Here is a 72,089-nt window from a genome sequence, read left to right as displayed (position 1 = left end):
CTTTCGATTTGCTCTAGTAACTGCATCACCCTGCTTGGAGTATCATTCCACTCCTAAGTCTCCATTTGGTTTTCTTCTCCTTAAATTGCAACTTTGCTTTTTACGTTCTATATTTTGAGAAAAGTAGAAAACCAACCGAAAGTTTTTTTTATATTTTTTAAAATTTTATTTTATAATTTAATTTAATTTTACCTATCAGCCACGGATTCCCTTGTTCTCCCCGCTCCACCCCACCCCCCGCGCCTTCCCCCAAGCTCACCCCCCATTCCCATTTCCTCCATGACTCCCCTGAGGATTGAGTTCAACTTGGTAGATTCAGTCCAGGCAGGTCCAGTCCCCTCCTCCCAGGCTGAGCCAAATGTCCCTGTATAAGCTCCAGGTTTCAAACAGCCAGCTCATGCACTGAGGACAGGACCCGGTCCCACTGCCTGGATGCCTCCCAAACAGATCAAGCTAATCAACTCTCTTACTTATCCAGAGGGCCTGATCCAGTTTGGGGCTCCTCAGCTATTGGTTCATAGTTCATGTGTTTCCATTAATTTGGTTATTTGTCCCTGTGCTTTTTCCAACCTTGGTCTCAACAATTCTCGCTCATACAAACCCCCCTCTTTCTCGCCAATTGGACTCCTGGAGTTCCACCTGGGGCCTCCAACCAAAAATTTTATTTTTACAATGCCAACTAGATTTGAGTGAGCCAAAATTGAAGATAAATGTCATTTTTAGAAAATCAACATCTTAATAACGTCAAAATTTTTAGTTTGAATATATTGGAAACACGTCTTTTATATCCTTGTAAGCATATCAATTACTCCTCTTCCCAAGGAACTACTGGGTTGGTTTTATCTCTACTGCTATGCTTTGTTTTGTTAATTTTTTCTAGATATTTGATGTCTGCTCTATTTTACTATGAACTGATCTATAGTTTTTTCCATTTAGTTTTCTCTTTAACTTTTCATTTAAGTAGAACAAAAGATTTTAAAATAATATTCATGAAAACCTGTATTTTTGGATAGTAGCAAATAGTCTAGAATAAGTGTACTGAAAGCTATTTAATTTCTTTCTCAAAGTTGTAATTAAGAAATAGTTAAAATATGTTATATAAATATCCTTGTCAAGCATTTGCCATATTTTTGTACTAATTTGTTTAATGTATTCTCTTTTCTGGAGAGATTATTTATATACTTATGTATGCATATATTTTATTAATGTATGTGTAATTATTCTAAAATTGGTATACTTTCAACTTCACTTAAATATTCCCCCCCTTCTTATTTTTCCCAAGATATTTATCTTTTATTTATGTAAAATACATAGATACTGCATCTATTTTCTTAGTAATCTAATATTTCAACAATGTACATCATGCTGCATAATCATATCTTTAACTAAGGTTGAAAATAAAAAAATTTAAATGATTTTCTTTACATTCCTATTCTTCAGTATATGTGCAATTTCATCTACTATTTAATTATTGCCTTTATGTAATTTTGTAGGGTGCTATTTGCTGCAGAGATTTATCAAATATACAACATGTTTTTCCTCTAATCTACTTTTGTATATTAATGAAATATATTCTTGAAGATATTTCTCTAATGTAAATGTAGCTTCTGTTTGGCTTAAAATTCTTCCATTCTTTCTGCTTTTATAACAACCAAAACATCAAATCTCAATAGTTAACATCATGAAAGTTTATTTTCCATTTATATTGAATAGAATCAGGTATTTACCAGGAAGCCTTCTATTCTAGTAATCAACTCTTTCTTGTTAGCCCGTGTCTCTGATGTCTGGTGAGATGCCCAGACTCTTTACTTCATGAAGGCATACGAAGCAAAACAAAACAAAATAAAGCAAAAAAACTATTGAACTATGCATTAGGCCAAGAGTGGTACATGCAAGCCTGCTTATGTTCTGTTGTCCAGAACTCAGATGTAATTCCACTCAGCTACAAGTGAGAGGAAAAGTCTGCACTGAGGGTGGTAGTGGTAAAGTTCTAGTGAAACCAGAACATTTTATTCTACATCTTTCCTTTAGACAAACAAGTGTGTGTACTGAAACCAGAGTTGACAGCTATTTCTTTTAGAATGCTGAAAATGTTATTTCATTACCTCCCTTCCCACTGTTATTTGTGAGAAGTTAGTTGACAACCTAAATGCCCTTCTAAGTGGCTCATAATGTTCCTTGATAGTTTAATCTTTTTATCTGTCAGATATACTTGCAGAATTCTTTTTAGTTCACTAAAGTTTCTCTTTCTCCTCCCTTCTCTCTCTCTCTCTCTCTCTCTCTCTCTCTCTCTCTCTATATATATATATATATATATATATATATATATATATAATACATATATGCAGAATTTTCAAAAATTTAAAAGATTATTACTGTATTTTATAAAAAGATTTATTGTGATATAATTAATATATAATACAATTCACTAATTTATTTTTTGAAATATATATATATATTTTGATGAAAATAGATTTTTTCATATAATATATTCTGATAATTCACTAATTTAAATAATATAATTTAGCATATTAACAATGTGTTCTTACTGTTTTCTTTTAGGGAAGTCCTGCTATACCTTGAGAATGTAAGGTAAATGAAAGAAGCTGGCCACAAATGACAAATACTGTGTGGTTTTTACTTTTGTGTGAACTTTAAAAGAGGAACACTCTTAAAAGCAGAGAAGGTCACAGAAGTGTTGGTCTAAACTTACAAGTTTTTATTTAATTATAGGATGAATAAAGGGGCTGAAACATGACTTGTCATGTAAAACACATTTATCATAAGTCTAAGGGATGGAATTCAATCCCCAGTATACATGTTATTATCAGGTGGGCATGGTGACTCACCTGTAATCCCATGGGGAGAGACATAGATAAACAAACTTGGCATAAACTAGATAACTTGTTTCAGATGTAAAAGAAACCTTACTTCAAAATATAAGATGACGAGCAATGGAAGAAGGCAGCTAATATCATCCTCATATGTACACATGCATCTGCACACAATCTATGTCCATAGAAATAAATACACACACACACACACACATACACACACACACACACACACACACACACACACTACACACACATGCATGCATGTTCACAACAGGGGTATATGCCTATATATGCAAAACATACATACATCCACGAAAAAGTAAACAAACAAACAAACAAACAAACAAACAAACAAACAAATAAATAAATAAATAAATAAATAAATAAATAAGATGAATAAAGTCTGAGGATCAAATATACAACAGAATGGCCAGTTAATAATATTCTGTTTACTTTACATTTGCTAAGAGATAGGATCTAAGATATTCCCACTAAATATATACGTACATGTGCCCACATATGAAGGAGAAAACTATCTCAAATGTGAATGCGTAAATTAAATTAATGTTCTAATATATACAACACTAAATAATAATCCTGTACACCTTTAATTAAATTTTTACTTTTTATTTGTAAGAGAATAAAGCTTAGTAAAAGAGTTCACTAGTTTTGAATATCCATTGGATATATTTTTAATTTTGCCCTTTTTAATATTTTCTTATTTTTTGTCAATGCAACTATTACATGTATTTATTATTTATTCTAAAATAATATTATTATTAAAACAAATTAATTTCAAAATCATAGTCATCCTTATTTAGAATCCAGGAGATTACAACAAACTACCGGCAAATAGGATTTGTAACACAGGAGACATGCATACCTTCTCACTTATGGATGCATTAGCTTGCTTATTGTCTTTTCTCTAGCTTTCTTATAATGTAACTGTTGATTGAAAATAATGTTTTTTGAGATAGTCTCACTATCTAGCCCTGGCTGGCCTGAAACTTGTTATGTAGACAAGGTGGGCCTCAAACTCATAGTGATCTACCTGCCTTTGCCTCCCAAGGTGTGTGCCACCATGCCTGGCCTGAATAAAATTTTTTTATTGATAGAAAAAAATTAATTTCATCTTCAGAGAAAACATATACCAACTACTGATCTTGTCTCTTTAATGATATTTTTATTCATTAACTTTGAAACTAAAGAATTTTTTAATAAGAACATTTCTCCTAATTCCAGTCTGTTAATCTATGTCTTTTTATTCAGTAACTGAGATCATTGATTTAATAAGCAATGTTTATTAATTTATATTATTTATTGTTGTGGTGTGAGTTTTTCCCCCTTTTGACTAACTGTTCTGGAATCATTCATCCCTGGTGTCCTCCTTGGTGTAGTTAACAAGCTTTAAGACTGAATTTTTGCATCTAGGGACTTCTATGGAGTTATATTGGTCTACAGAAACTGCTTAACTGTTTTTTGGCTTTTTTTGGCCTTTTTTAATCATCAAATATTTTCTTTCTCCATCAATTGTGATGGATTGCTTTGTTGGATAGAGTAGTCTGGAATGGCAGCTATGGCTTCTAAGAACATGTAGGTTCTAAATAATTACACTTAAAAAATAAAATACAATTGCTCAAGATGGCACAATGTACTTCGGTGACTTTTGATAACTTCTTAAAATAATGATGCCACCATCAGTACAGACAGAGGAAATTTTACAAGGTTCTACCTGTAGGTGAAGAGGTACTTAAATTCGATGACTTCTAGGGGAAGCCAATTTATTTCTTCAGGGACGAACTTACTAATAATTATCATAATCCAAGTGGTCAGCACTAAATACATGTACACACAACTCTGAATGAATGTATATGTGTTAGTTTTTGTCACCTTAACACAAACTTAAAATATGTGGAAATATAGAACTTTAACTGAGGAATTGTGTTCATCGTATTAATTTTGAGGGATGTTTGTTGGATACTTGCTTAATTAATGAATAATGTGGGAGTGCCCAGCGCACTATGAGCCATGTCACCTCTGGGTGTTTTGTCCAGAGTTGTATAAGAAAACAAATGGAGCAAACCATAGAGAACATTTAGTAAGCAGCGTTCCTTAGTTAGTTCTTCAATTCCTGCCTTGAATTTCTTCATTTGCATCCTCTAATGATGGGCTCTAAGTTGTAAACCAAATAAACCCTTGCTTTGTCAAGTTGTTTGTAGTCAGTGTTTCATCACATCAACAGAAAACAAACTAGAAAAACATCTTTCTGCTGCATCCAAGGAACTTACCTCCCTAACAATGACAGATAGTATTAGTAACAAACATATATTCCAAGAAAATGGAAGAAAGAAACAAGAAAGAAAGTGGAGTAGAAACAGTGGAGTAGCTATTTGAATATCTGAAAAAAAACAGATTTCAAACCAAAATTAGTCAGAAAATATAGAAAAAGACACCACATACTCATCAAAGGAAAAATTCACCAAGGGAACATTGCAATTCTTAACACACACCAAACACAAAGACACCAAGTTCATAAAAGAAACACTACTAAAGCTAAAGTCACACAGTAATAGTAGGTGACTTCAGTACCCAACTCTCACCAATAGGTCATTTAGACAAAAACCAAACAGAGAAATGTTGGAAGAATTAATGTCATAAATCAAAGGTACCTAAAAGACATCTACAGATCATTACACCTAAGCATGAAAGAATGTTTCTTCTCATCAGCAGACATGGAACTTTCTCCAAAATTTTTTACATACTGGAAACAGAGCAAATCTCAACAGATATATAAAAAATTAAATAATGCCCTGCATCCTATCTAACCACCATGTATTAAAGCCAGAGATCAACAACAAAAGTAATGGTAGAAAATATGGAAAATCATGAAAACTGAATAAGTCACTACTAAATGAAAAATGTATCAAGACAGAAATCACGAAGCAAATTAAAGACTTCTTAGAATTGAATAGAACAAACCCAAACCTATGGGACACAATGAAGGCAATTCAAATCAGGAGGCAAGTTAAGTATCTACATAAAACAATAGAAAAACCCTGAAGAAATCCTGTATTAATAACAATGACACACTTGAAAGTTCTAGAGAAACAAGAAGAAATAATACCCAAAAAGAGTAAATGGGAAGAAATAAAACAGTAAAATTCAGGTCTGAAATCAGTGGAGTAGAAACAAACAGACAAACAAATACATAACAACTACATAACAATACAAATAGAATCAATGAAATGAACAGTTTTTCTTTAGAAAATAAACAAGATAGGCAGACCTTTATCTACATTGACCAATGTATTGAAACAGAATATCCAAATTACTAAATTAAAGGTGAAAAGGGAGACATTCCAACACATCCCAAGGAAATTGAGAGAATGATAAAGACAGACTTTAAAAATTTATTCCCCCAACTAGGAAAATTAAAAAAGGATGAATTTCTTGATATATGTGACCTACCAAAGTTAAATCTAAATGAAATAAGATGAATTGACCCATAACTCTTAGTATAATAGAAATATAATTAAAATTTCTCAACCAAGAACATATCAAGACTCAGAGGGATTCAGTGCAGAATTCTACTAGACCTTCAAAGAAATATTAAAATCAGTACTGCTGAAGTTTTTCTGAAAAGTGGAAATATGCACAACTTTTTCTAATTATTTCTGTGAAGTCATGATTAACCTGATTAAAACATGCACACACACACACACACACACACACACACACACACACACACAATGACTCAAGTAAAGGTAATTATAGCTCATTATTCTTTTGAACATATATGCAAAATTCTCATTGAAATAATTGCAAACCAAATTTAAGAACACACCAAAAAGATTATCCACAATGATCAAGTTGACTTCATTCCAGGGATGCAATTATAGTTCAATGTATGTAAATCAATAAACATAATCCACAACATAAACAGGAAAAAAACAACAAAAAGCACATGATCATCTGTAGAAGCAGAAAAGGCCTTTGTCAAAATCCAGTATCTATCATGATTCTGAGATAATTCTAGTCAAAGAAGTGAAAGATGTGCATAATAAAAGCCTAAAGACATTCAAGAAAGAAACTGAAGATATCAGAGGATTGAAAGATCTTACATGTTGAATGATCAGTAGGAATAAAATTGTGAAAATGACCATTCTTTCAGAAGCAATTTGCAGACTCAATGTAATCTGCATCAAAATTCCAACAGAATTCTTCACTGAAATTAAAAAAAAAAACACAAACAAGCAAAAAACCCAAACTTCAGCCACATATGGAAACACAGAAAAACCAGGATTGCTAAAATAATACTGAATAATGAAATAAATATTGGCAGTATCATTATCCCTTATCTCAAATTGTGTTACACAGCAATAGTAATAAAAATATCATGGTATTGTTGGTCATTAGAATAGAATTGAGGATTAGGAGGTAACTCCATACAACTAGAGACACTTGAGTTTCAAAAAGAAGTAAAAAGTACACACTGGAGAAAATACATCATTTTCAACAAATGGTGTTTGTAAAAGAATGAAAATAGATCATTGTCTATCACCCTGCAAAATACTTAACTCCAAATGGGTCAAGGGCCTCAGTTTAAGACCAGATACCCTTGATCCAATTGAAGACAAAGTATGAAATACAGATCAATTTATTGGCAAGGAAAGGACTTTCTGAACAGGACACTAACACCAGAGGAATTAAGTCTAACAACCAATGATGAATTCAGCAAAGGAAGTCATCACTGGACAAAAACAGCATTCCACCGAAAGGGAAAAGAAACTCTGACAATTATACATCTAATAGAGGGTTACAGTCTAGAATACATAAAAAACAAAAATACTGAACATCAAGAAATCAAATAACCTGACTAAAAATGGGATATAGACCTAAATGGAAAGTCCTTAAAATATAAAACACAAATGGCTGATGACTACTTAAATATGTTCAACATCCTTAGCCATTATGGAAATGCAAATTAAAATTGCTTTAAGATTTCATCTTACCCTAGTCAGAATGATCAAGATATGTAAAATAAATGACAGCTCATGCTGGGGAGGATGAGGGGAAAGAACATTTATTCATTGCTGTTGGGAATGAAAACTTGAACAGCCTATAGAAATACTCCAAAAACTGAAAATCCATTTACCTCAAGATCCAGCTATACAACTGTTGGGTATATATCCAAAGGACTCTACATTTTACTGTAGAGATATTTGCTCTCCCATGTTTGTTATTGCTATATCCACAATAGCCAAGAAATTCAAACAGTTACATGTCATTAACCGATGAAAGGATAATGAAATTCTTGTACATTTATACAATGGAATGTTATTCAGCTGCTAAGAAAATGAAGTTATGAAAGTTTCAGGTAAATGTATGGAGCTAGAAACAATCATCCTGACTGAAATAATCAAGACCCAGAAAGACAAATATTGTATGTTTTCTATTTTATTTGAATGTTAGATTATAAACTTTTGATATATATGTCATCTGATATCCGAATTATTGCAATGTTTATGTAGCTAGCAAGGGACTTGGGGTGGATGGAGGAATCTCCCAAGGAAGGGGACATAGTGTATGGTGTTATAAAGAGACAGAGGGGAAGCTGGAACCAAAGGATTAAATAGGGAGAGAATGAGAGCACAAAATGAGCTAGGGAAAATAAGAAAGGTCAACTAACACTAAAGGCTTTTTGAAAAGCCATATGGAAAGCCAACTATTGTAGAAATTTCCTAATATATTTATATGTATGGAAGGAAGCTCAATGGCCATATAATTGAATACACAATATCCTAACTACTTGTCTTATCCCAAGTAAAACCTCTAGTGCCAGGAAAGGCTTACATATTGTTGAGTAGCTGGTCAAATGGGTCCTATAGATTGGTCAGAGATCATAGATTGTTAGAACAGCTATTCATTGGTCTTATTGATTTTATTCTATTTTTAAAGCTTGATTATTTTCATTTTAATTATTTTGTTTTTGTTTATTTCAAGAGAGAAGAAAAAATCATGAAGTTGGGTAGGTGAGTGGGTGGGAGGTTGAGTGGGAGGATCTAGGGGGAATTGAGGAGGGGAAAGAATATAATCAAAATCTATTGTGTAAAAGGTAAAAAAAACCCAGGAAGTAAAATTTAAAAATACCTAGAACATACAGATAGGTACATTTATCTGGAAACTAAAGAAGGGAAAATGAAAAGCTAAAAGCCAAGTTCTCATAGAACCAGTAAAAGAACCTGTATTTTACCTAGTGAAATGTTTTTGAGCCACTAAGTTGTTTTGTGGGTTTTTGTATTCTCAGGGCTGTGAAAACAGATATGAACCCCTAGGGATGGATAGGCTATCTATCTATAATATGGATCTCTATCAGACCTGCTGCTACCTGGCCTTCACTGTGATGTTTATGTTGAACTATGAGATGCTTCAGGACATTGCATATTCAGCATGTCCTTCATTAAGGAAACCTCCCTGTGAAGTGGGGCCTCCATTATGTTGCTTTATTTGTAATTTAGTTTAAAAAGTTGGCTTAGTTTTTAAGATATTAAAATTCAATTTATTCTTTGCAATTTGTATCCAGAGGCCCTGGAATTTTTTTTTGTATTTCCTCCAAATGTAATTAGTTCAGTTTAGCTATTTGTGTGGTGTTTCTGGTTGCTTTACTTACTTATTATTTCCTTATCTATATTTTACATCTTCCTTCCTTCCTTTCTTTTGTGCATTGTATCAACTCATTCATATTCATATAATTTATATAATTTCTTGAAGCTTTGAGCCTTCATTATCCTTCAAATAATCTTGGGACACAGAAATTTATAGTGTGTCCACCATTTTTATAATCACTGACTACTGTATTTTGTCATTTTCACTGCTATAGCAAATGGCTTTTTGTATCTCCCTCAGGTAAATAAGGAAAGAATGAGATGAAATGAATAGATATTGGGCAATCCAGCTCACACAGCGTAGTCATGGTTACCATCAGGATACTATGTAAAGTAGGTAACTAATCTACAAAGAATACATATTTTAAGACATATGGGCTGGCATTTTACTAACACTTCCATCAAAATGCACACGATTGTCTGCAAAACATCTTATCATTTCACTGACATTCATTAAGATTGATATGTCATAGATAGAAATAAAATGCAAAAAAATGCAGTAATACCTGAAAAAGGAATGCTGACAGTTCACCAGGGTATCAGAGACCATTTCTCTCATACTCACATTTAGTCACTGAAATATAATGAGTTTTGTGTAACTTAGCCTCACTAAATGTTCCCGTGTTCCCAAGCAATTTTATTTTTAAAAATTCAGGAGAAAATACATTTTATATGCTAAAAGTTATTTAACATTAAATCTAAGTAATCAACGATATAATTCTTGTCACTCAAAGATATATATTCAACTACAGGAAAACAGCAACAACGCTTAAATTAATGTGGACAGTGTTAAAGAAAACCAGTCTTTTAAATGTCAAAATATAATGCATTTGCATCAGCTTTACAAATACTTATAAACTATACTTGAAGAAAAGGACTACTCAACTGTATACTGTTTAATATTAAACATAAAATGGATAATTTATATATTGACTATCAGTATTTATTATATTTAAAAGCATGGAATACTATCTGTCAAGATAAATAACTGATAATTTTTTATCATTAAGAAATTCTTTTGTTTAAAAGGAATTGTGTACATCTTTATTCTGGGTCAGTGATAGAATGCTTAGAGGAGAGCATTGCAAGCAACTGGAAATCTTTTATCATTTGTCACGAATGCTCAGCTGAACTGCAGCATGGGCTTTGGGGGTTAGCCTTAAAGAGAAGAAAAACACCTAAAGGAAGTCTAAGAAATCTGTAAAACAGGGCAACAGAGAGCTGCACAGTGCCATCAGGTAATTCTGATCCCAATTAAACAGGCAGAAGAATAGAAGTGGGATTCAAAGATGAACAGATTTCTGATATGTCAAAGAATACAGAGAGAATGAAGCAAATGGATGAAAAGTTCGGACCACGCCATTCCAATCTTCTCTTCTGTGATGCATACTCATAGGAACTTCTCTGGATTTTCTCTGCTTCAAACTAGCCTGCTTGTCCTTCAAGTGAGGACACAGAAATGGTTCTGCTTCTATGTTCATCAATATGTTTTTGATGTGGAGATAGAATTATTGCAGTATCTTAGAAACAGGCACTCTCTAACTTATAGATACTAATCATGTTTTACATTCCACAATATGTCTTACATAGATTAGTCTATACTACTTTGCTCTATATAGCTTTGGCTAAAACAAGTAAAACTTAACATAGTGAGATATTCTAAGGATCCAGATTAAATTCTGCAAACATAGTTATAGTAACTAAAACACAAATATATTTAATTAAATCAACACATGCCTGTCTAACAAATAAGAGTGAATACTGGCCGGGCGGTGGTGGCGCACGCCTTTAATCCCAGCACTCGGGAGGCAGAGCCAGGCGGATCTCTGTGAGTTCGAGGCCAGCCTGGACTACCAAGTGAGTTCCAGGAAAGGCGCAAAGCTACACAGAGAAACCCTGTCTCGAAAAACCAAAAAAAAAAAAAAAAAGAGTGAATACTGAGATTAATGTGGCAAGTGGTCAGAAGGAAATGGGTTAAAACTGGCAAAAAGAATATTTTTTAGAACATCAGTGTGGCTATAAATTTTTGTTCATTTGTTTGTTTTTCCTAAGTGACATTGGACTACAAGTGGAGGAAGAACATTTATAGATGGGAAGTGAAAAGATATTTGGAAAGCTCTGAAGACAGGATAATGAAACTGGGCTTGGAAAAATGATTGTGTGCTACATCCCAGAAGCCAACAGAGAAAAGATTGTACCAGAAGCAACTGCAGCACTGCAAAAGAAATATGAAATGATGTGACAAAATATCTCATTGCTTCCAGAGTATACAGACACAGTCTGAATTCAAGATCCCTAAGTCATTAGACTTTTCAGACATAACTAATGCTATTACATATTGTTTTTTTTGTTTTTGTTTTTGTTTTTCGAGACAGCGTCTCTCTGTGTAGCTTTGCTCCTTTCCTGGAACTCACTTGGTAGCCCAGACTGGCCTCAAACTCACAGAGATCTGCCTGGCTCTGCCTCCCGAGTGCTGGGATTAAAGGCGTGCGCCACCACCGCCCGGCTCATATTGTTTTATTAGTGTTGGGGACTTATTAATTTTTCATTGTTACCTGTACACCATGATTACATGCATTTAGTAAATTCAAAGAGAAGGGGAGGTGATATGAATGAGCTAACTAATAAATTAAAGATGCATAGATGAGTGAGACACTATCTAAACACTTGCAACTTTTAAAAGTGCATGTTTCTGGAGGTATGGATTCCCTGCTGGATCAGAATGCCTATAAGTTCTTTGAGCCCAGAATCTATGTTCACATTTATCCACTAATGCAGCCATAATAAATATTATCAAGAAAGCCAGATGTGGTGGTGGGAACCTGATGTAGCGTTTGGGAGATGGAGACTGGGGAATCAAGGGTTCAGTGCCAGCCTTGACTGTATAGCAAATTACAAGGTGTGTCTCAAAGATAGAGTTATTTGCTAACACAGCAAATTCAAGGCCACCCTTGGCTAGTTGTGACCCCATCAAATACCAAGGGGAGGAAAAAGCACCATGTGCAGCACACAGTAGGTGTTAGGAAAGGTCAATTTCTTACCTCACATGAAGTTTCATTGAGGGCTAAATGTATCGCGCCTTCTTTAACGTCTGCTTCGGTAGATGCTAGATTTAAAGGTATATGACAGAAAGTAAGAATCTAAAAATAACAATACTGGGTCCATCCAGGAAATGTCATGCAGTTGGAGGAAGAAGTACAAAGTTAATGCAAGGATTGTCCTATATACCTCCAAATATTCTTAATGAACTAGGTGAAAAAATATTGATAGTATGTTTCCTCCTAGTAAGACTTCAATATAGAAATTTGTAGTCCCTACACAGTCAGGGCTTCTTAGTTAAAGAATAAAGGTGCAGACTCATTGACAGAACCTGCAGCCAACTGGGAGATTTCAAAAGGAGAAGCAGGAAGTTAATGAGAAGAGCCCTTTGTGTTCCAAGCAATCCACTGGCTGGGGCCTTGGTGCACAGAGGACTATTACCACAGCCACTTGCAGTTTCATCTTTCCCAGGCAATTCCAGGAAGGCACTTTGATGTGTGTCTTGATTTGCCCCCTGTTGTCTCCTCTTCAAACGCTTGAGGATGGCTGAGCTTGTATCTTACAGCCACATGTGAACCTCAGTGCAGCAACATTTCCAACTTGGTATTTGTCTTTGAAGTGCAGTGGCTTCTGCATATTAAACTCTTGCCCCCAAAGACTTCTTTGCTTGCAATCTTTCCAAGTACCACATATCTCCCATGTCTAGGTGAGTTTAGAGATAACAAAATCTTAATAAAATGTCTCTCTTTTCTTCATTTTTAAGGCCATTAGCCCCATCCTACTCATCTGAATGTGAAGGCTGCAGTGTTTGCTGATTCATCTGTTTTCATTTGCTTTGTTTAGCCATGTGTTCCTTTTAAATACCTCTTGTGCCCATCCAGTCTTTCTTTTTAACCTTAAAATGGTTGAAATGAGTTCACTTATCCTTAAAACAAGGGTGATAAGATGAACTTGAGAGCTTAAGTAATGATTCATGTCAAATTTCCTACTCAAGCTTCTGCAAGGTATCCAAGACATCCCTGCTCATCACATTAGCGGATAACATATGCTTTTGCATTTGTAGATAATAGACAGGCCAGCATTGCTTTTGCTCATTTCATAGTGATCATTTGATAGACGACTATGCACATGTTCATGCAGTTTCTTGAGTTAAGAGTGGATGAAAGGAAGCAGAAAAGAAAACACTAAAATAGAATTTAAAACGTCATATGAAGGATGCTGCACCAAATGACATTAAGGATAAGGCATCACAATATAAACATTTTATTATATTTAAAATATGTGAATAATCTCAGAAAAGCCTTGAGGTTAATGGTGAATGTAAACCACTCATATTTGCCTTCTTTCATCTTTCCTTTCCTCTCTTCCTCTTTTCACCCAACCCTTCCTTTTCCTCCCTCCCTACCTCCCTCTGTTTCCTTCATTTTCTTCTTCCATGTCTTCCCTCCATTGCCTCTCAAAAATGGAAAAATGAATAATAGATCTACAGTAGAAAAGACATTTCCTATAATTTCCTGTAACCAGGCAACCAGTGAACTTCATCAGATTTCCAGAAGTAACCCACATTGCCACGTCCTTTGTATGAGTATGATGTGCTATGTAGTTTTTGGTATATGGGAATGAAATTCAAAAGACACACACACACACACACACACACACACACACACACACACACACACCCCTCCCTTCAGCATAGTGTTGGAAAACCAAGAGTGTGAAAGAGTTAAATGATTAGCTTCAAGGTTATGCAGAAAGTCAGGGGGAAGAGCCCAGATTTCTATTTTCTTCTAGGCATTGTGCCATCTTGCAAATTTTTATCTTCTATATGCCAATATTTCTGCCTTTTGTATGGGTAGGCATATATCCAAGGGTTTTAAATTTGGTTTTGCTTCAAAGCTCACCCAAGAATAAATGAAGTACATGAATCTTTTTTGTATATGACATTAATAAATAGACAAGCAAGTATGTCAGTTCAGGGCTCTGCACACTTAGAGGATTTTGAGTGTCATATTTACTCTGATTGGCCTATCTCTCTTAAGGCCTTAGGATTATGCTTGATAGTAAAACACAAATAATAAGCACATAAAAACTTTCAGAAAATTCCAGTCTGAAAAGCTTCAGAAAAGGTTTCACATTTATAAATGTTTTAATTAAATTTGAATTAAGGTATGTTCATTTCAGGTATTTACTTAGAATAAATTTTCTTGTTTTCTTATTTTCTAACTCTTATTATGAAGTTGAGTTTTGCTAGCGCAGTTCCAACAGATAGAATTACTGTTGGACAGCTAGGAACTGGAATGTTCCCCGTGTCCACACATATGACACAAGGTCTTCAGAAATAAGTTTAAAGATGCAAATACCAGGTGTTAGTTCAGCAGACAAAATAGTGAAAAAGAAAATATTTTGTGTTATTATTTGCAAATACTTAAAACTTATTCTATCAACATAGAGGAAAATGTAAAATATGCTGGTGTGTGTGTGTGTGTGTGTGTGTGTGTGTGTGTGTGTGTGTGTGTGTGTGACTGTGTGTGTGTGACTGTGTGTCTGTGTCTGTGTTTGCCCACATGTACATATAGCAGAGCTCCATGCAAGATGTCTTAATCACTTGCTAGAACTTTAATATTCTTTTCAGAGACAAAGTCTGCCACTGAAGCCAGAGCTCACCATTTCATAAAGCCTGGCTAGCCAGTGAGCTCATGAGATAAACCCATATCCATTTTCCTCAGGTCTGGTGTGACAGACACACACAAACATGCTTTTATGTGGGTGCTGCAGATCCACACTCAAGTCCTCATGCTTGTGGAATAAGCATTTAACCCACCTTCCCAGTGATAGGGGATGTCTTACTGTATGCTGTGAATGTGTTGCTCTAATTGGTTGACAAAAAAAACGCTGCTTGGCCAGTAGCTAGGCAGGAAGTACAGGTGGGATAAACAGACTAGGAGAATTATGGGAAGTGGAAGGCCAAGTCAGTAGACGCCAGCCGCTGTCCAGGGAGCAGCATGTAATGGCACACAGGTAAAGCCACAGAACACGTGGTGACATATAGATTAACAGAAATGGGCTGAGTTTAAGTGTAAGGGCTAGTCAATAGTAAGCCTGAGCTAATGGCTGAGCAGTTTTAATTAATATATGCTTCTGAGTGATTAATTTATAAGTAGCTGCAGGGTCCATGGGGCTAGGTAGGACCAGAGAAAATTTCTGCTACATCCTAGCCCCATAAATATTCTATGATGGGTTCCCAACATATCTCTACTGCATGACCTCAGCTACCATATTCTAGTCACCCTAAGCATTTTTCCTAAGGATGTACACCATTTGCTCACAGACCTTTGGGCTATGCTCCTTTCAACAAGAGAATAAGTCATTTTCCTTTCATTTGAATCTGTGTCTTGTTCTGAACAACACATACCCTTGAACTGAAGCTATGCCAGATTGAGGCTTAGTCTTCAAGGCCCAATATAACGTCTGTTTTCATATGATAAGACACCTTCAGAGTCCACATGGAGAAAAGAACATAATGCTGAAAGTATCCTTATTACAAACTCCTAGAACTCATGGAAACAGAAACATTTGGTCTGGTTTAGGGAAAGAGTTAGATGCACTAGGATTAAGATATTGTATTCATACATACAGGCAATCTTGGTAACTAACAAATAGAATAAAATGTTTTCTCTTAAGAATACTGAGAAGTCCAATGTCAGGGTACAGATTCAGATTCTGGTGAGGTTTTCATAGGCAATTCTTTCCCATGTAGAAGAGGCCACGTACATCTCCAAGAATAATTCCTTTTTATTTTTATTTTTGAAATGAAGGATGAAGGAGAGATTTGTTCTGACTCACAGTTCCAGAGATTTGAATTCATGGTTGGATGTCTCCATTCTAGTGGCCCTGTGACAAGGTAGAATGTCATGAATGTCTCCATTCTGGCGGCCCTGTAATGAGGTAGAATGTCATTGATATCTCCATTCTGGTGGCCCTGTAATAAAGTAGAAAATCATGGATGTCTCCATTCTGGTGACTTTGTAATAAGGTAGAATGTCATGGATATCTCCATTCTGGTGGCTCTATAATAAAGTAGTATGTCATGGATGTCTCTCTTCTTGTGGCTTTGTAATAAGGTAGAATGTCATGAAGGAAGGGTATGACAGCACAATGTTCTTACCTCACAGTGGCCTGAAGACTGAGGAGAGCATGGGTATACTTTCAGAGCCTCTATTTTTTGCTCTTTTATTCCATCAGAACCTCCAGCCTATGGAATTATGCTACTCACATTCAAGACAAATCTTCTCCTCTTTATATCCTCTCCAGAAATGTTCTCATAGACATACCCCAAGGAATGAATTCTCAGTCTCCTAGGCCATTTTCAATTCAGTCAGGTTGAAAACCAAGAGTAACCATCATAAACTCACCCTTTGTCAAATCAACACCTAAGCACATCTCATTAGACCATAGCACACCATCTCTAGCTCCTCAAAGGCTCATGTCTATAGCATGGTACTAAATGCATTCTGTTCCTCTGTATGAGTCCCCATAGTTTTAAGAGTTCCAGTGTTTCTCAGAAATCCATGTTTAGCCAGGCATCATAACATAATCTCTATTAATTACATAGTGAATTCCAGATAAGCCTCAGAAACAAATAGACCATGCACCAGGTTAAAAAGAAGAAATAGGGAGAGAGAGAGAGAGAGAGAGAGAGAGAGAGAGAGAGAGAGAGAGAGAGAGAGAGAGGGAGAGACAGAGAGAGAGAGACAGAGAGAGACAGAGAGAGACAGAGAGAGACAGAGAGACAGAGAAGGAAAGAAGGAAAAAGAAAGAAAAAAGAGAGAGAGGGAGGGAGGAAAAAAGAAGTGAAAAGAAAGCCCAAGTTTAAAAGCTTCAAAGCCTTTTCTGGCAGTCAAGGCCAACTCCTAGCTTACTGGAATCACCTGTAAAATCAAAAAAGGAAATTACATATTTTAATATACAATGGTTCAGAGAAACATTCTCATTTCAAAAGGAGGACATGGGACAAGTCTCCACTGTAGTTACTAATCCCATTTGTGAGGCATTTGCTATCATGTCCTAATCCTGTGCAAACAGCCTGATTTCCTAATGTTATTGCTGTGGAAGTCAGTATTTCAGTAGATGAATATTTTGAGGACATGGACATTCAGAACATAGCCCCTTACTCCTGCCCTTTCAAGCTGTATGTCCTATTTTCATGTGAAATATATTTATTTGCTAGGGTTGTCCCAATGATCGTCATGTGTTCTGCTGTCATCTTGAAAATCAAACACTTCATCTAAATGGCCTCTAACTCAGATATGAATGACATTCAAGGTATGATCCATTCTCAGAAAAATTGCTTCCAATCTGAAATCTTGTGAAATATAATTATGTGTGTACTTTCAATGCACATTGATGAGTTAGACATAGGATGGATGTTCCAAGAGAGGAACAGGTAAGAAGAGTGTCAAATCCAAAACCCTTGTTCCACTTGTGTCCAGATGCTCCAGTATGTGGGTGCCACATTTTGAATACACATGGACAGAATCTCAACCTCTCAGCTGTGTTTGGAGTCGACCACTCCACAGTTCTCATTATTGGAATCACGTTTGTAGTCTCCCAGATAGACTTGGGTATTGGTGACTCTGCTGGTTTCCATGGAAATCATCTTAGCACAGAGTTCACAGCAGTCCTGCTTTTGTGGCAGTGTTTGTCTGGGTCCCACAGTTTTTCTTGGTATTTCCTTCATACATGGGTAATTCACACAATTTTACTGGACACTGAAACACAACACTACGATATGCTTAAGTCCCAGGCAGATCAGTTTTGAATCATACAACATAGGCAAGTGAAGGTAGGATGTATTGAATCTCTATAGGTAATAGTAGACTTTTTGAAAATATTTAGTTTTCAGGCCCTTGTTGGCCTGAAACACCTATGAAGACTGAGGCAGCCTTGATAATTTTCAAATTAATTTCTGTCCCTTAGACCAGTGGTTCTCAATCTTCCTAATGCTGTTAACCTTTAATACAGTTTCTCATGTTGTGGTGACCCCCCCAACCATAAAATTATTTTTATTGCTACTTCATAACTATAATTTTGCTACTGTTGTGAATCATAATATATATCTAACATGCAGGATCTCTGCTATGTGACTGTGTGAATGTGTCATTCGACCCCAAAAGGATTGCAACATGCAAGTTGAGAACTGATGCCTTAAATAATAAATAGATATTAACTTTAGTTTAGATGGCTCACTAATCTACAGATTGGCATGATATATGGTACTAGCTTCCATTGAATTGGTCAATTCATATCAATTTATATTCATGTCTTAATCAATTTGGTCAACTAATTAGAAATTTTCTCAAATATCATCTTTCATTTTTTCCAATATGGATAAACTGAAAATTTTCTAAAACGAAGAGTTATGCTTTTCTTTTTTATTAACAAATGTAGTTAAATTATTGCTTTCTTCTAGTTCTCTAAAAGTCAGGAGGACTTTTACACTTTCAATGCTGCTTAGAAGTCACTCCATCTATTATACAGTCTATTGTTCACAAATTCCACCTCTCATAAAGCACTTGTGCAGGGACACAATTCAGTCAATTTTTTGCCACTTTTCTCAATTATCTATTTTCCTCATTTTCTTTTATGATTCCATCAGATTGGTCTTACAATCAGTATTCCTGTATTCTTCTATTCATGTCTCAGTATTTGCTAAAGTGCTGACACTTTCCTGGGAATGATTTGATGTTGCTATTGTTCTTCGTAGTTCTAGTGATCAAACTCAAGACCTTAGGAGTTCTAGGCAAGTGCTTGCCCAATAAGCTACATACACTCTATAGCTATTTCTATAGCTCTTCTTTCCTTCAGAGGGTTCACTAGAAGTTCTCTTAGTAGTCCATTTAAAACAGTGCAAGCTGCTTCTTCCAGGTACCTAAAAAAATGTTCACACCTCTACTCATTACTCAGTTCCAAGCCCACTTACACACTTACACTTGTTTGCTATAGCAACTGTGTCAATGATCTGTCTCAATGGAGTCAGGCCAACTCCAAAAAATTTACAAGCCAATAACTTCATGAACTACATAATATATTTATTTGGGTTCTGAAGGTCATAAATCCAAGATGAAGGTGCTAGCCTATTCTGTCTAGTAAAAGTCATTCCAGGTTCTTAGATGACTCTATTTTTCTATGTCTTCATAAGCTTCATTTCTTAAAGAGACTTATGCTATTTATGAGGACTTTGCCTTTGTGACCTAATTACCTCTCAAAGAATTCACCTGCTAATATCCTTACACCAAGGATTTGAATTCTAATATATGATTTCAAGGGACACAAGCATTTAGGGCATTATAGTGGTCCTAAATTTGCATGCTAATATAAAATTTGCATGCTATTGTTTTAAGAACATGCAGAATAATACCATGGCTTATTTATAAAGAAGCACAAAAGTCTAAATACAGAGAAAAGATTAGAGAGAAGGAATTTGAGGAAGTTTGGAGGGGGTGAAAACATCCACTACTTTTATTATATTAACAAACATGGTATGTACTCACTCATGAGTGGGTATCAGCTATAAAATAAAGGAGAAGTATGCTACAATCCACAGACCCAGAAAGACTAGGGAACAAGGAGGGTTTAAGGCAGGATGCTCAGATCTCCCTGGGAAGGATAAATAGAAGTTATTTTGAGAGTGAACTGCAGGTGAGTGGGGATAGAAGCATGAGCAATCAGATAGGGTAGTATGGAGGGACAGAGTACTGAAAGAGACTGCTGGAAAGGGAGCACTTCAGGGTCAGGTAAAAACCTGTTGTAAGGGAATCTACAAGGAAGATCCCACTAAGAATCCTAGCAATAGTGGATACATAGCCTGAACCGACCATCTCCTGGGACCAGGCAAGACTTCAAGTAGTGGATGTGGGAAGCCAACCCGGACACATAACCTTCGACCTACAGTTTGTCCTGCCTATGGGGTGTGGCTGGGTAAGGGTGGCCTAGAGATCAAGGGAATCTAGTCTAAAACCTATGCTGGGAGAGTAAGCCTACTCCCAATGCTGCCTGGAGCACCAGGATCCATAGGCTGGATGACCCAGAGACCTAGGATAGATCCAAACATGACTAGAGAAAAAAATGTCAATGCAATGATGCCTAATGATATTCTACTATATTCATAGATTGGTTCCTACTCCAATAGACATCAGAGAGACTTCGTTCAGCAACTGGTAGAAACAGATGCAGACCCACAGCCAAACATTAGGCTGAGTTTGAGGAATCCTGTGGAAGAAGGGGAGAAAGCATTGTATGATCCTGAGGGGTCAAGGTCATCAAAAGAAAACACACAGAATCAACTAAGTTGGCCTTACAAGGGCTCCTAGAGACTGAACCAACAACCAGGGAGCCTGTGTGGGACTGACCTTGGCACTGTCCATATATGTTGCAGTTGTGTAGTCCTTCTGTGGAACTCCTAACAGTGAGAGCAAGAGATGTCTGTCTCAGATGCTTTTACTGGCTTTTGGGAACCTACTCCTCATACTGAATCACCTTGCTAAGCTTTAATGCATGATGAGGTATTTTGTCCTACTGAAATTTGATATGCCATCTTTTGTTGATGTCTATGGTAGACCTTCCCTTTCCTGAATAGAAATGAAGGAGGAATAAATTGGGGTTGGGAACAGAGGTTGGGGGAACTAGGAGGAGAGAAGGGAGGGGAAACTATGACTGGTATGTAAAATAAAGAAAAAAAAGAGTTTCAGGAGACTACCTATGTTGACTCTATTCAAATTTATATTTATGTGCCTTCTCTTGAGCTCTTTTCCTTGCATTGGTTTGTCTTGTACGACTTCTACATAATAGTTTTTGTTTTGTCCTGTTTATTTATTTATGTTGTATATTTTAGAAATTGAGTGAATGGATAAGAACCTACTCATTAGGTAAATGGTAACAATTAGACTGTCATTTGTACCCACTGAGAGAGGTAAATCAGTTTTCTCCAATGGAGTGATGCTCTGTATGTGAACCACTCTAGGGTAGGTCTCATGTTCAGAAGTATTTGGCCAAAATATAATGGCCTTCACATTTGTTGTGTGTGCATTTATTTGGCTACAGTTTGCTGATTTTTGTTTTTCTTTTGGGGTGGTAATTAATTTTCTTGATTTTAGGGGGTTTTGTTATTGTATTGGGTTGTTTGTTTTTAGAGAAAGAACTTAAAATTGAGTGGGTAGAGGGGAGAAAGTATCTGGAAGGACTCAAGATAGGGGCAGAATATGATCAAAATATATTTAAATTTAAAAATTGTTTTAAATAGTAAAAATATAATAAAAAACTTAAATATATATAGCATAACATATTTTAATTATAAGGCAATGGGTGAAAAAGGTATCATAGCTATGATAGGTTTCCTATTTGAATAATTATTACTCAATATTTTATCTATGAAAATAAAGGAAGAATAAATAAAGTGTATCCCTCAATTCAAAGAAGTCAGAGAAAGTTGTCAAAATAGGAATAAATTGTGACACTGTTATGGCAGGAATGGTTGCCAAATCATAGATGAGAAAAGAGTCATTATTTTAATAAGAATAATAGTCAAGAAGAACCATACAATGTTCAGACAATATAAAGAAATTCTAAGCAAAACAAGCATGCAAAGTCATTGAGGTAGGGAATAATAATGCCCCTTCCAGAATTGCCAGCCTACTCAACAATAGGCTTGATAGAACAAAAGAATTGACTCTACCTTTGGAGACTTTCATGTCATACATTAGAATTAGGTCCTTTAAGGCTACCAACTATTTTCAGTCTGTTAAATATAATGTTTGAAATTTTTGCTGGAAAAAAAAATGTAAAAGAGATGAAGGGATACAAATTGAAAGGGAAGAAGTCAAATGATCCTTATTTGTAGATGACATGATTCTATAAGTAAAACATTCTAAAGACTAAACCAGAAAAATCTTAAAGCTAGAGCTAGAGAAATGGTTCAGTGGTTAAGAGAATTTGGTTCCCAGCACAAACATGATGGCTCATAGCTTCCTGTATCTCCAGTTTGAGGAGAACCAAGACACTCTTCTAGCCTTTTTGGGCAGTGAATGTATATGGTACACATATGTACATGCAGACAAAACACTCATACATGTAAAAATAAGTAAAACTTTTAAAAAGCAACTTTAATACCAAGTGGTCATCTCTAAAACATGTATCAAAGGAACATTAAGACTGAGTAGATATATATATATATATATATATATATATATATATATATATATATATACATACATATACATATACATATATACATGCACATATATGCATGTAACAAATTTGAAAGGGCAAAGAGGAGTATATGGGACAGCTTGGAGGAAGAAAAGTGATAAATTATGTAATTGCATTATATCTGAAAACAAAAATAAATAATAGAAATGGAAATTCCTATAGCCGATTAACACATTCAGCAAAGTATTGAGATACAAAAGCAGCACAAAACCCAGGAGTCTTCTGAGATACTAACAATAAAACACATTGAGAAAGAAATAATCGTGTTCACAACAGCCTCAAAAAGTGACAATAAATCTAACAAGGAATTGAACAATTTTATAATTAAAACCACTAAGATACTGATGAAACAGAAATTGGAGAACAAACTAGAAGACGGAAAGACACCCCCCCACACCCCATACTCATGGACTGCTGTCATCAATATTTTGAAAATGACCCTTCTACAAAAAGCAATCTACAGATTCAATTCAATCCTCATCTAAATATCAATGAAATTTTGACAGATGTTGAAAACATTCTTAAAATTCATGTGGAAACACAAAAAACTCAGGACAGGCAAAAATATCCCCCCAAATAAAAATACTGCTACAAGCATCCATGTTGTGGAATAATCCTTTTGTACACTGTGACAATTTGTCACTCGGATTGGTTTAATAAAGAAGCTGACTAGCCAATAGCTAAACAAGACAAGATTAAGTGGGAAAGCCAAACTGAGTTGCTGAGAGAAAGAAGGGCAGAGCTGGGGAGTTGCCAGCAGATGCAGAGACAAGCAAGATGGGCATGCCATGCTGAGAAAAGGTACTGAGTCATGTGGCAAAGCATAGATTGGGCTAATTTAAATGTAAGAGTTAGCTAGTAACAAGCTTGAGCTATTGACTGAGCATTTGCAATTAATATTATGAGTCTGAGTTGTTATTCAAGAGCAGTTGCTGGTACAGGAAAACTCTGCTTACAAATGACATTCTGATATGGGGCTGGAATTTTCATGTAAGACCTGACAAAGCTTAAGAAAGGATTGGTGATGGGATGGCCAAACACCCTAATTGTCGTGCTAGAAACCTCATCCAGCTACTGAGGGATCTGGATGCAGAGATCCATGACTAGGCCCTGGGTGGATCTCTGCGAGTCCAATTAACGAGAATGAGGAGGGTTTATATGAGCGAGAATTGTTGAGACCAAGGTTGGATAAAGCACAGGGACAAATAGCCAAATGAATGGAAACACATGAACTATGAACCAATGGCTGAGGGGTCCCCACTGGATCAGGCCCTCTGAATGGGTGAGACAGTTGATTGGCTTGATCTGTTTGGGAGGCATCCAGGCAGTGGGACCGGGTCCTGTGCTCATTGCATGAGTTGGCTGTTTGAAACCTGGGGCCTATGCAGGATTGCTTGGCTCGGCCTGGGAGGAGGGGACTGGACCTGCCTGGACTGAGTCTACCAGGTTGAACTCAGTCTGTGGGGGAAGGCTTTGCTCTGGAGGAGATGGGAATGCGGGGGCTGGGGGGGAAGGTGAGGGGGACCGGAGGGGAGAGAACAAGGGAATCCGTGGCTGATATGTAGAACTGAATTGTATTGCAAAATAAAAAAAAAAAAAAAAAAAAAAAAAAAAAAAAGAAGATAAGACAGCATCTTAAATTTGAAAAAAAAAAGAAAGGATTCTTAACACAAAAAGTGGGGTCAAACTCAACTTTCTTAGGTAGGTCTACTTGCTAGCAGCAAGCACAGGCATGACTCCTTTAAGATATGGCTACCTGACTCAATGCCACTGGCAAAAACCTCAGGGCTCTTTTAAAAGGGCCTTCTACCAAACACTTAAACAGGGTTTATGAGCAGCTGGCAATACACTACTCAGTGGGAGCATGGACCCAAAAACTCCCCAATGTTGGGGTGGTAATCATGGCTCTCATGCTGGTACCTCTGCTATGAAGCTTGGCACTCAGGGAGCCAGGCAGAGCAGAGCCAGCCACCGAAACAGGTCCTAGCTACACCACTTGAGAGTTTAAAGGCTCATACAAACAAAAAAAGGTTACATATATGCAATAAAGAGAGATTCAGATAGAAAAAATTCTAAATGGGTCACAGTGTTTAAAAATATACATAGGCTTGGGAGAGAAAATAAAAGGTATAGACAGTCATTAAATATATATAGTTTTAAAATAATAAATTCCTCATGAAGGAAGTAAAGCAATATAAAAGAATGAAGCCACATAAAGATAAGAAATACACAGAGAGCCTGAATCCTGTATGTTATTGTGTTGTCTTTATTTATTTTGGCTGCTAAGAAACACTGGATTAAAGCTGCTAGATTAAACCAACATATATTTTCAAAATATCTTGACTTCAAAATTGAAGTCAAAGGGTATGTTGCATTGGGGGAGAGGTTATGGTCTTATTTCCACAAAGAATAAAAGGTTGTGCATTTGTTTAAAGTTAAAGATGATCAGGTTTGATCAAGGAAGACCCTCCTAAAAACTCTGGCTACAGACATAAAAAAAAAATTGAAAAAAAAAAAAACACTACAAAACACGTAACATATATTTTACCTGCTCAAACATAAAATAATCATCTTTGACTAACTTGTGTACAATGGACAGTCTATACTTGTATTATACAGATATGTTTGTTACCTTTAAAAGCTTATGTATTTTCAGAGCAAGGACACCAGACACCAATAAAAGTGGATGGCTCAGGAGATCCAGTATCCAGAACAGCTTCAGGACTGCTAACTGAGATGATACAGCCTCACAGAATACTCCAGCCAAGACCTAACAATTATCCTGATTTTTTTCAAGGTTCCTCCAAAGATTACCAGCACCCCTGAACAAAATGAAGTAGTCTAGAGAATAATACCCACATTCCTAAAAGATGGGTTATAGATATTTGTTATCATTTAAGAAAGATTGGTTATAAGGTGTTATTGGTAATGATCAGAAAAAAGCTAAACAAAGGAGATTAGAGTCAAGAATCTCATTCTGAAAAGAAAAAGAGGTGATATAGAAATGGTAGGAAAAGAGGGTAGGTTATTGAATCTACTTTTAAACCAAAAAAACAACTACTAGTCTTAAATACTTCACAATGATATAGATTTTGGCATATTGAAAGAAATTTAAAGTTTGGCTCTCCCACATAATCTTATCCTGTTTGGCTACTAGCCAGTCAGCTTCTTTATTAAATCAATTGGAGTGACAAATCTTCACAGTGTATAAAAGGATTATTCCATAGCATTCCCTCTTTTTGCCTAAATGAAAAGGAAAGCTTAAACTTTAACATAGTAAGATTATATACAACTAAAACAGTAATTAAGTAAGAATTATCATAACTAAGGAAAACTTTAATTATGACTATCTAGTCTTCATTCCAGCAAAGACCCCAGAAGGGTAAAATATTACCTAATGACAGGGACATCTCACTGCCTGGACAGTCATTCTAGGTTCTTCTGTAATGCTGGGGCACCCAACTTTACATTTTTGAGAAGCAGGGAATTTTGAAGGACTGTCTTACCTTGTCTTGGCAAAGTCTGGCAGTCACATTCTTTTACATCCTGCTGATCCACAGTACACTGTCAGCAATAGTTTTTCCCAAATGGCTAGCTTTTGCCATAAGGAAAGCAAACTCCATACATAGCTTATTTGAGCCCATCATCTTCTCTGAAGTAGATTGGTACTGATTGGTATTGCCAGGAGCAGACATGTCTCACTGTCATGAAAAGCCTTAGGTTATTAAACATATTAAATGCCATATCCTGTAGGTCTTGTGCAAGTAACCACAGTTACTATAGGTTAATAAGAGAAATGGCCATTATGTTCACCAAGCACTGTTTCACAGCAGTCCACTACAACCTCTGGCTCTTAGGATCTTCTACCACATCTACCACAATGCTTTCTGTATAATGTAGGGAGACGTGATCTGTGTAGCCCATTTAGGACTAAACAGTCCACACTTACTTGTTCTCTGTACTCTGAACAGCTATGAGCATCTGTATTAGTTTCTTTCCACTGCAAAAAGGAGTTTCTTGAATGAGGGTGGAGAGCTGAATTAATTGATGGGTATATATTTAAGTATTTAGAAGGCAGTTTGATACAGTATACATTTAGCAGTGGGCTTTCTCCTTAGACCTATAACCTCACCCACCCCCATGAGTTCTTGGCCAGGTTATAATGCCAGGCATAAATTACATCCTGTTAAGCAATTAACTCAAAGCAGGAAGTAGTTGGTTACCCTCATAATATGCATGCACTGTTGCATCATTGGTCATGTTTATCAAGGTAAGTCATTATTTTGGCTTACAGTGTTCACAGCAGGTTAAGACTATTGAAGACTGATTGCCAACAGTGTACATATTCTTTGAACTATAATTCCAGTAGAATTTTGTTAATTAATTACCAAGCTACTAGTTCAATTAGCAGCATAGAAATCCATCCATGATTATAAAAACATGGTATTAGTTCAACAGTACTTTATCAGAGATAGTCACTTAGACCTTTAAAATATACTCATGTTTATTGTATCATTCCAACCTCCAAAAGGTTCTGCCATTTTGTTACCTCTGTGTGAACTGGTACTTTATCTTCTTTTTCTCCATTGCATGAAGTCCTCCTTAACTCAAATGCTTTAACTATCTTTCTAAGAGAAACATAGGCATTTTCTCACATGCCAACAGTTCCTCAGCTAGGTGTGAGATTTCTTTATCTCATCACCCACTCTCTGTTGGGACTTTGTCTCGGTTGATATTGTACATGCAATTACAGCTGCTGTCAGTTTATATGTACAACTTCCTTGCTGTTTCCAGGAAACATTGTTCTGCTGTAATCATCCATTGCCTTTGGTAATTATAATCCTTCTATCTCTTCTTCTGCAGTGATCTATGAGTCTTAGGAGGAGAGGGTTATGATGTACATGTTCTATTTAGGGGTGAGCTTTCTGCCATCTCTTGCTCTCTACATGTTGAATATCTGTGGGTTTCTGTGTTAATTGGCTCAAAATGAAAGAAAATTTCTTGATGAGGGCTAAGAAAGGCACTTGTATATGGGCATAATGATAAATTTGTAGGAGTCAGTTTTGTACTACACTTACTTAGAAGAGCAATACTAGGATGTTCTTCCCTATGAACTGTAATCTAGCTACCCTTGGGTTCTTGGTCCCATTAACAATCCCAGACATAAGTATCAACTGATGGAGAATACCTTAAATCCAATCAGAAGGAGCTGGTTTACTCCCATAATCAGTACTTCACCAGTGCTGCTTAATACCAAGCCTTGATTAACTACAAAATAAAGAGTACACTAAACTTAAATCCAGCAGAGGAAATAAAAATGTTGAGTAAAGATAAATTAAATAGAATGTAGAAAAATAGAATCGGTGAACTCCAAGTGTGTTTATTTGTGAAGATGAAATGCATATAGTTTTCAATGGACTGAATATGCTAAAATGAAAATAAAGCTTCACAAAAGGCAAATTTTATAGGAGAATTAAGTCATTATCGGCACAATTATAGAAATAAAAATAACTGTATCAGAACTAAGCCAGAAATTAACTAATAGAAATTGAAGCATTATTAGAAACAAACTGCAAACCTGAGGAATAAATATAAAATCTGACTAGGACGTTGGTCTCTGTGTAGATTGAATTCATAATCCAAGAAACACTTGATGATGTTCTTGGTGAATTCTGAAACAGTGAAATTAGAATTAGGAGCAACGTTTTCAGACTGCTATTGCAAATTAGACAGAGCATTATATAGCAATGTGCAACCTGAAACTAAACTGAAAAAAAAAAAAAACAAACAAGTCTATTTACAGTAGCATAAAAAAGTAGCATAACAGTATTTCCAAAAATGGCAATACAATGAAGAGTATGAAATCCAAATAAATTAAATAACAAGAACCTAATTCAAAATGATCAGAGCAACTGGACAGACATTTCTCAGAGGAGAAAAATGTGGCCAGTAAGGATTTGAAAATATGTTCAGCAGCATTTGTCGTCAATGTAATGAAAACTCAAATCACAATGGGATTTCACTTTCCTCATTAGATTATGTAAAACAAGATTAATTAAAAAGGACTGGCAAGATTGTTCAGTGAGTAATGTCTTGCCACAAGCCTGAGGACATAAGTTCAAATCCTGAAACCTACATGGTAGAGGCAACGTCTCTCTCTCTCTCTCTCTCTCTCTCTCTCTCTCTCTCTCTCCCTCTCCCTCTCCCTATCTTTCTCTTTCTCTTGCCCTCTCTCTGTCCCATCTCTTCTTCATAATTATGGTTTGAAGATGTGAGGATTCATCTTTCTTATCCAGCTGTGGTGCCTCTACTTTGCCATGATGTCCTTCTGAAACAGCATCTTACTACATTGCCTAAGTTGGACTCCAGATAACAACAATCCTTCAATCCTACTTCAGCCTTTAGAGTACCATCATGTCTAGCTTCTATTGTTTTACATGGTTTTGTCAGAGGCAGTACTGTCAGTTGACACATTTTTCACCTTTCATCATATTCAATATACTTCCTTAAGATCTCTGTGAGTTCAGAAAAAAAATTAGATAGTTCTTTTTTTTTTTTTTTTTTTTTTTTTTTTTTTGGTTTTTCGAGACAGGGTTTCTCTGTGTAGCTTTGCGCCTTTCCTGGAACTCGCTTTGGAGACCAGGCTGGCCTCGAACTCACAAAGATCCACCTGCCTCTGCCTCCCGAGTGCTGGGATTAAAGGCGTGCGCCACTAGATAGTTCTTATTAAATATCCTCTGAAAACTTGCTTTTGTCTTGCTGCTTGAAAGTTACTCTGTCTTTGAAAATTTTACTTTGTAACATTATTTAAATTTTTTACACAATGTATTTTATTCATATATTTCCTTTTCCCCAGTTTCTCCCAGATGCTCTTCCATCCCTACCCACATTTCATGTTCTTTTTCTCTCAAAAGAAAAAAATTAGCCAGGAATGGTGGCTTTAATTCCAGCACTCAGGTTGGCAGATCTTTGTGAGTGAGAGGCCAGTCTGGTCGACAGAGTGAGTTCCAGGACAGCCAGAGCTACGTAGGTTTATACTGTCTCGGAATACAAATAAATAAATAAAAACTTAAAAGGACAGAAAGTAAAAACTTACTAAACCAAAACAAACAAGAAAGCAAATAAAAATTGTAATGACTGTTTTATGTTGGCCAGTTACTCCTGAGCATGTGACCTGCCCTGGAGTGTGGTTGATATAATTAGCACTGAGCTATTGGAGGAAACTGATCAAACTGATATTTTCTCCTCTCAGCAGGTATCAATTTCAAATAACTTCTTGGTTAGGGTTAGGACTTTGTGCCCAATGCCTCTTTTGTATATTAGGACTTTGGCTTGTATTTGTGAAGTTCTTATGTATGCTGTAACACTCTCTGTGAGGTCTTATGTGTATTCATCTTGTCCTGTTTGAAATATGCTCTTTTCTTGGAGCATGTTTGGCTCTTACAACCCTTTTTCTTCTTTTCTGCATAGACCTCTTAGCATTGATGGGAGGAGTTTGATAAAGGCATTTTCAGAACTTTTAGAACTGAGTGCTCCAAAGTATCTCACTCTCTGCATGTGGTACAATTGTGAGTCTCAATGTTAATGATCATCTACTGCAAAAAAGCGTTTTCACTGAGGAGGGTTGACCAATACTCGGGCCTCAAGGTATAGCAACATGTCATTGGAAGTCATTTAATTGCTATGTTCATTTAACAGAATAATGGTAAGTTTTCCCCTATGGCCCATGGGCCTTAAATACAATAAAAATAGTTGGTTATTCTCATAACATTTGTGTCAATGTTGCATGAGTATGTCTTACAGGCAGGTCACTATTATAGCTTTCAGGGTCCTTAGCCGGGTAAAACTGATGAATACTTTATCCTCTCATAGCAAGTAGAATACCTTTCAGCACTATGAATGCTAGTCAGTAAGGGTGAAAATTAAAGTTGGGTACCAGTTTGTCTTCTCCATGCTTAATGACATAAGTGATAGCTTCATCAATATGGAGACTTGCTGTCAGATTATAGAACGCAACACATAATATTGACAATAGCCTTTAGTGTTTGTGGAGAGGGATTCTATGGGATTCATTTGGATAATGACTCAAAAAAGATTCTCTAAAGTATATTTAAATTATATTATCCTAGTAGGCACAGAACCTATTTACCTTATTGTCACTAATATGTTGGAGAATAAAATATTTTAATTATGGTTTATTTCTGTTTAATATCTCATGATAAAGATGTAACAATCTTGTGGGACCATTAATTCAATGAAGAACATCTGCCTTGTTACCAGTATTTGGCTACCATAGACAAAAAACACACACACACACACACACACACACACACACACACACACACACACACACACACACACACATATATATACATATACATATACATATATATATATATATATATATATATATATATATATATATATTGTGAAGGTATTTGTATAACTTTGGAGAAAATGCCCACATGTACAATTGTTGTGTCATACAAATGTTTTATAAGAAACTGGAAGACTTGTTACTACACTAACCATATGTTGCAAACTGACCATCTGATTTCTCCACATTTTTTTTTTTATCAGAATTCAGTATTGTCAGTTTTTATTTCAAGTAGAATGTCAAGGGTTAAATAGTGATTTTGCTTTGGCCTTCTCTAATGGCTGATGATGTTGAACAACTTTTATGTGTATATGTTATCTCTCTATATCATTTTCTATGAGGTATCTTTCAATGATTATTCATTTCCTATTTGAATTGTTTATCCCATCAAGCTTTGGATGTCCTTTATATTTTTAGTCTTCTTCAGATAATTCGTTCACAGATATTACCTCTGGGCTTTTCTTGTCTTTTTATTTACATCACAATATATCTTACAAAGAGTTTACATATCAGAGGTCAAATTTTCATTCCTTGTGGTTTATGAGACTTTGCTTCAGTTTTCATATTTAGAAAACTCTTTTTTTCCAGAATAAGATCCCCAAGAATCTTCTGAACCCCTCTGCTCTAACTCTCATAGCCTCACATTTACAGCTATAGAAGGTTGTGAGTTTACATCTGGAGTTTAGATTAAAGGTCAATTTGTTCATTTATTTCTCTCTAGATTTCTAATTGCTACATTTCTTAAAAGGTCAGTTCTTCCTCCATCTTAACAGAGTGTTAACCAAGATTTCTAAAACCGTTTCTAAATTTCTAGTTGGTTGTGTGCATCATTAAGCTTTGGTGACTTTTGATTTTGTTGATGAAAAGGGATCTTGTATGTGATGGAGAGCAGAGCAAACTTTGCTCTTAGTTATAGAATGGAGGAAAAATAAGAAACAAGGACTTCCTGTGCTTTTTTCAGGAGTGAAAATAAAGAGGAACAACACAAAATGGGAAGAGGGAGCTAGGTAAGTTCTAGAGTGTTGTCCCTGGTCTATTCTATCTTGTCACCTACTTTTTGTTGTTGAGTAGTGACAAAAAACCTTATATGAGAAAGAACTTATTTTCAGTCATCTCAAAGAAGGAAGGCAGTTATACAGAAGGGAGAAATTCATTTTCAATGTCCATAACCTGCAATTAAAAACAGGGAATTAATAAGAAGCAAGTCTGGGACTTCAAACGGTTCCTTAGAGATTACTAACATCATAAGTGGCCCATAAAGAGTTTGTAACATTTATAGCTTGCTAATCTAGCTATTTTTATTGCTTTATACAATAGCAACCTTGTAAATGTGTCACTGAGACTGCAAATGTTAAAGATTATTTTAAGAATTGCCAATTTTTGTTGCAATGTACTATAAATAGAATAGTTAGTTCAAAACAATTATATAACAGATGTATATATCCTCAATCTCACAGGAAGAAAATATCACAGTAAAACGTCATTTAAAAAGAACAGAAAACTTCAGACTACTAACAATATAAATATAAAATTTAAAATAGAGAAATGAACTTATGTATTTGAAATGTTAACATGAGAAACTGATCTAATATGCTTATTTGTATGGATTAGATTGATTTTCAAAGTATTTCAGTCAATAAAAGGTATGAGAGATAATTAAAACTATAAAAATATGTTTATGTGTAATCTATGGCTGTTAATTATGATATTTAATCCCAGTTTGCAAAAGAATCAGGTCCTGTAAATGTTAAATTGCCAGAAATATTTGGGTTCACCAGAGGAATCACTTGTTTATATTAGAAAAGAAGTATTTCATGCACAATAAGTGCCTCCTTCTCTCATTAGCTGAAGTCTTATAATAACAGGTGAATTTGTCATATGTTAAAATGTGATAAAATAGGCCCCAGACCCCATCCCTGGGCACCAGCCACTCCAGGGAAGACCTGCCCAACTTGGCCCCAGGTTCTGGCCACCAGGCAGGTTCCCTGCTAGCCCCACCGGGAAGGATCCCCTTCTCCAAGACCCCTGGCAGACCCTGCAGTCTCCACGCCCTGCCCCCACGCCCATCCGCCTGAGCCCCAAGCCTCTTCCTGAGACTTAGAGGCCGGCCCCCAGCTCCCATCTTGCTCCGGACATCCCTTTTGGAACACTCGTGAGTACCCTTCCTTGCCCCAGACCCCATCCCTGGGCACCAGCCACTCCAGGGAAGACCTGCCCAACTCGGCCCCAGGTTCTGGCCACCTGGCAGGTTCCCTGCTAGCCCCACCGGGAAGGTTCCCCTTCTCCAAGACCCCTGGCAGACCCTGCTGTCTCCACGCCCTGCCCCCACGCCCATCCGCCTGAGCCCCAAGCCTCTTCCTGAGACTCAGAGGCTGGCCCCCAGCTCCCATCTTGCTCCGGACTTCCCTTTTGGAATACTGGTGAGTACCCTTCCTTGCCCCAGACCCCATCCCTGGGCACCAGCCACTCCAGGGAAGACCTGCCCAACTTGGCCCTAGGTTCTGGCCACCAGGCAGGTTCCCTGCTAGCCCCACCGGGAAGGATCCCCTTCTCCAAGACCCCTGGCAGACCCTGCAGTCTCCACGCCCTGCCCCCACGCCCATCCGCCTGAGCCCCAAGCCTCTTCCTGAGACTTAGAGGCCGGCCCCCACCTCCCATCTTGCTCCGGACCTCCCCTTTTGGAACACTCCTGAGTACCCTTCCTTGCCCCAGACCCCATCCCTGGGCACCAGCCACTCCAGGGAAGACCTGCCCAACTCGGCCCCAGGTTCTGGCCACCGGGCAGGTTCCCTGCTAGCCCCACCGGGAAGGATCCCCTTCTCCAAGACCCCTGACAGACCCTGCAGTCTCCACGCCCTGCCCCCACGCCCATCCGTCTGAGCCCCAAGCCTCTTCCTGAGACTCAGAGGCCGGCCCCCAGCTCCCATCTTGCTCCGGACGTCCCTTTTGGAACACTCGTGAGTACCCTTCCTTGCCCCAGACCCCATCCCTGGGCACCAGCCACTCCAGGGAAGACCTGCCCAACTCGGCCCCAGGTTCTGGCCACCTGGCAGGTTCCCTGCTAGCCCCACCGGGAAGGATCCCCTTCTCCAAGACCCCTGGCAGACCCTGCAGTCTCCACGCCCTGCCCCCACGCCCATCCGCCTGAGCCCCAAGCCTCTTCCTGAGACTCAGAGGCCGGCCCCCAGCTCCCATCTTGCTCCGGACTTCCCTTTTGGAATACTGGTGAGTACCCTTCCTTGCCCCAGACCCCATCCCTGGGCACCAGCCACTCCAGGGAAGACCTGCCCAACTTGGCCCCAGGTTCTGGCCACCGGGCAGGTTCCCTGCTAGCCGCACCGGGAAGGATCCCCTTCTCCAAGACCCCTGGCAGACCCTGCAGTCTCCACGCCCTGCCCCCACGCCCATCCGCCTGAGCCCCAAGCCTCTTCCTGAGACTCAGAGGCCGGCCCCCAGCTCCCATCTTGCTCCGGACTTCCCTTTTGGAATACTGGTGAGTACCCTTCCTTGCCCCAGACCCCATCCCTGGGCACCAGCCACTCCAGGGAAGACCTGCCCAACTTGGCCCCAGGTTCTGGCCACCGGGCAGGTTCCCTGCTAGCCGCACCGGGAAGGATCCCCTTCTCCAAGACCCCTGGCAGACCCTGCAGTCTCCACGCCCTGCCCCCACGCCCATCCGCCTGAGCCCCAAGCCTCTTCCTGAGACTCAGAGGCCGGCCCCCAGCTCCCATCTTGCTCCGGACTTCCCTTTTGGAATACTGGTGAGTACCCTTCCTTGCCCCAGACCCCATCCCTGGGCACCAGCCACTCCAGGGAAGACCTGCCCAACTTGGCCCTAGGTTCTGGCCACCAGGCAGGTTCCCTGCTAGCCGCACCGGGAAGGATCCCCTTCTCCAAGACCCCTGGCAGACCCTGCAGTCTCCACGCCCTGACCCCACGCCCATCCGCCTGAGCCCCAAGCCTCTTCCTGAGACTTAGAGGCCGGCCCCCAGCTCCCATCTTGCTCCGGACGTCCCTTTTGGAACACTCGTGAGTACCCTTCCTTGCCCCAGACCCCATCCCTGGGCACCAGCCACTCCAGGGAAGACCTGCCCAACTCGGCCCCAGGTTCTGGCCACCGGGCAGGTTCCCTGCTAGCCCCACCGGGAAGGATCCCCTTCTCCAAGACCCCTGGCAGACCCTGCAGTCTCCACGCCCTGCCCCCACGCCCATCCGCCTGAGCCCCAAGCCTCTTCCTGAGACTCAGAGGCCGGCCCCCAGCTCCCATCTTGCTCCGGACTTCCCTTTTGGAACACTGACTTCCCTTTTGGAACACTGGTCTGTCTGAACCAAGTGTGCGGATAAGGCCAAGAACGAACCACAAGGAGATGGGCAGACGTCAAGGCAGAAATATATACAACAAAATGAATAGCAATACAGCATCACCTGGCCCTAGCCCTCCTCCAACACCTAGACCTGAACATCAGAAATTGGAAGAAGCAGAAGAAAACAGCCTTATGAATGACATCATGAAGAAGCTAGAGGCTTGCGTAGAGGAAAAGACAAAAAAATGTGAAGAACGCTGTAAACAACTAGAGGAAAGGGCAAACAAATTAGAAGAAATCAATAAAGTCCTGGAAGAAAACAATAAAATACTGAGAGAAAATCAAGAAAAATCAATGAAACAAATGAAGGAAACAGTCCAAGACCTGAAAAGGGAAATAGAAAAAATGAAGAAGACACAAACAGAGGGAATGCTGGAAATAGAAAATCTGAGAAAACGATTGGGAACTTCAGATGCAAGTATAATCAACAGAATGCAAGAGATGGAAGAGAGGATCTCTAGCATTGAAGATACAGTAGAAGAAATACATTCATCAGTCAAAGAAAACACTAAAGCCAACAAAGTCATGAACCAAAATGTCCAAGAAATTTGGGACACCATGAAAAGACCAAACCTAAGAATAATAGGGGTCGAAGAAGGAGAAGAATACCAACTCAAGGGCACAGAAAATATATTCAACAAGATCATAGAAGAAAACTTTCCCAACTTAAAGAAGGAAATGCCTATGAAGATACAAGAAGCTTATAGAACACCAAACAGACTAGACCCCCCAAAAAAGTCCCCTCGCCACATAATAGTTAAACAACTAAACGTACAGAATAAAGAAAGAATATTAAGAGCAGCAAAGGAAAAAGGCCAAGTGACATATAAAGGCAAACCCATCAGAATAACACCCGATTTCTCAATGGAGACTTTGAAAGCCAGAAGAACCTGGACAGATGTAATGCAGACACTAAGAGACCATGGATGTCAACCTAGACTAATATACCCAGCAAAACTTTCAATCACCATAGATGGAGTGAACAAGACATTCCATGACAAAGCCAGATTTAAACAATACTTATCCACAAACCCAGCCCTACAGAAAGCACTAGAAGGAAAATTCCAACCTAAGGAAGTCAGATACACCCTCGAAAACACAGGCAACAGATAAAGCCACAGCAGTAAACCCCAACGTATAGAAGTACCCACACATCACCACCAAAAAATAACAGGAATGAACAATCACTGGTCATTAATTTCCCTCAATATCAATGGACTTAATTCACCTATAAAAAGACATAGGCTTACAGAATGGATACGAAAGCAGGACCCATCTTTCTGCTGCATACAAGAAACACATCTCAAATTCAAAGATAGACACTACCTAAAAATAAAAGGCTGGGAAAAGACTTTCCAATCAAACGGTCTTAAGAAACAAGCGGGTGTAGCCATCCTGATATCCAGCAAAATAGACTTCAAACTAAAATCAATCAAAAGAGATCAAGAAGGGCATTACATACTCATCACAGGAAAGATCCACCAAGATGAAGTCTCAATTCTGAATATTTATGCCCCAAACACAAGGGCACCCACATATGTAAAAGAAACATTACTAAAGCTTAAATCACATATAAAACCCCACACATTAATAGTGGGAGACCTCAACACCCCACTTTCACCACTGGACAGATCTCCCAAATTGAAACTTAACAGAGAAATAAAGGACTTAACTGATGTCATGACTCAAATGGACTTAATCGATATCTACAGAACATTCCATCCTAACAAAAAAGAATATACCTTCTTCTCAGCACCCCATGGAACCTTCTCTAAAATTGACCACATACTTGGCCACAAAACAAATCTAAACAGATACAAAAGAATTGGAATAACCTCCTGTGTTCTATCAGACCACCATGGTCTAAAGTTGGATTTCAACAACAACAAAAACTACAGAAAACCTGCAATCTCATGGAAACTGAATAATACCCAACTGAATCACCAATGGGTTAAGGAAGAAATAAAGAAAGAAATTAAAGACTTCTTAGAGATCAATGAAAATGAAGACACCACATATCCAAATTTATGGGACACTATGAAAGCAGTACTAAGAGGGAAATTCATAGCACTAAATGCCCACATAAATAAGTTGGAGAAATCTCACACTAGAGACTTAACAGCATACCTGAAAGCTCTAGAACAAGAAGAAGCACAGTCTCCCAGGAAAAATAGACACCAGGAAATTATCAAAGTGAGAGCTGAAATCAATAAAATAGAAACAAAGAGAACAATACAAAAAATTAATGAAACAAAGAGTTGGTTCTTTGAGAAAATCAACAAGATAGACAAGCCCTTATCCAAACTAACCAAAAGACAGAGAGAGAGCATCCAAATCAACAAAATCAGAAATGAAAAGGGGGACATAACAACAGACATTGAGGAAATCCAGAGAATTATCAGGTCATACTTCAAAAACCTCTATTCGACAAAACTGGAAAACCTAAAAGAAATGGATAACTTTCTGGATAGGTACCACATACCTAAGTTAAATCAAGACCAGATAAACTATTTAAATAGTCCAATAACCCCTAACGAAATAGAAACAGTCATTAAAAGTCTCCCAACCAAAAAAAGCCCAGGACCAGATGGTTTCAGCGCAGAATTCTACCAGATCTTCAAAGAAGAGTTAATACCAATACTCTCTAAATTGTTCCACACAATAGAAACAGAAGGACCATTACCAAACTCCTTCTACGAGGCTACAATTACCCTAATTCCTAAACCAAACAAGGATACAACAAAGAAAGAGAACTACAGACCGATCTCCCTCATGAACATTGATGCAAAAATACTCAATAAAATACTGGCAAACAGACTCCAAGAACACATCAAAACAATTATCCACCATGATCAAGTAGGATTCATTCCAGGGATGCAAGGGTGGTTTAACATACGAAAGTCCGTCAATGTAATACACCATATAAACAAACTCAAAGAAAAAAACCATATGATCATCTCACTGGATGCAGAAAAGGCATTTGACAAAATCCAACACCCCTTCATGATAAAGGTATTGGAGAGATCAGGAATACAGGGAACATACCTAAACATAATAAAGGCAATTTACAGCAAGCCAACAGCCAACATCAAATTAAATGGAGAGAAACTCAAAGCAATTCCACTAAAATCAGGAACGAGGCAAGGCTGTCCACTCTCCCCATACTTATTCAATATAGTACTTGAAGTTCTAGCCAGAGCAATAAGACAACATAAGGAGATTAAGGGGATACAAATTGGAAAGGAAGAAGTCAAGCTTTCCCTATTTGCAGATGACATGATAGTATACTTGAGCGACCCCAAAGATTCCACCAAGGAACTGATACAGCTTATAAACACCTTCAGCAACATAGCAGGATACAAGATCAACTCAAAAAAATCAGTAGCCCTCCTATATACAATGGACAAGGAAGCGGAGAAGGAAATCAGAGATACATCACCCTTTACTATAGCCACAAATGACATAAAATACCTTGGGGTAACACTAACCAAGCAAGTGAAGGACCTATATGACAAGAACTTTAAGTCCCTGAAAAAAGAAATTGAAGAAGATGTCAGAAAATGGAAAGATCTCCCATGCTCATGGATAGGCAGGACTAACATAGTAAAAATGGCAATCCTACCAAAAGCAATCTACAGATTCAATGCAATCCCCATCAAAATACCAACACAATTCTTCACAGACCTGGAAAAAATAATACTCAACTTCATATGGAAAAACAAAAAACCCAGGATAGCCAAAGGAATCCTGTACAATAACACAACTTCTGGAGGCATCACGATCCCTGACTTCAAGCTCTACTATAGAGCTACAGTAATAAAAACAGCTTGGTACTGGCATAAAAACCGACATGTGGACCAATGGAATCGAATTGAAGACCCTGACATTAATCCACACACCTATGAACATATAATTTTTGACAAAGAAGCCAAAAGTGCACAATGGAAAAAAGAAAGCATCTTCAACAAATGGTGCTGGCAAAACTGGATATCAACATGTAGAAGGCTGCAAATAGATCCATATCTATCACCGTGCACAAAACTTAAGTCCAAGTGGATCAAGGACCTCAACATAAATCCAGCTACTCTGAACCTGCTAGAAGAGAAAGTAGGAAGTAGTCTTGAACGCATTGGCATAGGAGACTACTTCCTAAATAGAACACCAGTAGCACAGACTCTGAGACAAACAATCAATCAATGGGACCTCTTGAAACTGAGAAGCTTTTGTAGAGCAAAGGATACGGTCAACAAGGCAAAGCGACAGCCTACAGAATGGGAAAAGATCTTCACCAACCCCACATCTGACAGAGGACTGATATCCAGAATATATAAGGAATTCAAGAAATTAGACATCAAAATGCCCAACAGTCCAATTAAGAAATGGGCTATAGAGCTAAACAGAGAATTCTCAACAGAGGAAACTCAAATGGCCGAAAGACATTTAAGGAACTGCTCAACATCCCTAATCATCAGGGAAATGCAAATCAAAACAACTCTGAGATACCACCTTACGCCTGTCAGAATGGCTAAGATCAAAAACACTGAAGACACCTTATGCTGGAGAGGATGTGGAGCTAGGGGAACTCTCCTCCACTGCTGGTGGGAATGCAAGCTTGTACAACCACTTTGGAAATCAATATGGCGCTTTCTTAGAAAATTGGGAATCAATCTCCCCCAAGATCCAGCTATACCACTCTTGGGCATATACCCAAGAAATGCTCAACCACACCATAAGAGCACTTGTTCAGTTATGTTCATATCAGCATTGTTTGTAATAGCCAGAACATGGAAACAACCCAGATGCCCTTCAACTGAAGAATGGATAAACAAAATGTGGTACATATACACAATGGAATACTACTCAGCAGAGAAAAACAATGGCATCATGAGGTTTACAGGCAAATGGATGGATCTAGAAAAAATCATCCTGAGTGAGGTAACCCAGACTCAGAAAGACAAACATGGTATGTACTCACTCATAGCAAGATACTAGACATGAAACAAGGATGACTTGTCTGCTACTCACATCACCAGGGAGGCTACCTGGAAAACAGGACCCCAAGAAAGACACAGGGATCACCCAATGACAGAGAAATGGAATGAGATCTACATGAACAGCCTGGACATGAGTGGGGGTAATGAAAGGCGAGGGTTGAGGGAAAGAGAGCTTGGGGGAGCGGGAGATCCCAGCTGGATCAACAACAGAGAGGGAGAACAAGGAATAGGAGACCATGGTAAATAAAGACCACATGAGACTAGGAAGAAGCAAAGTGCTAGAGAGGCCCACAGAAATCCACAAAGATACCCACACAACAGACTGCTGGCAGTGGTCGAGAGACAGCCCGAACTGACCTACTCTGGTGATGGGATGGCCAAACACCCTAATTGTTGTGCTAGAAACCTCATCCAACTACTGAGGGATCTGGATGCAGAGATCCATGACTAGGCCCCGGGTGGATCTCTGGGAGTCCAATTAGCGAGAATGAGGAGGGTTTATATGAGCGAAAATTGTTGAGACCAAGGTTGGATAAAGCACAGGGACAAATAGCCAAATGAATGGAAACACATGAACTATGAACCAATGGCTGAGGGGTCCCCACTGGATCAGGCCCTCTGAATGGATGAGACAGTTGATTGGCTTGATCTGTTTGGGAGGCATCCAGGCAGTGGGACCAGATCTTGTGCTCATTGCATGAGTTGGCTGTTTGAAACCTGGGGCCTATACAGGATTGTTTGGCTCGGCCTGGGAGGAGGGGACTAGACCTACCTGGACTAAGTCTACCAGGTTGACCTCAGTCTGTGGGGAAGGCTTTGCCCTGGAGGAGATGGGAATGGGGGGGGGGGGGGGGTCGGGGGGAAGGTGAGGGGGACGGGAGGGGGGAGAACAAGGGAATCCGTGGCTGATATGTAGAACTGAATTGTATTGCAAAATAAATTAATAAAAAAAAAATGTGATAAAATAACAATGTCTTGGTTATTTATTTCTAAACATAAATTGATAATATATAGTAATTAAAAGTATTCCTCTTAAATATGTTTCTCTGAAAAGAGAAATATAATCGTGCACCCAGCTTTTAATTCTATAAAGAAAGTTTGACACATTGATTATATGCTACCATCATAACATATGTTAGCAATATAAGTATTTTCTAATATTTAAAAATATGTTTAAAATTTTACTTCTAATCAAGAAAGAACAGCCCTATTCCACCTATTTTATCTGTCTTACAGCTATAAATACCTGGACACAGATCTAACAAGCGGATGTAAAGAAAACAGCAAATTTGGCCAAATGTGGTGAATCACACAACTAATCTCAGTACTAGGGAGATGGAGGCAGGAGTGGTTGCTGCAGGTTCAAGGCCACACTAGCCTGTACCAGAGTAAAAGCTCCATGCCAGTTACAGTTAAACAGAGGACAGAGAGGGGGAGAAGGAGAGAGAGAGAGAGAGAGAGAGAGAGAGAGAGAGAGAGAGAGAGAGAGAGAGAGGGAGAGGAGGGAGAGGCTGCCTATAAAATTTAGGGCTCTACCACCATGGGCTTTAATTCCCATGTCTTTATTGCCTCCTACATATCCCACCAGGGAGGGTACTATATAGGTTTCAAAATCAGACCAAACAAAAAAATCTTAACAAAAATGACAAAACTTCAACTGCCATAGAGAGGGGAAAACCTCCAATAACAGCATTTTTCACATAATTAATGGACCAGAAGGAGGATGGAACTAAAGATGTCCTAACAGAATAGATACCCTTTGTACAATACTTACCCTATTCTATCCAAATACAAATGTTCATACTATCTATTCTGAACCCTATGATTTCAGTGAGTAGAATAAACACCTGGTTCTACTCCAGCTTCCTGCTCTAGACACTGCAAAAGCAGAAACATCACTCTGATTTCCCCTACTTGAGTAATACACTCAGATAATTCAGAGAATTTCTGTTTCTTCTACCCTTTGGAAGCAAAGTACTGTGTCAACAGAAAGTTGAGCCTCTGCTTCGTCTGGTAGGAAGATGACAACTGGCAGTTACAAGCAGGAGTAATCACTAATTTAGGATTTAGATTTTTTTTTCCTTTGAGACAAGGTCTCCCTATGTCTCCCTGACTGTCCTGGAACTCACTATGTAGACTAGGCTTCCCTTGAATATAAAAAGATTCTCCTGCCTTTGCATCCTGACTGCTATGGTGGGATTATAGGTATGTGTCACCACATCTGACCACTAATCTAGCACTTTGCAGGTACTAGTGTGATCCAGAAGTCTCACTCAAATATTACCGATAGATTTACAAGGTACAACTGCAACATAGTGACTAACGAACAGCAAGCACGAATCTAAATTGTGTACTTTAAAAATTTATTGTCAATTGCTGTTATTTTGTCGGCCGTGGTTATGTGTGAGTGTGTGTGTGTGTGTGTGTGTGTGTGTGTGTGTGTGTGTACGCACTTGTGTTTTTCCCTTCTTTGTGTTTTTCTGGTGTGAGATTACCTATTGCCTGTGTTTGATACAAAAGTACTCAATAAAATATTGGCAAACTGAATCCAAGAACCCATCAAAAAGATCATCTACCATGACCAAGTAGGCTTCACTACAGAGATGCAGTGATGCCTCAGCATATGAAAATATGTCAATGTAATCCACCATACAAAAAAAAAAAACAGAAAGAAAAAAAGTCACATGATCATCTCAGATGCCAAAAAATCCTTTGACAAAGCCCACACCCCTTTATAATTAAAGTCCTGGAGAGATCAGGGATACAAGGGACATACCTAATCATAATAAAAGCAATATACAGCAAGCTGATAGCCAATATCAAATTAAATAGAGAGAAACTCAAAGCAATTCTGCTGAAGTCAGGAACAAGAAAAGGTTGTCCACTCTCTCCATACCTATTCAAGATAGTGCTTGAAATTTTAGCTAGAGCAATAAGACAACTAAAAGATTCAAGGGGATAAATATTGGAAAGGAAGAAGTCAAAGTATCATTATTTGCAGATGATGTAATAGTATAAATAAGTGACCACAAAAACTACCAGGGATCTCCTATAGCTGATAAATACCTTCAGTCAAGTGGCTGGATATAATTAACTAAAAACATCAGTAGCATTCCTATATACAAACGATAAACTGAGAGAGAAATTAGTGAATCAATAGCCTTTAAAATAGCCTCAAATAATATAAGATATCTTGGGGTAACTCTAACCAAGGAAATGAAAGATCTGTATGACAAGAACTTCAAGTATTTGAAGAAAGAAATTAAAGAAGATATCAGAAGATGGAGAGATCTCCCATGCTCATGGATCAGTAGGATTAACATAGCAAAAATGGCCATCTTTCCAAAAGTAATCTACAGATTGAATGAAATCCCCGTTAAATTCCCACCACAATTCTTTACAGACCTTGAAAGAACAATACTCAGCTCCAAATGGAAAAACAAAAGCAAAAACAAAACCCCAGGATAGCTAAAACAACCCTGTACAATAACAGAACTTCCAGAGGTGTCACCATTCATGATTTCAAGCTCTACTACAGAGCTATAGTAATAAAAACTGCATGGTATTGACATAAAAGGAGACAGGTGGATCAATTCAATTGAATTGAAGATTGAAATGTTAATCCACACGCATATGAACAACTCAGTTTTGACAAATGAGCCAAAATTATACAATGGAAAAAAGAAAGCATTTTCAACAAATGGTGCCGGCATAATTGGATATCTGCATGTAGAAGAATGCAAATAGATCCATATCTATCACCCTACACAAAACTCAAATCCAAGTAGATCAAGGACCTCAACATATATCCTGACACACTGAACCTGATGGAGGAGAAAGTGGGAAATAATCTAAAAAAAATTGGCATAAGAGACAGATTTCTGAACATAACACCAATAACACAAGCACTAATGTTCACAATTAATAAATAGGACTACATGAAACTGAAAAGCTTCTGTAACGCAAAGGACATAGTCAATAGAACAAAAGGAAGCCTACAGAATGGGAAAATATCTTCACCAACCCCACATACAATAGAGGACTGATATCCAAAATACATAAAGAACTCAAGAAACTAGATATCAACAAACCAAATAATTCAATTGAAAAATGGGGTACACATACAAACAGAGAATTCTCACCAGAAGGATCTCAAATAGCCAAGAAACACTTAAAGAGATGCTCAACATCCTTAACCATTAGGGAAAAGCAAATCAAAACAACTCTGAGCTTCTATGTTACACCTGTCAGAATGTCTAAGATTAAAAAAAAAAAAAACAAAAAACAAAAGCAAACAAACAAACAAAAAACAAGGAACCAAAAAACTCAGATGGCAGTAGCACAGTCTTTAATCCCAGCACTCAGGAGGCAGAGCCATGTGGATCTCTGTGAGTTCAAGGCCAGCCTAGTCTACAGAGCGAGGTCCAGGACAGGCACCAAAACTACATGGAGAAACCCTGTCTCAACCCCTCCCCCAAAAAAAAACCAACAACAAAAAAATGAAAAAACAACAAACAAACAAACAAAAACAAGGGACAGCTCATGATGAAGAGGATATGAAGCAAGGAGAATACTCCTCCATTGTTGGTGGAAGTGCAAACTTGTACAACCAATTTGGAAGTCAGTGTGGCATTTTCTGAGAAAACTTGGAATCAATTTACCACAAGACCCAGTTATAGTGCTCTTGGGCATATATCCAAAGGATGATCAATCATACCACAAGGACACCTGTTCAATTATGTTCATAAGCAGCTTTATTTTTAATAGTCAGAACTTAGAAACAACCTAGTTATCCCTCAACTGAGAGAATGGATAAAGAAAATGTGGTACATTTACACAATGGAGTATCACTCAGTTGTTAAAAACAAGAACACCATAAAATTTGAAGGCATATGGATAGAACTGGAAAAAAATCATCCTGAGTGAGATAACCCTGACCAAGAAAGACAAACATGTTATGTACTCACTCATAAGTGGATATTAGCTGTAAAATAAAGGATAACTATGTTACAATCCATAGACCCAGAGAAACTAGGTAACAAGGAGGGTTCATGGGGGATACCAGGATCTCCCTGAGAAGGGAAATAGAAGAGATTTCATGAATAGACTGAGTGTGGGTGGGCATGGGAACATAAGTGAGCAATCAGGTGGTTGGGGGAATGGAGGGAGAGAGTACTAAAAGAGATGACTGGAAAGAGGGGAGACATTTGGGAATCAAGTAAAAACCTGGTGCAAGGGAATCTTTCAGGAATCTACAAGGATGTCCCCAGCTAAGACTCCTAGCAATAGAGGGTATCTAGCCTAAACAGGCCCCCTCCTGTGACCAGATTGGTGCCTAGCCCAGTTGTCATCAGAGAGGCTTCATCCATCAACTGATGGAAACAGATGCAGACCCAGAGCCAAATATTAGGTAGAGTTTGGGGAATCCTGCAGAAGAGGGGGAGAAAGGAGTGTAGGAGCCAGAGGGGTCAAGGACACCACTAGAAAACTTACAGAATCAACTAACCTGGGCTCAAAGGGGCTCACAGAGACTGAACTGACAACCAGGGAGCCTTCATGGGACTGATGTAGACACTCTTAATGTAATTAATATATACTACAGTTGTGTAGCTTGGCCCTCTTTTGGGACTAACAGTGGGAACAGGGGCTGTCTTGGACTCTTTTACTGGCTTTGGGACCTTACTGTCCATACTGGGTCAACTTGCTCAGCCTTAATACATGGAGAGGTGCTTAGTCTTACTGCATCTTCATATGCTTTTTGTTGATACTCATAGGAGGCCTGCCCTATCCTATATAGAAAAGGAAGAGGAGCAGATTTGGAGATGGGAACAGAGGGAGTGGGGGTGGGGGTTAGGGGCTGGGAGGGAGGAAGGAGGAGAACTAGCAGCTGAGATGTAAAATAAATTTATTTTTAAAAAATTATTGTCAACTTAAATGTAAAATACAAACATTTTAGAAAACGTAGCAAACTATTCAGTATCTCAGGTCAAGTTCCTAAATTTGAAACCAAATGCCATGTTCATAAAAGGAAGAAGTGATAATTTTGGTCTATTCAAAATTAATTTTTTTTTTGCTTTAAAAACTTCTAAATGTGGTGAAAAAAAAGCCACTTTCAGCTAAAATGTCTGCAAATCATATGTCTGACAAAGAGCTAAAAAACCTCAATACTGTGAAAAATCTAACAACTGGGTTAGAGAACTAACAACAGACGTGGAAGTATTTTACTGGAAACAATATTTAGATGAAAAGACACAGGAGAATATTCAGTATGCTTGCCCATCATAGAACTGCAAATTAAAACCACACTCACGAATTACTGCACAAAATTGCAAAAGTAAAAACCAAAACAAACACCCCACCACCACCACCCCTGCTGAGAACGTGCTATGTCCCGGGTGATGCTTTATTTGACACACCCCAGAAAAGGAACCATCAGCTGGAGAATTGCCTCCATGAGGTGAGATCTGTCTGTAGGGCATTTTCTTGATTGTCAATTGATGATGATTGCCCAGACAATTGTGGGCGATATCTATTCCTAGGCTTGTGGCCCTGAGCTGTATAAGAAAGGCAGCTGAACATGAACCTGGAAGCAACTTACTAAGCAGTATGCCTTCATGATTTCTGCTTCTAGCTTCTGCCTTGAGCTCCTGCCTTGACTTCCCTCGATTGATGGATGTACTCTGTAAGATGAAATAAAGACTTTCCTCACCCTAGTTGATTTTGGTGTTTATCACAGCCACAGAAAAACTAAAACTGCAGCTTAACTTACAATATTGCAAGTTGGTTACAGTGCAAATGCTCCCAGTCTAATAGGTAAGAAATCTCCAATGTATCATGACAACAGTACAATACAGCCTTACCATCAGCCTGTTGATGCATTCAACAAAATAGTTACATACTCAGATTAGTATTGGAGTAAAAATTATAGACGTGTGTGTGTGTGTGTGTGTGTGTGTGTGTGAGATGAAGATAATAAATAGTACTTTTGTGAAGGTTAAGATCAGGCAAAACTTATTTATGGTCATATAAATTGAATACAGTAATGATTGATTTTGGAACAGGGACTCAATGTAACATAAGAAAATACCTTTGACTGACAGAAATGCTCCATGTTTTAATTCAGTTGATAAATACTAAGTTCATAAATCTTTCAAAGTTTCCTGAACTTTGTACCAAAGTTTGTATGTTTGGTTTTATGTAAATTGTGTCTTAAATGAAATGGTTGAAAATACTATTTTCTAATCTCTCTGACATTTTTGGTGTTTTGAAATTACGTGATTTATTGCTCATTCTAATAAATATTTGGTATGTGTCTACTTTTGTATTTGTAATTTTACAGTCTTTCTATAAAAGATGGTTTCCATAGTTACATAATCTGCAAGCCCTTGAATATAAAGTAACTCTTTTACAAATAGACTTCTTACAAATACTCCCTTCCCGGGTCTTCCTGATTCAACCTGAGTCTCCACTGTAGACATGTTCTGCCTCATTCTTACTCTTGAGCTTCTATCACTCTCATATATATCTCATGAAGTCAGTTTGTAAAACCTTGTTTAATAATTTAGAATAATTATTTTTGTTATTTTTCTCATAGTTCCGTGGACATATGTCAGATTGAAAATATAATCTTCATAATACATATTAGCCACTCTCCTCCTTTGCCCTATGGTATGCATCTGTCATGGGAACGAATTATCGTGTTATTCATCTCTGATTCTATCAGTCATCATTTTTGACATCTACATTACCTGAAACAGCCTCTCTAGCTCCCCAAGGAATTGTACAACATCTACCAGGATAAGATGCAATATCAAATGCTCATTGTTTTCAACTTGTAGCTCTCTTTTGTGTTAAGTGCTCAGCACTCTCTTCTCTACTTGTGGCTCGTAACATGACTTACATTCACTATTCATGAACTGCTTTATAAATTTATACACATGTAGCTGAAGTTTTCCTGTGTCCCGGCTGGCCCGCAGTCAGGACAAATCTCTCTCACCCACCAGTCCCACAGCTGCTCAGACCCAAGTAAGCACACAGAAGCTTATATTAATTATAACTGCATGGTCATGGCTCAAGCCTTTTGCTAGCTAGCTTTTATATCTTAAATTAGCCCATAACTATTAATCTATATATCGCCACATATATAGATTACCTGTGGCTTTACCTGTGTCCCCTCAGCTGTGGCTGGCTGGTGTCTCCCTCAGCCTTCTTCCTGTCTCTCTTTTTGAATTTCCTGCTTGCCTTGCCATAGGCCCAATGGCTTTATTTATTAACCAATCCGAGCAACACATATTCACAGCTTACAGAAAGGCATTCCCCTATCATACATGGAACACAAAGTTAAAGGAAAATATGAATTTACCAGGCAAATAAGTTGGTAAGGATCTTTCACAAGAGAAGGAATCATTTCAGTAAAACTGAAAATAAGAACAACAAACTTTATTTAATAATCTAAAAATTATGTGCTATAGCTAGAAAGCAAATTCTATTAAGAGAGGTAAGAAATTATAGTTTGGAGCTGGGATTGTAACAATCCATCCTACAGGAGACTTCCTTAAGTAAGAAGATAAACAACACAAAATAGCTTTAGGAAGTTCCTGAAATTGAACAAATTCACAAGACCCCTCCCTCCTAGAGTAGACAAGACAAGCTACAAAGACTCTGTGACCAGATCAGCTGTCTGGTAGAAGTAGAAACCAGCCAAGTTGCCTGGGAGAGATTTAGAATAACTTAGTCACTTAGAAGGGACACTTTTCAACCTGTTGAGCTGTCTGCAGGATATAAAATATGCTCCAGGTCTCCAGCTTTTGTGAGATGTTACTCTTGCTGGGTAGGCTTTGATCATGAAGCTGGCTTTGAGCAAATTTTTGAGCCCCTGTCACACCTCATCCATAGTCCTGAAAATAACCCTAGTAAAACTCACCGTTTCACTGAGTTGGATTTTGGTAGTATATATATTTGGTCTGTCATGGGCTACCTATGGGGGATAAACAGACATGTATATTTTGTATGTCCAGGAAAAGTCTTGTCACACAAAATAAGACAGCTCAGTGAGAACATTACTTGCCTTGCCTTATAATAGTGAAAAACTGAGTTCAATCCTCAAAACACATGTAACACTAACCTGGTTTGTTGGTGCATACTTACAACCTCCGCACTTGGGAAGCAGACAGGCCCAGTATCAATGGCTAGCTATGCAATCATGAGCTCTGGTACAGTGAGTGAACTATTCTATCTCAAAAAATAAATTGATTGACAATGCTTGATGTCAGGTTGTCTTTTAACTTTCACATGTGCTCACATACGTACATGTACATTGCATACACATGTTTACCTTCAAAATCATACACATATACACACATGCAAAAAATATTTGTGACTTTAGTGACATTATGTATAATAGTAAAAAGTTTGGATGTTTACCTGAGAAATACCTTAAATATACCAATATGTGTCTGTCAAGAACGTTAGTTGAATCATTTCCTTCATGGAACTCTTATTTCATTGATAATACAGATAATTAATAATTAAGTATAATAAATAAAGTATTTTATGTAGTTACTGTGGCAGAGTACTCAAAACAATTTATACAGTTGTCATAGGCTAAGCTTGCTTGTCAAGAATAGGTACTTTGTTTGCTTTGAACAGCACTGCTTTCCTGGCACTTATAGCAGTGCCCATACATAATATATGTTCAACAAATAAGTGAATACTCTAATTCTCTAACAAATAAATTTGGGTTAGTTAAATAGAAAGTAGTAAATCATTCAAGTAGGGATATAAAGTCCATGGGTAAAAATAGAAATAGAAGAGAATCTATTATATTCAACAGCTTGGGGAAAAGCCCAGTGCCTCTGAGTCAAAGAACGCTAATTTAGAAAGTTAGGTGATTAGACTTGAGAAGGGGGTATGGGGAGTCTGTGAAATGTGGAGTAATCCATGTTATCAATTTTGAAGAATATTGCAAGGCAAAGTAAAATTACTGATTCATTATAGAAGGAGAATCAGGAGAACAGTTTGAATCACTGAAAGTCAAGTAGATGAAAAAGTATATTTTGTAGTCTGTGAAAGACAAGATTAAAGTTGGAAATCAGGGCTGTAATAGTTTGCATTCTATTGCTGTAATAAAGAAAATGGACAAAAGCAACTTGGATGTGAAAGAATTTATTTGGCTTACATATCCTCAGTCACAGTCCATTGAGGGAAGCTAAGGCAGGAACTCAAGGCATGAACCTGGAGACAGAAACTGAAGCAGTGACCATGGAGCACTGTTTCTTCTTACCATTTGCTCCTTGTTGCTTGTTCCTCATGGCTTCTTTAACCTGCTTTTTTTTATACAACTCAAGTATACCTGTCCAGGAGTGTAGCTGGAGTTTTCTCCAGTCCTGTTTGGGCCCACTCAGACCCAAGTAAACACACAGAGACTTCTATTACTTATAAATTGTATGGCCATGGTAGACTTCTTGCTATCTAGTTCTTATGTCTTAAATTAACCCATTTCTATAAATCTATACCTTGCCACATGGCTTGTGGCTTACCAGTATCCTTACATCTTGCTTCTAGTGGCAGCGGCAGCTGGCAGCGTCTCCTGACTCAGCCTTCCACTTCCCAGAGTTCTCCTCTCTGCTTATCCCACCTATACTATACAGGAGTGGTACTGCCCCACCCCCATGTGTTGGATCCTCCCATATCAATCGTTAATCATGAAAATTCCCTACAGACTTGCCCAGGGGCAATCTTATGCAGGCATTTTCTCAATTGAGTTTTCTCTAGCTTATATCAAGTTGACAAAGACAAGAACAAAAACCAAACCAAACAAACAAAACTAACCCCCAACCAAAAAAAAAAAAAAAAAAACCAAGAAATAAAACAAGACAGATAGGGTATGACAATGAAGATTGAAGACAAAGACAGCCTGTGGATTCTGTAGAACCTTTGAGCAATTGATAAATTAGAAAAAAATTAAAAGACATCAAGAAAACTAATGAGCTTATACATTATGAAATTTATTAGAGGTATGAGTACCAGTTATGGCAGATTCTTGTTTTGAGAATGGGACTAGAATGGACCATTCTACATAAATACATTGATATTGTTTACCTCAGAAATGGAGTTAGGAGATTATGGTTCATTCTAGGTGTGGATGAATGGCTTTTGGAAGAGAGGTAGAAGTGTACAAGGAAAGGACAAAATCCCGAAGAACTTAGATCTGAGAAGATCCCTGGGAATCACAATTGTGAAGTCAGAAGAACATGGGGCATTAAAATTGTCAGGAGACTGAAATACTTCTGGCAAAACTGTTAGGTTTTCTTTAAGTTGAGTAGATCAAACCTCAGTCTGAGTAGAAGGATACTGTCCTTAGAACTGGATGCGTGAATCAAACCAAAGAACTGATGAAAAACTCTAGAAGAAACACAGACTTCACGCAAGACTCTGAATAAGGAAAATATCATACTTGCTATATTTGGCCTTGCAATATAACAAAGTATATACCAGCTAAGGTGATGATTCTCCCTCTTTATATAGTCTACAATACTTGGACAATGTTCAGGTAGTTTGTAAATACACACCAAATTTGGTAATTTAGCTTGATTTAAAAAAATAAGTTATATATCTTTAAGAGTAAATTATGCTTCATAAAGATAATAAGCACATAAAATTGTAGTATTTTAAAGTGATAATAGAAGTAAATGTTACTATTTAAGATTTTTTAAATCAAAAATATAAAAAAGAAAGATTTCAATGTTTCACCTATTGAAAGTCATAATTAATTTCTCTCCTCTCTCTCTCTCTCCCCTTTCTCTTTAACATACATGATGCATCTACTACAATCATTATGTTGACAGAATTATGTATACATTCATGTAAATAATACAATAATGTGAAATGTGGCTTATAATAAGTATTTGGGGTTCTTCCAAAAATATCTAAAGGTTTTATTATGAAATAAACTATTTTTAACATTCACAACATGAAGACAGTATTCACAATATCCTTTCTTAACTCAGCCATTATTAAGAACAATGTGGAACCGGAGAGATGGCTCAAAGGTTAAGAAAACTCATGGCTCATACAGAGGACCCAGCTTCAATTTTTAGAACCCACATCAGGAGACTCACAGCTACCTGTAACTCCAGTTTCATAAGATTTGGTATCCTTTTCTGGCCTTTACCATGTGAGTGCATATACTCAGGCACAAATACACAATAAAAATAAACAAGTAAAAATCTTTCTAAAAGAACAATGTGCCTTCAATATATATTACTGGCTGGTTAATTGGCACCAAAAATAATAAAAACAAATTATTTTGTTCTGATAGAAGGTGGCTCAACAAAAGTACATACTGTTTGTTCTTCTAAGTTATATTTTGGCCTCTAATGTTAAGTAGCCTGTAGTGAGTACACACACACACACACACACACACACACACACACACACACACACACACACACATATATATATATATATACTTCAGAGTTCTGGTATAACCTTGATTCTATAAATTAATCTACCTACAGTCAATTGTTTCTTTTTAAACATGTGGATTTTCCTTTAATAGCAGGTCTTCTTCCTCTACTACCTAAAAGTTCACTTGGGACGTGCTATAATGTTTTTCTAAGAAATGAATTTACTATAAAACTTAAGAATTGTCTATAAATAAATACCTTCAGAATTAAAAACTGAAGATAAATAGAAAATGTACATAGATATAAGAAAATATATGAGACCCTTATGTTTTTATTGCAGTTTTTGTTAAAGAACAAAGCCATTCATTTTAAATAGATAGTGCAGCTGTAAATAAAACACAAATAGTATCTGGGAAAAGCAGTGATGCAGAATATTGCATTTCAGCCCAAAGCTTCATCAGTGTTAAAGTGCTGGTTCCAGTAGGGAGGCAGAGATGGCTTGCCATATTAAAAATGAAGCCTACATATTCCAACCCTTGTAAAAATAGGTCAGCCTTCAAAGGAGACATTTTTATGCTCAAACTTGCAAAGCAATTCTCATGGGTGTTGTTTTGCTTACTTAGTTTTAGCTGCATTTACTACATGTGAAATTTGAAAGATTTAGGGGACTAGCTGGAGGCAGAAGTCATCATGGCTAATTCAGCTCTATTCTAGCTGTTTCTCAACCAGGAATAAGGTTAAGGAAAAACAAACTGAAAAATAGAGTGCATGATATGAGTGTAGTGGGACTTCAACTGTACCGGAGTTATTTTATACTATGTCGTGCTTTGCCTGTCCCTTGCCTTGGAGCTGTGGCAAGCAAATAGAACCTGTTTCAATTTATTTCTGGACAAAAAGCTGCCTTGATGCCACAATCCTCTGTCCTTACACTGCCTTCTCTTCCTTCACTTCCAAATATGACATCATATGGTATTTCCCCACAATCAAGTCACAGGGGAAGAAAAAAAAAAACCTAGTATTTTCTATATCTTATCAATAGGCTTATGTATATATTATCTATATGAAACAGAGAAAAGGACAGACCTGCTGTCCAACTCTTGACTATGTATTAAGAATAGTGGGAGTGACCCACCTGCAAGTAGAAATGCAGTCCTCCCTCTCTGGCTTCTGTTCCCTGGGTCCCTTCCCCAGATCTACTCCATCCCAATTTATCATTGACCTGCTGCTGGGCCCTGCTCCCAACTCCAGAAGACTTCTGCTATCCAAGAGCAGGTCACAATAGCCAGAACCAGTGCAAGCCACACCAGTCAGAACAGGTATAAGCACACCAGCCTGAACAGACTTCATCTATTCAGATACAGACCAACCAGTCAGAAGAACAGGTGCATGCTACACCATTTAGAAGAACAGAGACCTCCTGTTGCACCCAAAGACCAATCTAACATTGGACAGAGGCTCCCAACTTGGACAGAGGCTCTCAACCAAACTAGAGGTCATGTCAGATGTCAGAAATCCAGACCACAAAGACGAGAAAAGCAAAGAGGAAAGAGAAACTGGAGAACAAAATACCCATCCTATAAAGACACATTCAGAAATCAGCAACTAGAACTTATCACCCCAAACCCAGATGCCCACATGCTAGTGTAAAAATACAATCAACAACAGCCAGGGCCATATGGTACCAACAGAGCTCAGCTATCCTATGACAGCAAGACCTGAACTTTCTAATACAGCTGAAGCACAAGAAAACATCTTAAAAACAAATTTATGAAGATAATAGAGGTCCTTAAAGAGGAAATGAGAAGCCCCCTAAAAGAAATTGAGAAAAAGAAAACCAAAGAATTGGAGAAATCAACAAATCCCTTAAAAAATGCCAAGAAAGCCAAGAAAAAAACAAACAGGTGAAGGAAACTATTAATGATATGAAAATTGAAATCGCAATAAAGAAAACACAAACTGAGTGAATTCAGGCAATGGAAAACAAGGGTAAGAGAACAGGAACTACAGATGCGAACATCACTAACAGAATACAAGAGACAAAGAGAGAATCTCAGAAGATACAATAGAAGAAATAGATTCATTGGTCAAAGAACATGTTAAATCTAGAAAAATCCTAACAGAAAATATCCAGGAGATCTGGGACACCAAGATAAGACAAAAGCTAGGAATAATAGGAATAAAAGAAGGAGAAGAATCTCAGCACAAAAACCCAGGGAAATATATTTAATAAAATTAAAGAGAAATCTTCCCTAACCTTAAGAAGGACATGCCTATAAAGGTACAAGAAACTTACAGAACACCAAGTAGATTGAATCGGGAAAGAAAGTCCCTGCATCACATAATAATCAAAACATTAAATATACAGAACCAAGAAAGAATATTAAAAGCTATAATCAGACATTTCCTTTCCTGAACTCCTATTGTCAAATACCCAGCAGATGCTTCCCAAATTACCACACAGAGGATTATATTGATTATAAATGCTTGGCTGATAGCTCAGCCTTATTACTAACTGGCTCTTACACTTAAATTAACCCATAATTCTTATCTGTGTTTAGCCACATTGCTTGGTACCTTTTCTCAGTATGACATTCTCATCTTGCTTCTCTGCATTTGCTGGCGACACTGATTCCATACTTCTTCTTCCCAGAATTTTCCTAGTCTGATTCTTATGCTTAATCTCTTCCTGCCCAGTTACCAGCCAATTAACTTTTTATTAGCAAATAAGAGTAATACATATTCATAGTGTAGAAAAGGATTGTTCCACAACAAAAAGCTGCAAAGGGAAAAGGCCAAGTAAGATATAAAGGCAGACCTATAAGAATTACATCTGATTTCTCAATGGAGAGTCTAAAAAAACCAAAAGAATCTGGACAGATGTCTTGCAGACTCTAAGAGACCACAGATTGTTTTGAGATATTTGATTACACTGTGTAAAGATGTGTCACTGTGACTGGTTTAATAAAAAGCTAAATGGCCAATAGCCATACAGGGAGAATAGGCACTACTTAGGGCAAAGAGAGGAACTGGGGTATATCTGGGCACAGAGGAGACACCAGAAGACATAGAACAAGTTCAAGGTACAGAATGAAAGAAAGGTAAAAAGCCACATGATAAAGCATAGATTAATAAAAAGCAGGTTAATTTAAGTTATAAGATCTAGTGGGACATGCCTAAGCTAAGGCTGAGCTTTCATAATTAATAAAAAATCTCCAGGTCATTATTCGCAAGCTGGCAGTCCAAAGAAAAATCTATCTACAACAGATGGCAGGCCAGACTATTATACCCAGCAAAACTTTCAGTCACCGTAGACGAAGAAAATAAGATATTCCATGTCAAAGTCAAATATAAACAATATCTATACACAAATCCAGCCCTACAGAAGATACTAGAAAGAAAACTCCAATCCAAGGAAGTTAACTACACCCATGAAAACCCAGGCAATAGATAGTCCCACATCAGCAAAACACAAGAAAGGAAACACATACACACACACACACACACACACACACACACACACACACACACACACACACACATACACACACACAACCAACCACAACATCTACAACATAATAATGATGGACTCAATTCTCCAATAAAAAGACACACACTAACAGAATGGACATGAAAACAGGATCCACCCTTCTGCTGGATACAAGAAACATACCTCAATGTCAAAGATAGACATTATATCATGTAAATAGTTGGGAAAAGATTTTCTGATCAAATGGACCTACCAAGAGAACTGGTGTAGCTATGCTAATATCTAACAAAATAGACTTCAAACCAAAGTTAATAAAAAAAATGAGAAAGGATACTTAATACACATTAAAGGAAAAAATCCACCAGGATGACATCTCAATTTTGAACATCTATGTCCCAAGTGAAAAGGCACCCACATTTGTAAAAGAAACATTACTAAAACTTAAATCATATATTGAACCACACACACTCTTGCCAATAGGTCTTCTATTAAAGAGAAAAATAATGAAACTAATAGATATTTTGATTCAAATGTACCTAACAGATATCTACAGAACATTTCTCCCAAACACAAAAGAATATACCTTTTTCTCAGCACCTCATGGAACTTTCTCCAAAATTGGCCACATAGTAGGACACAAAGCGAGTCTCAACAAATACAAGGAAATTGAAATAACCCCTGCATCCTATAAGATCATCGTGGACTAAAGTTGGATTTCAACAGCAGAAAGCTTACAAACTCATGAAAACTGAATAACTCTCTAGTGAGTTATTAACAGGTCAATGAAGAAATAAAAAAAAAAAGAAATTAAACACTTCCTCGAATTCAATGAAAATGAATACATGACATACCCAAGCTTATGGGACACAATGAAAGCAGTGCTAAGAGGAAAGTTCATATCACTAATGTGCCTGCCTGAAGAAATTAGAGAATTCTCATATAAGTGATTTAATACTATTCCTGAAAGCTCTAGAACAAAAAGAAGCAGACACACCAAAGAAGAGCAGATGACAGGAAATAGTCAAACTCAGGAATGAAATCAATAAAATAGAAACAAAGAGAATAGTACAAAGATTCAATAAAACGAAGAGTTGGTTCTTTGAGAAAATCAACAAGACAGACAAAATCTTATTCAAACCAACTAAAAGGCAGAGACATAATATCCAAATGAACAAAATCAGGAACAAAAGGGGTAAACATAACAACAGACACCAAGGAAATCCAAAGAATCATTAGGTCACACTTCAAAAACCTGTACTCCACAAAATTAGAAAATCTAAAGAAATGGACATTTTTCTCAATAGATACCACTTAACAAAGTCAAATCAAGATCAGATAAACAGACCCATAACACCCAAGGAAATAGAAGCAGTCTTTAAAAGTCTCCCAACCAAAAAAAGCCCAGGGCCAGATGGCTTCATCCCAGAATTCTGCCAAACCCTCAAAGAAGATCTAATACCAATACTTCTCAAATTGTTCTACAAATCAAAAACAGAGGAACATTGCCAAATACATTATAGACCAATTTCCCTCATGAATATAGATGCAAAAAATGATGAATAAAATACTTGCAAACTGAATCCAAGAACACATCAAAAAGATCCACCATGACCAAGTAGGGTTCACTCCAGAGTTACAGGGATGGTTCAACATATGGAAATCTGTCAAAATAATCCACCATATAAACAAATTAAAAGGTTTATAAATTAAAAAAACACATGATCATCTCACTAGATGCTGCAAAAGCCTTTGATGAAATCCAACACCCCTTCATGATAAAAGTCTTGGAGAGATCAGGGATGCAATAGACATACCTAAACATAATAAAGGCAATATATAGCAAGTCCACAGACAACATCAAATTAAATGGAGAGAAACTTAAAGCAATTCTACTAAAATCAGGAAAAAACAAGACTGTCTACTTTCCATCTCTATTCAATATAGTATTTGAAATTTTAGTTAAGCAATAAGAAAACTTAAGGAGATAAATGGGATACAAATTGGAAAGGAAGAAGTCAAAGTATCATTATTTGCAGATTATATGATAGTATACATAAGTAACCCACAAAATTCTACTAGGGTAATCCACAGCTGATAAACACTTTCAGCAAAGTGGCTGAATACAAAATTAAGTAATATATAAGTATATATATATATATATATATATATATATATATATATATATACCCTCCTATATGCAAATAACAAATGGGCTGAGAAAGAAAAATGGGAAACAACACCCTTCACAATAGCTGCAAATATTATAAAATGTCTTGGGATAACTAACTAAGCAAGTGAAATACCTGTATGACAAGAACTTCAAGTCTTTGAAGAAAGAAATTGGAGAAAATCTCAGAAGCTGGAAAAATCTCCCATGCTCATGGATAGGCATGATTAACATAGCAAAAATGGCCATCATACCAAAAGCAATCTACAGATTCAACACAATCCCCATTAAAATCCCAACTATCTATGATGGGACACCTTACACAGCCTTGAGACAGAGGGAGGGGCTTGGACCTGCCTCTACTAAATGGGAGGCTTTACCTTCTTGTAGAAGGGAATGGGGGGTGGGTTGAGAGGGGGAGGCTGGATGGGCAGGAGGAGGGAAGAGGGGGAATCTTTGATTGGTATGTAAAATGAATAAAAAAAATTTCTTAAAAAAAAGTCCCAACTCAATTCTTTACGGACCTCAAAAGAACAGTACTTAAATTCATATGAAAAAAATAAAAGACTCATGATAGCTAAAACAATCCTGTGCAATAAAAGAAATTCGGTAGGTGTCACCATCCCTGTTTTCAAACTGTACTATAGAGCAATGGTAATAAAAACTGCATGGTATTGGCATAAAAACAGACAGGTTGATCAATGGAACTGAATAAAAGACCCATAAGTAACCCACACACCTATGGACACCCCAGTTTTGACAAAGAAGCTAAAATTATACAGTGGAAAAAGGAAAGCATCTTCAACAAATGGTGCTGGCCTAACTGGATGTCTGCATGAAGAAAAATACAAATAGATCCATTTCTATCACCCTACACAAAACTCAAGTACAAGTAGATCAAGGACCTCAACATACCCTCAACATAAAATCAGATACACTGAAGAGAGAGTGGGGAATAGCCTTGAATGAATTGGCACAGGAGACAACTTCTTGAACACAATACCAATTGCACAGGCACTATGATCAATAATTAGCAAATAGAACCTCATGAAACTGAAAAGCTTTTGTAAGGCAGATAGCACTGTTAATAGGACAAAAAGGCAGTCCACATAAAGGAAAAAGATTTTCATTAACTCCACATCTGACATCAGGATAACATCCAAAATATATAAAGAACTCAAGAAACTCAATGTTAATAAACTAAATAATCCAATTAGAAAATGAGGTACAGATCTATACAGAATTCTCAACAAAAGAATCTCAGATGACTGAGAAATACTTAAAGAAGTGTTCAACATCCTTAGCAATCAGAGAAATGCAAATCAAATCTACTTTGAGATTCCATCTTACACCTGTCAGAATGGCTAAGATCAATAACACAAGTCACAGCTCATGCTGGCTAGGATATAAAGCAAATGGAACACTTTTCCATTGCTGGTGGGAATGCAAACTTGTACAGCCACTTTGGAAATCAATATGGCAGTTTCTCAGAAAATTGGGAATTGATCTACCTAAAGACCCACCTATAGCACTCCAGGGCATGTGCCAAAAGGACATTTCACCTTTCCACAAGGACACTTGCACAACTATGTTTATAGCAGCTTTATTTGTGATAGACAGAACCTGGAAACAACCTAGATGTTACTCAACCGAAGAATGGATTAAAAAAAATGTGACATATTTACACAATAAACATTACTCAACTGTTAAAAAACAATGACATCAGAAAATTTGCTAGCAAATGGATGGAACTAGAAAAGATCATCCCAGATGAGGTAACCCTGACCAAGAAAGACAAACATGGTACTCACTCACAAGTGAATATTAGCTATAAAGTAAAGGAGGACCATGCTACAACCAACGGACCCAGAGACCCTAAGTAAGAAGGAGGGCTCAAGAGGATTGGAGGGATGCATGAAAATCACCACAAAGGGGAAATAGAATGGACATTGCCATTCTGTTTCCATAGAGGACCTGGAAGAAGGAATGTGTATGGGAACAGAAGGATTGGCTTGGGGGAGAATGGAGGGAAGGAGTATCAGGTGAGGCAACTGGAATTTGGGGGCATCTCTGGGATGGGCTGGAAACCTAGATCAATGAAAACTCCAAGGAATATATGAGGGTGACCCTAGCTAAAACTCCTAGTAATAGGGAATATGGAGCCTGAACCAGCCATCTCCTGTAACCAGACAAGACTTCCAGTGGAGGGTCTCAACCCAGCCACAAACCTTTTGACCCACAATTTGTCCTGCCTACAAGATGTGCTGGGCTAGAGATGGCACAGAAATTGTGGGAGTGACCAACTGATGACTGAGACAGCTGGAGACCCATACCCTGAGATGGAGCCCCACTGAGGGCCAGGACCCAGAAGTGGGATACCCCAGAGACCTAGGATGAAAGCAAACATGAATGGAAGAAAAGTCAATGAAATGACTCCTAATGATATTCTGATACTCATAGATCGGTGCCATCAGAGAGGCTTCACCCAGAAAGTGATGGAAACAGATGCAGCGACTCACAACCATACATTAGGCAGACCTCAAGGAAACCTGCAAAAGAGGGGAAGGAGAGATTGTAGGACCCAGTGGTGTCAAAGGCACCACAAGAAAACCCAGAGAATCAACTAACCTGAGCTTGTAGGGATTCACAGAGACAAAACCAACAACCAGGGATTCTGCATGGGACCAACCTAGGCCCTGTACATATATGTTACAGTTGTATAACTTGGTCATCATGTGGGACTCTTAGAAGTGAGAGTGGGGGATGTATCTGACTCTGTTGCCTTATTTGGCGACCTATTTCTCTTGCTGGATTGCTTCATCCAACTTTGGGGGAGAAGGGGGTGCCTAGTCTCACTGCAGCTTGATATACCATAGCTGGCTAATATCCTTGGGATGCCTGCCTGTATCTGAAAAGAAACAGTGAAGGAGGAGTCGATGCTGGGGCTGAAAAGAGGAAAGAGAGGAGAAGCTTTGGTTAAGATGTAAAAACAAAATAAATTAAAAAGAAAAAAAATAATGGTAAAGGAAAACCTACCAGTTGTGGTAGAATTATGTGAGGCATCTTGTACACATCTCTTGAGGGAGGAAATGACCAGCTGGATGATTAAAAACTGAATCATAGGCTGTAGCTATTTGGGATTTGAGTCAATGTTCTATGACTCATAAGGAACATGATAATAAATTTGATTACAAACAAATTAAGAAAAGAGATATATGGAAAGATTTTTCAGCATGGAGAAAAGTAGAGATATTTGTGCTCTCTGTGCATAATGAACAAATAATTAATTAGCAGAGAATTATTTTGGAAGCAAATTGTATAGGATCACCCACTCTAAGGATGCCAATCAACTGTATTGACCAGGAATTCCTGTTGTAAAAAAATCTAAACAAACAAAAACCACAACAACAACAACAAACAATGGCTCTGATGGCAGCGTTGAGGTTATAAAGGAATTCAGCATCATGAAATTTTGTTCACCACAGCAAAACAGGCTGTGGTGACCTATAAGTCTTCAGACTGCCTATCAGCAATGAGCAAAATGTCCTGATATCATACCCTAGCTACAAAAACTAGGTACAAACATGGCATGTTATTGAATGTAACTTCTAATCATCCTTAATTTATTATGTATATATTTTTTGTAACTATGTCTACACATATGAAATAGGCATCTCTGTTTTCTTTCCTCTCTTGTCACCTTAATATGTAATATAATGGAACTAATTTCATGTGGGCCTTTGAGTATTGATAATTTTAGGTCATAATGTTTAAGATACTGGACATTAGAAGGTGCACACAACTCAAGCACTTCACTTGAGTGATATGATTGGAGTACATTTTATTGTAAACAGAATAATTATATCCTATTAGGTATATGTATACCCTTATTAGTGTCTTTGGAGATTAAGTGTATGGCTTTTTTGTTTGTTTGTTTGTTTTTATTTTGTTTTGTTTTTTCAAGACAGGGTTTCCCCATGTAGTTTTGGTGCCTGTCCTGGATCTCACTCTGTAGACCAGGCTGGCCTCAAACTCACAGAGATCCTCCTGGCTCTACCTCCTGAGTACTGGGATTAAAGGCGTGCACCACCACTGCCCAGCTAAGCGTATGATTTAAGGTAAAGTATACGGGTGTCAAGTCAACACTGCATAGACTCATGATGTGTAATTTTATGTCTTAATGTAGCTAGAATAAAAGAAGTTCAGATAGCTGATACAGCATTATTTATGGATATATCTATGAGAGTGTTTCTGCAAGGGAGTAAAATTTTAATCAGTAGACTTTGTAAAGTTGAAGCACCTTTGTCAAACGAAGGTATTGTCCAGTCAATTCAAGTGCAATTTCAAATAAAATTGAAGAGAACGATAAAACCTCTCCTTAATTTGGGACTAGCTTTGTTTACCCTCTAAAAGACCCCACATCTGTGCCCCTGCTCCCACTCCATGTACAATACCTGCTTAGTTCTCAGGCTTTTACCCTCAGACTTTAGGGAATAACAATGGCTCCTCCTTTTTTAGCTCTCCAAACTCAGATTTAATGACAGCTTCCCTGGTTCTTTATTTCACTCATGGCATCCCAAGAGACCTCTTTGCTCTATAATAACAAAAGATAGCTTGTATAATAAATATTATCACATATATCTATAGATATTCTATTGGTTCTGTTTATAGTTTCTTATATATGCATTTAAATATCTAACAAAAATATTTTCATATCTAATGTACATCTCAAACTTAACATGTTTTAAACTAAATTTTGATTATATACACTTTCCAATCTTTTTAGTAAAGTAAGCAGCAAACTAAAAGGTCATATTTTACTACAATTTTTTAACCACCACTACATTAAATTTGTAATATAGTTCAGTTTATGTTGCCTTCAAATTATTCCAAAATAAAAATTAACTTATGATTCATAATATATAGATTATTTAAAGATTTTGCTTTGAAATTATGAATAAGATATGTTTTCTTGTTAAAATAATTTCTATTTTTAGCTAACTCATTAAGTCAAGAAGAAAAATAAAAAAGGAAAAGATACAAAAAATTATGATCCAGTATATATAGAAACCCATGAACTACTAATAAATCATTATAATTTATAACAGGGTTTATCTGGGTTAATAGATTCAAATTCATTCATTCATATAAACTACAAAAAAAGATTGAAAAAATGCCCACCACTTACATAAAGAATAAATAGCACCTATGAGTATTTTTTCATAAAAACATTTTATTTCAATTTCTTTTCTAGAAAATTATAAACAATTATTATGCAGCAAATTAAAATAGTCGTATACCCTTTTATGGAGATGATGAGCTGCTTCCTGATTCGATTGGAGGTCTACTCCACAGGACACAATTCATTTCTAGTATTGTAAATGTGATGAAACCCTGTGGCTGGTGAGGCCATAGACACCAGTGGGGAGGTCTGGGGTTAATGTTACATGGACATGGTGAGCCTGTCAGATAGTTTTATAAATAATTATTTATCTGTGTGCTATACCAATATTTGTATTTATGCCATAGACTAGTGTTTCTCTCTGCTTTGGTCACAGAAGCTTCAGTTATCAGTGTGAAGCAGTTACTTCAGAGCCACAAAAATGGCTAACATTATGAAAAATAAGTTAAAGATGAGTGTTCAGTCCTAAATGAGACACCTATGTGGTCCATTCAATGATCAAGTATCATCACAGAAGAGGGAGCAGAAAAAGTGTAAGGGCAAGAGCAAGGGATGGAGTGTCAGGAATACTTCTTGGCATGACATGGTCATTGCAATCTTGAACTCTTGCAGTTGTGACTACTTGTACAAAATTGGGCCCAAAGACATTTAATCACGGAGAAAGGAGGAGCTTATGAGGCCCCACCCCTCCAAAGGATCTGTAGGAAGTTCATCATTGATCAGAGATCTAGTCCCTGGTAATATGTTGCCCATACTACTGTAAAATTATGTCTCACCCATGTTCCTATAGATACTTTAACTAAACTCATTATCTCATCCAAACAGGAAGCCATGAAAGTAGAAGAAAGACTAGTCTGTAAAAGGAAAGGAGTCACTAGGAGTGGGAGAGGGAGAGAAAAAGTAATAGGAGGGTGGATATGATCAGAATATATGTATCTATATAAAATCTAGAGAGTATATGTGAAAGGAAATATGCTTGTCTTCTGAGTTGTTTTTTTTTTTTTTTTTTTTTTTTTTTGGTTTTTCGAGACAGGGTTTCTCTGTGTAGCTTTGAGCCTTTCCTGGGACTCACTTGGTAGCCCAGGCTGGCCTCGAACTCACAGAGATCCGCCTGGCTCTGCCTCCCGAGTGCTGGGATTAAAGGCGTGCCCCACTACCGCCCGGCCTGAGTTGTTTTTTAATTCAGTTAATATAGTTATCTCCAGAGTTAGCCATTTCCCCACAAGCAATATAACTTCAGTCTTTGTTATGGCTGAAGGAAATTCTATTGAGGTTATACTTCATATAGTCTTTATCCATATTTCTATCACTGGATGTAAGGCTTGCTTCACTACTTATTTATTGTGACTCCAATAAATATTGATAGGGAAATCTCTTTGTGATATGGTTACTTGGGGATCCTTTGAAAAATGTCCTGAAATCATATATCTGGATCATGGAGGGGTCTTTTGATATTTATTTTTTGTGAATTATTTTGTTTAATTAATTATTTTTTTGTTTTCAATACATGCTGACCACAGCTTCTCTCCCTCCACCCCTCTCAGTGTTCCCCACAATTCTCAGAGTCTCCCTATTTCTTTCTCCCTCAGATCCATTCCTCCTCTGTTTCCCTTCAGAAAAGAACAGGTCTCCCAGGTATATTTACTGAACATAACATAATAAGATACACTAAGACTAGGCACGACCCTCATATCAAGATTGGACATGGCCATTCAGTAGGAGGAAAAGGGTCCCAGGAGGAGATGAAAGAGTCAGAGACACCCCCCCTCCACACACACACACACACACATACACACACACACACACACACACACACACACACACACACACACACACACTCCCATTATTAGGAGTCCCACAAAAACACCATGCTAACAACCATTACACACATGCAAAAGACCTAACATGGGCCAATACAGGCTCTGTGATTGCTGTTTCAGTTTCTGTGAGCTGCTATAAACCCTGCTTAGTTGATGTCTATGGGCCATGTTCTCCTATGGCCTTGACCCCTCTAGCTCTTACAATCCTTCCTCCCTCTCTTCCACTGAGTTCCCTGAACTCCAAGGGGAGTGACACAGTGAAGATCTCTAACTTGGGCTCTCTCCCTAACATTTGACTGTGGGTCTCTGCATCTGCTCCCATCCTGATGCCAGAGGAATTCTCTCTGACGATGATTGAGCCAAACACCAATCTATGAATATATAAAGACTATCATTAGGAATCATTTTTATTGATTTTTTTTCTATCCTAGGTCTCTGGGCTATCCAGTCTCTGATTCCTCCTCATTCAGGCAGTGTCAGGCCTGGACTTCTTGTCATGGCTTCTGCCTCAAGTTAGACCAGTCATTTGTTGGCCATTCCCACAAGCTCTGTGCCTGCACTGCCCCAGCAAAATTTTTAGGCAGGATAGATCATAAGTTGAAGGTTTCATAGCAGGGTTGGTGTCCCAGTCTCACTGCTGAAAGCCTAGTCTGATTACGGAGAATGGCTAGCTGAGGCTCTGAAACCTCCATTGCTAGGAGTTCTCACTAGGGTCAGCCTTGTAGAATCTTGGGAGTTTCTACTGCACTAGGTCTCCACAACACATACTCCCAACATGGTGATATATTGTGTACCCTAATAAAATTTGCCTGAAGATCAGAGAACAGAAAAAGCCACTAGATTAAACATAGATTTGAATCTCTGTGAGTTCAGAGCCACCCTGGATTACATAAGGTTGATTCAGTCTGAAAGAGAAACAGAGCCAGGCAGTGGTGGCATGCACCTTTAATCCCAGTACTTGGGAATCACACACCTTTAATCCCAGCACTTGAGATCTCATGCCTCTGCTACCAGTATTTGGAAAGCACACACACCTTTAATTCCAGCACTAGGAAGGAAGGATTATGGCTGGGCAGAGAAATAATGTAATAATAATACAAGGCATGAGGAGACAGGAACTAAGTCCTTTCAGCTAGAGGCTTTTCAGCTGAGGCTTTTCAGCTGAGGCCTTTCAGCTGAGGACTCAGAGGCTTTGAGTCTGAGGGTTCGTGGAGATAGATTCTAACCTCCATTTTGGCCTGAGGATTCAGTAGTGGTGAGAAGTCTCTCTAGTGGCTTGTTACTTTGTTTCCTCTGTTCTTTTAGCATTTACTCCAATATCTAGCTCTGAGGTTTTTTTGTTTTGTTTTGTTTTGTTTTTATAATAAGACCATTTAGAAATTCGAGCAATGTCCTCCAAGTCCAGTCATCTTTCCCTGTTCTCTGTCTGTCCTTCATCTTTTTTCCTTCTGCTTCTGGTATATGCAGCTCTTTGCTCCTCCCCTTCTTCCTTTTTCTTCTTAAAAAATATATGCTATCATTTTCTGAGACACTTTTCCATAAGCAAGTGCCTATCATTGGGAATTCAGAGCTCCCAGATCACCCATCTCTTCTTATAACTGTTAGCCAGCATTCTGCAGTTTATTCCCTGGAGATTTTAGAAGAGCATCCCTGCATATCATCACCCATCTTGGATCCAGCTGGGAGAAAACTTGTCTCCAGGGAACCTTGATTAATTTCTAGATGTTTGTAGTTGTCACAATGGAGGTAAATGGCAGAATTCATTGGCATCTAGTCTGTACAGTCTGCGTATGATAGTAACTTTCCACAACACACATAACTGCTCCTGCAAAAAACTGGCTACCCTAGAATGCTAATAGTGTCAATTTGAGAGGCCCTGTGCTGAAGAACACAACTACTCAGCATGTTGTATTCTAACAAGAACCCTCCTTGAGCTAATTCTAGTTATTGTGTTCTTTGAGTACAATAATAAACAGAAGAATTGAATGAGTGGGGCAGCTTGAAAGAATTAAGAAGCAAACCCTACACCATGTTTCAGAACATGAGACAAATGATGAAATATTATCAATAGAATATCAATAAATAAAAGCCTTCCTGAGAAAATTGTTTAGCCATCATGTCTGATGTACATGGGTATACAGTACCTGCTCCCAAAGGTCCATTGTAGAAATTAAACTTAGAAAAATATAATTTATAAAATTAGTCACATGAATTAATCGTAGTATTCCAAAGTTACACATCTGTATTCTTTAGTTCTAATATGCATTTTATAATATGATTCACCCTTTTGAACCATAATTTTAAGGTATTATAGCGATTATTACTTTCATTTAGCATGATATTAATAGTATATATTTTTCAAGCAAAGATCTGAAAAATGAGTCCACACACAAATGGCATTAAAAAAGTAAAACCTTAGTATCTTGTAATCACTTTCTTAAGGACTCCAAATACAAGAATTTTCTGGTGTCTGAGAATGCTCACAAACCAGTAGCTACAATACCAGAATCATAACCCAAAACATTTTAATTGGTCTGTTTTTATGCTGTGGAAAGTTTCTGAAGCCAAGTCAAAATTAAAACGAAATCCAGACTTTATTATAACTGTCAGCACCTGAAAACTAGAAAAATTGTGTGGGTGTTTGGAGATTGTTTTTAAGAAATATCGGGCAAAGTCTATTTTAGTGCACAATCCCCTTGGAGAAGTAACTTGTCAATTATGCTGAGTAGTGGTGTGGTTTTGAATGTGTGGAAAGCAGACATGGACTGACCTCAGCCTCCTTAAAGCAATGAGCTCAGCTGGTTGTAAACCCAGATCCCGAGGCTGCACAGGCACTCCTTCCCCCTCTGCCTTAACTCACCCTGTGTGTTTCCTCCTGCTGATGTCCTAGACTGTTCTTTCTAAGACAGATTCCATCAGTCACAAGTGAGTGTCCTTGGCGTTAGAACTTTACAAAATGTCATTGCAATTTAAGAAGCAGTGATCAAAAGTAATGATCTCATATCACCAGGAACCAGCTCTAGTTTTCTACACCAATCCAAAATACATAAAGAACACCATGTTCAAAGGACTATTTTGTGTAAGATTTTACTTTTAAGTCTGATGAATTTGTGAGTAAAAAAACTATTCTTTTGATCTGGGTGCAGTAGTTGTTACTTCCTATCTGAACATAGTTGGTAGAATAGATAATGAATTAGATTGGAATGTAAAAACTTAGAAGGTACAAGATAATAATTTCTCTAGAAGTCTGTTCTCAGGAAAAGTTACATTTTAAAAAATTGCCAGGCTCTACATCATTAGAACTAGGCTGAAAAGGAAAAATAGTGGTAGCAACAAGGTTGGGATGGAAATCCTTTCCTTTGAAACACTATGGTTCTATCGCTTCGGCCATTAGGGAACTTAAACATTTTATTGGTTGTTTTATTTTTCCTTGATATTTTAAATTATTCTGTTTATACTTTCCCCTTCAGAGAAGCTTGGCAGAGCTACCAATTTCATGGACATGTGTAGCATCTGATGATATGCTTCGGGCAGAAGCCTGAATATGGGACTCTGTGGTTAAAAGTTTCTGACTATATACAGCCATTGAATTTCTTCCCTTGAGGTCAGTATCAAATATATTCAAAGTAGAAATGCTTTCCAAACAAATTTAATTCTGAGCATGAAGTGAAAAATCAATAAATCAATATGTTTGTGTATATGTAGATAGATATACATCAATTTATATGGTAAAGTAACAGTAATAAAATTATTGTGCAAATAAGAGTGATATTTGTCACATATTCACATATCTGTTTTAAGGGAAAATTCAAACCTTCTAGCTTTGCTTGCTCATAGTTGGCTTAAATTAAGTCACTGATTTTAGTAGTCACACAGTGAAACTATGTATTACTAGCTCCTACTAGCTTTGCTACAGAAGACACTACCTATTGATGCCATGGAATCTATCAATACCCATTCTCCAACCAATGTCATTACTATCATCCAGTGAAAAGAATCTTTTCATTATCTTCCCATGTGCTCTAAAGGAAAAGATGTCTTTTGTGTCCTAATAATTAATTTCAAAGTTAATTACTCCAGTGAAAAAGAACTAAAAGAATATAGAGCATGAGCCTTTGTAATCAGAAACTTATCTTTAGGTTGACAGACCCAGAACATCCGTGACCTGAGTGTAATAGCAGAGTGTGTGGGGGGAGGCAGACAACCCCATATTTGTAACAGCCTAGTTTTCCAAATAAATCCTTTTCCTCACTTAGCTTGTCTCTGAGCACTGGCCTTTTCAGGTAGCAAGCAATAAACTTAGGTTCATATTTTCTTACCTTTATACTTGACTAGTTATAAAAATAATGATTTGAAAATGTTATTTGGAAACATTTCCATTCGATCATATTATTAGCAAGTTGTGACAAAACTGGTGTTTGGATCTTAATATTAAAGTTCAACTTCCAATGTGTAGGTTTTTTGTGACTATACAAGTTAAATTGTATTGGACACTCATAACTTTATGATTAATGTTCTTTGAGATATCATCCACATATTTTTAAGATTTCACTTACTGAATAGGGCATTCTGAAATAGCCAAGGAAGATTTATTAGCAATTTTAAACAAAGAATAAGTAGTCGTTAGCTACTTAGCTTATGTTCTTGTTACACCCTTTCATGTAAGAGGTTATACTGTCATAACTCAATGGAATTGAGAAAGAGAAATATTGAATACATTCTTTGCTATTGAAACTCAAAATCAGAAAAGTACCTAGCTGTAAAAGAGACCTGGAAAATATATATCTATCTGGCCAGTGATTTTGCTATGCTTGCTAGAAGATGCAAAGATATGTAGTTTTAGCAGCTAATACTTTATGCCATGCAACCTTTTTATTTGAAATATCAATTAAATGATCTCCTTTTCTAGGGTAACTCTTGCCATCCAGAAGTTCCATGCAAATATATCCTCTTTAGACTTACATCATTGGATTTCTATTCCCTCATCTGCTGTGGTTTTGCTAGGTAACCTCCTATCTTTGTTTATCTAAGACTTATAAGACTCATGAAAGGACACCACAGGAAAAGGTAATACAAAGTGATTTCAGCCTTCACTTTATATGTTGTGTAGCACCCTTCCAATATTATATATATCACAGGATTTTTATATACTTTGCAAAAGTAAAACATTCTAATTATGATCTGTAAAATGGTTATCTTTGTTATGTTTAATCATGAAGAACTTGATATTTCATATTAGTAATTTGGATTATTATTGCTTTGGGTTTTGATATTGGACTTGCAAATTCTGTAAGTCCCAGGCTCTACCAAAAAATGTACTCAAACCAACTTATGATATCTATGTCTTTTTTCTTAAATGAAGGAGAGCATTATAGTAATTCTGCCTATCTTTTGCATCTGTGGTTAAAACCTGAGAAGAATGTGTTCCATGTGATCTTGTGAGACCACAGAACACTGCAGCACTGGAGGAATTTAATTGTTTCATAGTCCATAGATTAATGTGTGCATCCACACAACAATTAGAATCCTAAATGGAATTATAAGAATTGAGAATTCTTTCCATTTCTCAGTGGTCTGAGTGGTTGTATCTAGAAAAACACTGTAGCCATGGCAACTGGATGTTCAACTTGTAACTTTTGCTTTTTATTTACATTGTTATGATTTATAATCACACTAATGACCTCCCAGTTAGACATTTTCTGGCCATTAATAGTAGGCTCCATTAAAGGCCTCTAGTTTCACCAGAGACCACGAATACTTTCAAGTTGTTTATTAATACTCTGAAAATATCAACTCTGAAGGTCATTATTGCTTAAATAATGCCTTGAAACATTATGCAAGGTGAGCAATTAGCTTTAGTTTTTGATGATTTTATAACATGTGTCTCAACACCATGATCAGACAAAATAAAAATAGTAATGAAAGCCCAGATGTGCAATGAAACTGAAGGAAAGGTAAAAATTTCTCTCCAGGTTGTTGGCCTTTTAAAAATATCTTTGAGACTTTAAGGATGTGAGAGGTATAGACAGTCTAGAATTACTAACTTTCTTAATAGTCCTTAGACTCCCATTAAGATTCCACCCACTCTTCTTAGAACTGTCTGCCCCAGAATACATTCCCTGCTGTGTTAATTACCTTGAAAAGTCAAGAGTATCATCGGCCTGTTTATATTAATTATCCATAGTGGTCACAAGTGAGGAAAAAATAACCAAAAATTAATGTAGAAAGCTCTTGAGTTCTACTGTGAACAATCAATTGGATTACTTTTAATTTTTAGAAGTCGTTTCTGTTTTATTCCTGAAAAAGCAGCATATGCTAAGCAAGGAACCATTGAGGCCACATCAACATTTTTCCTCTTGCTCTCATTGTACATATTTACCTACTTCATTAAAATCTGTAATCCAATCCTCACATCTTCTCCCCTTGAGACAAGCTATTTATAAATTGCTTCCTTATTTAAAAATGACCATCTTCTGTAACGTGTTCT

The sequence above is a fragment of the Peromyscus californicus genome, unplaced genomic scaffold (assembly GCF_007827085.1).
Source record: "Peromyscus californicus insignis strain IS unplaced genomic scaffold, ASM782708v3 Scaffold_5__1_contigs__length_169319896, whole genome shotgun sequence".
In the NCBI taxonomy this organism is placed as follows: Eukaryota; Metazoa; Chordata; class Mammalia; order Rodentia; family Cricetidae; genus Peromyscus; species Peromyscus californicus.
The sequence above is the reverse complement of the archived record's forward strand: the minus strand, read 5'-3'. Positions refer to the sequence as shown.